The 72,089-nt window shown below is 34.6% G+C and overlaps 3 protein-coding genes across 4 annotated transcripts; 1 reads left to right on the top strand and 2 right to left on the bottom strand.

The window, feature by feature from the left end:
- Positions 1 to 41,806: 41,806 nt before the first annotated feature.
- On the top strand, positions 41,807 to 43,979 carry LOC142626154 (cytochrome P450 71AU50-like). The gene is made up of 2 exons (XM_075799941.1): positions 41,807 to 42,740; positions 43,138 to 43,979. Exons 1-2 carry the CDS (start codon positions 41,859 to 41,861, stop codon positions 43,750 to 43,752), a joined length of 1,497 nt encoding a protein of 498 aa, XP_075656056.1. The 5' UTR covers positions 41,807 to 41,858; the 3' UTR covers positions 43,753 to 43,979.
- Positions 43,980 to 57,160: 13,181 nt separating this feature from the next.
- Positions 57,161 to 71,826, bottom strand: LOC142624176 (putative inactive receptor kinase At5g10020). 2 transcript variants are annotated; one of them, XM_075797707.1, is made up of 5 exons: positions 70,567 to 71,826; positions 69,251 to 69,595; positions 68,018 to 69,151; positions 59,115 to 61,166; positions 57,161 to 58,867 (listed from the first exon to the last, which is right to left on the bottom strand). In XM_075797707.1, the coding sequence occupies exons 1-4, from the start codon at positions 71,525 to 71,527 to the stop codon at positions 60,589 to 60,591; spliced, it is 3,018 nt and encodes a 1,005-aa protein (XP_075653822.1). In that variant the 5' UTR covers positions 71,528 to 71,826; the 3' UTR covers positions 57,161 to 58,867; positions 59,115 to 60,588. The 2 variants fall into 2 exon arrangements, with proteins under 2 accessions (XP_075653822.1, XP_075653821.1); XM_075797706.1 differs by having other exon boundaries at positions 68,018 to 69,595; positions 70,567 to 71,825.
- Positions 57,553 to 58,734, bottom strand: LOC142625240 (transcription termination factor MTERF8, chloroplastic). Its single transcript, XM_075798930.1, has one exon. The coding sequence runs from the start codon at positions 58,732 to 58,734 to the stop codon at positions 57,553 to 57,555; it is 1,182 nt and encodes a 393-aa protein (XP_075655045.1).
- Positions 71,827 to 72,089: the final 263 nt, after the last annotated feature.

Below are 72,089 nucleotides of genomic sequence, written 5' to 3'. Positions count from 1 at the left end.
GGTTTTGAAAGCTGAACCGGCCGATAAGACCAGTTCATTCGTGGATCGGCCATTCATCCAACAAATAACTAGAAAAGATCTAAATATTGGGAATAATCGAGAACCGGCCGGTTCAACCATAAAAACCGAAAACTAGTATCTTTAAAGCGGTTATTGGAATGTTTGATGATAGATCAAAACACTGTTGTTTGGAACAACAACTACAACAAAGAGAGGGAAAAAAAGAATATGAAATATAGGTAAAAACCGTGATATGTGTTTTACAAAGGGATCTCTTGAGGTGGATATCCTTTAGCTTCTTCAACTTCTTTAGCTCACTGATTTTTTATCTTGAGTTTTGCTGCAACTAGAGAGACTGAGAGATAAAATTAAGAGTGGCTATGGAGCATAGAAGGAGCAGTTTCGGCTAGTGGCAGATCTAGGCAGGGGCGGCTCCACCTTATGGCTAGGGTGGTCCCAGGACCACCCTGACCTAAAAAAAAAAAAATTATACATAATAATTTAAAATTTTATATTTATCTACCTTTAAAAAAAAATTGGAAACACCATGAATTTTGTTTATGCCAATAAAATTAAATTTTGGTCCATAATTTGAGTAACTTAACAATATATTAGGTCTTTCAAGCAAAAAGGACTACATTCTTTTAAGCCTATACTATGGCTTTACTTTTAATTTTTGCTTTACCAGACACACTGTCATTGTACGACTATTTTTTCTCAAAAACATTATAATATATATTATACAACTAATTGGTCAAAGTCACGTAAATTTAGTTTTTTTCATTGTATAACTACTTTTCTTTTTTCGATAATTTTGATTAAAAAAATAGTAGTTTTAGTTAATTAAGTAAATAAACTTAAAAAGTAACTTAATTTTTATATAACATCAATTAAAAAGTTTATATATATATATATATATATATATATAAAATAAACTTTTTATTTTTATGATTATAATTAAACATGTGATTGTCCATTCTAAGGAAATTTGATTAAATTTACACAAAAATGTCACTAAATATTATGTTTTTACATTTTGCTATCATATTATTAGTAATAAACTTATTATATTTTTATTTATATAATTTAAAATTTTATTAATTATATTATTTATGACGCTACCGGTTCGACCATCGGGATCTCGGCCTAACCAAAAAACTAGTAACCAATCCCTTTTTCGGTTCTTTTATCGTACGGGTTTATAAAACCATGGAAAAAACCAAAAAAAAAAAATGAATGAAAATTTGGAAAAAAAATTATAATAAAACCACTAACATGATCAATCTCATCTCAGACTAAGACTATTACTACTCCAATACCAACACGATTACGTTTTTAACTCAAAAAATATTTTAAAAAATCCTCACTGCCTCAGTGCCTCGCTCGCAGAGTCACAAGTCATTAAACAATTTAAAATAAAACTAAATCAAACCTAAAGGCTAAAAGGAAATAAAAAAACTCACTTACTCTCCCCAGACATCATTGTCCATCCCTGTCCAGCAACATTAACAACAACCCATTGGCTCCAAGAATTTTTTTCAGGGTATTCCTCAAGATGTATAAATTACACAATCTAATAAAAAGAAAATTTTATATATTGACAACAATAATTAAAAAACACGCAAATACATAAAGTTTTACAACATAAAGCTTATAGAGTTCAGTTGTGATTGTTGTTAATGTTGCTGAACATTGATGGACGGCAATGTCTAGGGAGAGTAAGTGAGTTTCTTATTTCCTTTTAGCCTTTAGGTTTGATTTAGTTTTAGTTTAGATTGTTTAATGACTTGTGAATCCATGAGGCACTGAGACAATAAGGATTTTTTTTAAATATTTGTTGAATTAAAAATGTAATCATGTTAGTGTTGGAGTAGTGATAGTCTTAGTCTAAGATGAGATTGATCTTGTATTAGGCCTTGTTAGTGGTTTTATTATAATTTTTTTTCTAGATTTTTGTTCAAGTTTTTTTGGGGGGGGTTTTTTCCATGGTTTTATAAATCAATACAGTAAAAAAACCAAAAAAGGAACTGGTTACTAGTTTTTTGGTTGGACCAAGATTCGACTAATGGTCAAACCAGTGACGTCATAAATAATAAAATTAATAAAATTTTAAATTATATAAATAAAAATATAATAAGTTTATTACTAATAATATGATAGCAAAATGTAAAAACATAATATTTAGTGACATTTTTTTGTAAATTTAATCAAATTTCCTTAGAATGGACAATCACATGTTTAATTATAATCATAAAAATAAATATTTTATTTTTTATATATATATATAATGAATTAATTGATGTTATATAAAAATTAAGTAACTTTTTAAGTTTATTCACTTAATTAACTAAAACTACTATTTTTTTACTCAAAATTATCGGAAAAAAGAAAGAAAAGAAAAGTAGTTGTACAATGAAAAAAAACTAAATTTACATGACTTTGACCAATTAGCTGTATGATATATATTATAATGTTTTTAAGGAAAAATAGTCGTACAATAACTGTGGGGGGTAAAAGGACCCAAATGGGCATATGGGCCTTTGGACTGTAGCATGGAGGGCTGACCTGCTCCAGAATTAAACTCTACGAGTTGGCCCATACGCCGAGGATCCAAGGATACAGCCGAGGGAGAGTTTCACCTCGGACAGATCCAGGAAAACTCAAAATTTCATTATGAAGGTCGAGGCACAACCCTGGAAAGACTGATGGTTAAAGGGGGACATCCTGAATCTTCTAGATGCACTAGTATTAAAGAAAATATCAAGAGCAAAGGCTGCCACCTCCGCATTAAAGGCTCTGCACCTACCTCCCTAGCCGCATTAATGGGGAGGTGACCCCTGAACAGTGAGGTGGAAACTTCTAGTCACTGTTCAAAAAGTATCAGGGAAGGAAGTATAAAAGGGGGGTAAAGGCCAAAAGGTATGGGGGAAAAAAAGAAGGAAATTAAGAAATTGTAATCTTTAAGGAAGGAAGAGAAATAATAAAGAAGTATTCCTCGGCTCGAGTCCGAGGAGATCCATTTGCAATTATCGTTCGTTATTTACCTGTATTTGTTTATAAAAGCCTGTTATCAAGCTCCTAGTACTTCTAACCTAGGTTTCAAGCCCACACTCTACAAATTTTATTGTTTAAGGCTCATTGGGCCTGAGCCCGTGATTGTCTTTGGGTCCAGGTGCAATTGTGCACTTACAATTGGCGCCGTCTGTGGGAACTCAAGTCTAGAAGGAGTGGGAATACTATGGCAGGCTTGGGTTCTCACCACGCAGAGTCACAGGGATCACAGCCGAAGGATCTTTTCGAGCGTCTAGAGCGTCGAAGGGATCGTGAGGGAAGCGTCCATACAGAATACCCCGGGGCTAGCCATACTCATGGTGGAGGCAGCACCACCCATGGGGATGGAGCTAAAGCCATGCAGAAGGAGATTAATCGTTTGAAGAGAAAGTTACGCCGCGCCAGATGCAGGTCTTCACCATCCTCATCTAATCCTTCCTCAGAGGAGGAACGGGGAGGTAGCTACAGCTCAAGATCATGCTCACCCCCCAGTGTAATGTCTTCTAGTGAGGAGGATGACCAGCCAGCTCGTAGACGCAAGAAGGCTCCTTCCAGGGGCTTAGGGAACGATGCTATGAGTCGGGCGCTGCACCAACTCTCCAAATCTCCTTTTTCACGGAGGATTGAGAAGGGGAGACTTCCTAGGAGGTTTACTCAACCCACCTTTACCATCTACAATGGCCGGACTGATCCGGTGAAGCATGTGAGTCACTTTAACTAGAGGATGGCGATGCACTCTCACAACGAGACCCTGATGTGTAAAGTTTTCCCCTATAGCTTGGGACCTGTTGCTATGAGGTGGTTCAACGGCCTTAAATCGGGGTCTATAAGTTCGTTTGGGGAGCTTACTAGAGCATTCGCTTCGCGGTTCATTACGTGTAGCAGAGTACCTCGGCCATTGGACTCGCTGTTATCCATGACCATGAGGGAAGGGGAGACGTTGAAAGCATACTCCAACTGTTACTGGGAGATGTTTAATGAAATAGATGGCGACTTTGATGAGGTGGCGCTCAATACCTTTAAGGTGGGTCTTCCTACTGATCACGACTTAAGAAAGTCTTTGACTAAAAAGCCCGTCCGCAGCGTACGTCGTCTCATGGATCATATTGACGAGTACAAGAGGGTGGAGGAAGACCAAGAGCAAGGAAAGGGTAAGGAGAAGGTTATCCCGCAGGAGAGAAGGGATTTCAGGTCGGACAGGTACCACAATAACAAGCCGAGGAGAGATTACGTTGGGCAGTCCGGCTCGGAAGCACCTCAGGCCGTGAGTACTGTGTTCCGAGAACCAGTGCATCAGTTGCTGGAGAAAGTTCGTAAGGAGCCCTTCTTCAAATGGCCTGGTAAGATGTCAGGGGACCCCGCGAGGAGGAATCAGAACCTCTTTTGTCAGTACCATCAGGATACGGGCCACACTACCGAGAACTGTCTGACCCTTTGGAACCACTTGGAGCAACTTGTCAGTGAAGGAAAATTGAAGCAGCACTTGTGTCAACCTGGTGGACAGGGCAGTCAATCTGGTTCAAATAATCAGAGGAACGGTTCATCTCGACCGGCGTTAGGAACAATAAATGTTATTTTTGCTGCACCTGGCAGGACCGGCTCGGGTCCCACCAGAATGATGGCAGTTTCACATCCTCAGGCCAAGGAACCAGGCTGTAGGCCGAAGAGGTTGAAAGTGACCTTACCCATCTTGGGATTTTCGGAGGAAGATAAGGTTGGTACCATTCAACCCCATGACGATGCTCTTGTGGTCACTCTTAGAATAGGGAGTTATGATGTGAAAAGAGTGATAATTGATCAGGGCAGCGGTGCAGATATCATGTACCCTGATTTATTTAAGGGGCTAAGGCTGACGTTGGAAGATCTAACTCCTTATGACTCGCCACTCATAAGCTTCGAAGGAAGGGCCGTTGTGCCGAATGGACAGATTCGTTTGCCCGTCCAATCTGGCTCAGAAACGGTTGAGGTGGATTTCATTGTGGTCGACACGTACTCCCTATATACAGCCATCCTCGCCAGGCCATGGCTGCATGCTCTGGGAGCTGTCTCCTCTACCTTGCACGTTAAGGTTAAATTCCCCTCGGGAGAGTACGTTGAGGAAATCCTCGGCAGCCAAATAATGGCCAAGTAATGCATATCGGCCGCAGTGCTTCGTCAGTCAAAAGCTAAGTCATCAACTTTGCCCATCCAAGAGTCATAGCAATTAACAGCTCCGGATGCATCTGGAGCGATGACAGGAGATGAGGCTGTTTGTGAGGAGTTAGAGAAGTTTGTAATAGCAGATGACCCAGAAAGGTTCTTCCAAGTTGGCATACGTTTGTCATACCAAGAGAAGATGGAGTTGTTGGAATTTCTGAAGAACAATATAGATGTTTTTGCGTGGGACCCCTATGAGGCTCCAGGCGTAGATCCGAGCTTCATCTGTCATCGTTTAAACGTCAATCCTGCCATTATGCCGAGAAGGCAGCCACCTCGGCGTTCTTCCAAAGAACATTCCGAAGCTGTGAAGCAAGAGGTGCTCAAACTCAAGAGGGCTGGGGCTATTAAAGAAGGTTTTTACCCCGAATGGTTAGCGCATACAGTTGTGGTTAAAAAGAAGAACGGCACGTGGAGAGTATGTGTGGACTTCACAGATTTGAACAAGGCCTACCCCAAGGATTCATTCCCAATGCCACGTATTGATCAACTGGTGGATGCTACCGTCGGACATCCTCGGATGAGTTTTCGGGATGCCTTCCAGAGTTACCATCAAATTCCCTTGGCGTTGGAAGACCAAGAGAAGACTGCTTTCATTACTCCAACCGGGAACTATCATTATAAGGTTATGCCATTTGGGTTGAAAAATGCTGGGGCTACTTACCAAAGAATGATGACCCGAATGTTCGAACAGCAACTGGGGAAGACCATTGAAGTATACGTGGATGATATGGTAGTGAAGAGTAAGACAATACCTTCACACATGAAAGATCTGGCCGACACATTCCAGATGCTAAGAAAGTATAAGCTGAGCCTTAACGCCTCAAAGTGCTCTTTTGGCGTGGGGTCTGGAAAGTTCTTGGGATATATGATTACTCATAGAGGCATAGAGGTAAACCCAATGCAGGTTAAGGCTATTCAGGATTTACAGCCGCCTCGAAACCCAAAAGAGATCCAGAAATTGACCGGGATGATTGCCGCATTGAATAGGTTTATCTCTTGGTCAGCTGACCGATGCCGTCCTTTCTTCCGGTTGTTGAATAGGTGGAAAGGGTTTCAATGGACCGAGGACTGCGTGTTAGCTTTCCAACAGCTTAAGCAATATCTTTCTCGGCCACCCATTTTGTCTCACCCCGAGGTGGACGACGTTTTGTTCGCTTATCTGGCAGTGGTCGTCCACGCGGTGAGCCTAGTCCTTATAAGAAATGAAAGCGGGGTGCAAAGACCGGTCTACTACGTTAGTAAGTCTTTGAATGAGGCCGAGGTGCGATATCTGCCCTTGGAAAAAGCACTTCTGGCCGTAGTTCACGCCACGCGCAAACTTTCTCATTATTTCCAGTCTTATACTGTGGTGGTCCTAACCCAATTGCCTCTCAAGGCGGTGTTATGCAGTGCCGATTACTCTGGCAGGGTGGCAAAATGGGGAACCATTTTGGGAGCCTTTGATGTTAAATACAAGCCTCACACCTTAGTGAAGGGCCAGGTCCTCGCTGACTTGGTGGCAGAGTTTACCGAACCATTGCTAGAAGAAACTCCAAAAGAAGCATACATGGATGAAAAATCAGTTGGTGTGATCACATCTGAAATGCCTCCGATTTGGAAAGTGTATGTGGATGGGGCGGCTAATCAGAGAGGGTCTGGTGTTGGACTTGTTCTAACGTCCCCTGAGGGGATTGTCTTCGAAAAATCTTTGAGATTGGCATTCTCGGCTACTAACAATGAGGCCGAATATGAAGCAGTCTTGGTAGGCATGCAGATGGTACGTAGGATGGGTGGAAAGGAAATCCATGTGTTCTCGGACTCTCAGTTAGTGGTCGGCCAAGTAATAGGGACAATGGAGGCTAGAGACCCCAGAATGCAGGAATATATGGTCTAGGTCAAGCGTCAGCAAGCTGAATTTAACTCCTTCGTCTTAGCTCATATTTCTAGGAGTGCAAACACCCATGCAGATTCTTTGGCTACGTTGGCGACATCCTCGGCTCAGGACTTGCCCAGGGTTATCCTCGTGGAGGATTTGTTGGAGCCAACTCTTACCGTCGTTAGTACAGTTCACATTCATCTGATAAGGCCCGGACCTAGTTGGATCGACCCGGTTATAGCTTTTCTTAAGAATGATATCCTTCCTGAGGACAAATCTGAAGCAGAAAAGATACGTCGAAAGGTGCCACGTTTCTGGTTGTCCGAGGACCAGAAGTTGTACAAACGATCCTTCTCAGGATCGTACTTGTTGTGTGTGCACCCAGAATCAATGGAAGCATTACTGGAGGAACTGCATGAGGGAATTTGTGGAAGCCACACTGGGGGAAGGTCCTTAGCCCATAGAGCTCTGTCTCAGGGTTATTGGTGGCCCAATATGCAGAGAGAGGCTCAGGACTACGCCAGAAAATGTGATCAATGCCAGAGGTTCGCCCCTAATATTCATCAACCTGGTGGGGTTCTTAACCCTCTCTCTAGTCCTTGGCCCTTTGCCCAATGGGGATTGGATATAGTGGGGCCATTTCCGAGAGCTGCAGGAAACAAAAGATGGCTTCTTGTGGGAACAGACTATTTCACTAAATGGGTTGAGGCCGAGCCCTTAGCAAATATCAGAGATGTTGATTCCAAGAAATTCATCTGAAAAAATATTGTCACTAGATTCGGTATACCACACACACTTATCTCAGACAATGGCGTTCAATTTGACAGCAAGGCCTTTAGGCAATATTGTGGTGACATGGGTATCATAAATAGATACTCCACCCCAGCTTATCCTTAGGGAAATGGGCAAGCCGAGGCCGTTAATAAGGTCATAGTCAGTGGGCTTAAGAAAAGGTTGGACGATGCGAAAGGCAGATGGGTAGAATAACTCCCTCATGTTCTGTGGACGTATCGGACCACACCGCCCAGGTCCACGGGAGAAACGCCATTCTCTATGACTTATGGAGCCGAGGTGGTGATACCTCTGGAATCTGGTTTTCCCACCCTAAAGACGAGCTCTTTTAGCCCGAAGAGTAACAATGGACTCCTGAAGAAAGGTCTTGATTTACTCGAGGAACGACGCGAGGCAGCCATGGTCCAAATGGCTTATTATCAACAGAAACTAAAACGGGGATATGATGCCCACGTGAAGCTAAGGCCACTTGCACCTGGTGATCTTGTATTAAGAAAAGTTGTAGGCACTTCTAAGAACCCAGCTTGGGGTAAGTTAGGACCCAACTGGGAAGGCCCCTATCGCATTGTTTCAGTAGCAGGCATAGGGTCATATCGGCTAGCTGACCTAGATGAAAGAATTGTACCACGCCCATGGAATGTAAATAATCTTAGAAGGTATTATTATTATTAATAAAATGTGCTTTTGTCAGTTAACATTTCAAAGTTATGAGTATCTCTGACGCTTGCAGTTGCTGTTCTTAAGGATCAAACAGAAACTTGGTTAAGTGTAGTCCTCGGACCACAAACCTTGTGGAAATTGATATCTTATCATTTGTTAAACAGAACCTTAGTTATGCCGGGTCCTCGGACCTTCTACTTTGGAGAAATTAACATTTGAAGTTACTATTCTTAAGGATCAAACAGAAACTTGGTTAAGTGTAGTCCTCGGACCACAAACCTTGTGGAAATTGATATCTTATCATTTGTTAAACAGAACCTTAGTTATGCCGGGTCCTCGGACCTTCTACTTTGGGAAAATTAACATTTGAAGTTACTATTATTAAGGATCAAACAAAAACTTGGTTAAGTGTAGTCCTCGGACCACAAACCTTGGAGAAATTGATATCTTATCATTTGTTAAACAGAACATTAGTTATGCCGGGTCCTCGGACCTTCTACTTTGGAGAAATTAACATTTGAAGTTACTATTCTTAAGGATCAAACAGAAACTTGGTTAAGTGTAGTCCTCGGACCACAAACCTTGGGGAAATTGATATCTTATCATTTGTTAAACAGAACCTTAGTTATGCTGGGTCCTCGGACCTTCTACTTTGGGGAAATTAACATTTGAAGTTACTATTCTTAAGGATCAAACAGAAACTTAGTTAAGTGTAGTCCTCGGACCACAAACCTTGTGGAAATTGATATCTTATCATTTGTTAAACAGAACCTTAGTTATGCTAGGTCCTCGGACCTTCTACTTTGGGAAAATTAACATTTGAAGTTACTATTCTTAAGGATCAAACAGAAACTTGGTTAAGTATAGTCCTCAGACCACAAACCTTGCCACTGTTCTTAATATTTTATCATTGTTCTTATTCTTATCACCCGTTTTGTGGAAATCATTATCTCACCATTCATTAATTTGGATCTCAAGTTCTTCATTTTTAAGTGTTAAACAAATTTTTGTAAGGAATGGTATTCGGACCTTACATCCTACTGAAAGCAATATGTCAGATTACAAAGGTTTAACTGTCATGTGAGTTGTCTAACTGTGACATTATTTGATGTCTAAATTAAGTTATGTGGCTGTTTTGAAGTCATAGTGGTTTGCATGGTGGAGTTATACTTATTTATTCTATTTTCCCTTTAACTATTTGTTATGGGAAACTTTCATGGCAAGCACACAAAGAATAAAGTAAAACAAAGACAACATGAACGAAAGTTGAATAAAAATTTTCTTCATTAATTGTATACAAAGAAGGGGAGTACAGAAGGTTCCTATACTAGGCCCTAAACTAGGGAAGGGGGGTCTTGAAGGGAGCTGTTGCCAGCCTCAGTACTCTTCAATTCCATCTCAAAGGTGGACAAGGCTTGTTTCCCTTTGTCTGTTGAAGGAATGAGGGGCTCCACGCTCTGGATCTGCTCCTTCTCGGCACCACCACACTCGTCCTTCTCTTTATAGGAACCTTTAGGTTCTGTAGGAGCAAGAGTGAGCTCTTCCACCATAGGAGGAAGGGCAGGAGAGGCAGCAATAGGAGGGTCTTCAATTTCCTGTATGTCTAGGGGAAGCCAGATGTTCTCGGGCTTCCTCAGCTCGGAAGCTTGAGGAACCCCTACTGCATTCATGGCTTCTCCCCAGACCTGCTGACAGTACTCTCGGTACAAGGCCGCAAAAGCCTCTGTCAGCTCTTCTTGCGTTCTAATCACCCCCTCCTAATAACTAGCCTTCTTCGCAGCCTCTAGTGCGTGCTTATGGGCGCGAGCCTCCTCCTTGGCCCGCGTAAGCTCCTTTTCCAAGTCAGAGCGTGCCTGTTGGACTTGGGCGAGCTCGTCATCCTTTTGACGAAGGAGCTTACGCTGTCCCTCCACTTGGGTCTCCATCGTCTTTTGGCTAGCCTTGTCACCATCTCTCTCTCTTTTTAGATCGACCAACCTTGATGTGAGCTTCCCATTCTCAGCTAGGGCTTGGCTTAAGGACTTTTCTGCCTCTTGCCTTAGTTCTTGCTCCATCCCAGCGCACTTCCGAGAATCCTCCACGAATTTCTCAGCTGCGAAAACTTCTTGGATGGACTGCAAAAATGTTGGGGGGTTAAATATGCTAAAGTATTTACAAGAGAAATATAAGGTACGAGTGCAAGGTGGAACTTACCAAAGCTAAACCCCTCTTTAACGAGAGGAACAGCTGCGGCTGGCCCATCTTCTCCAAGGTTTCCATGTTCTTGGGCAGCAGAAGAGGGCGCTCCAGCACCTCAGCTAAGTGGTGAGCGTGGCCTTGCTGGACCACCCTAATGCTGGAATGGCAGGGAACGGGAGCGCCGTCTAGTCTCAAGTCAGGAGACCAGGTAGCTGGTGCTCGGCGCACCTCGGCCACATCTCTGATCTCCCCGCTTTCAACTGACCGGGCGCGCCCTTTGCCCTTGTCCAACTTCTACTGCTGGGCCAGCGCGGGCTGCTTCATCTTCTTTTATTTTTCACCTCCAGCCCCCTCAGCCTTCGCTTTCCTTTTCTTTTTGGGATCTTCGGCTGGAGGCTTAAGGTCGGCTGGAGGAGGAGGAGGAGGTAGTGGTAAAGCCGGGGGAACTTGGGACCCCCGTGTCCCCTTCTTTGCCACTCGGGCGCCTCTATCGATCATAAGATCCTTTAGCTTGTCCATCTCTTCTTCAATGGAACTGTCGTCTGGACGCGCTATCACTAGACCCGCGATTCCAGAGGCCTCGGCTTCTTCTTCTTCCTCGTCGGAAAGGATGACAAACGGGTTTCCGCGAGGTCGTGGGGAGTCCTCGAGCCGAAACTGGTCTATCTCCTCGTCCAATGTGTTCGAGGAAGACACTTGCTCCTCTGGGACATCAATGGCCTGAGAGTGTACAGCGAGGGGAACTGCCGCGATGGGCTGTGTGTACAAGACGGTGTGAGGGGCGTCAGGGATGTCGTGATCGTCCAAGAAGTGAGGTCTGGCTACGTTGATTTTTCTACGCCTTCGGTCACCCGCGATTATGGCGTTCTCGATCTCTTGGAAGTCCGAGGAGACGGGATCGTACCCCAAAATCAAATGGGCCGCTCTAAGTTGTAGGTCTCTGCTTACGAACACTTCGGAGCGTAGTATTTTGTTCAAGTCTGCAACGTTGCAGTGGCTTAAGCTCGGGCGCACGTTTTGCTTATCTGCAAAGAAAAACATCCAAATAAACAAACATGGTCAGAGGCGCAGAACATATAATAAAGTAAAGGTATACGCTTGAGCAAATGCAAATACATATTCCTAGATGATTTAGGAAGTTAGGGGAAGTTAAATCCTAAGGTGTCGCACCTGGATCTCCCCACTCAACAGGGCAGTGGGGGCCGTCATGCCAATTGCCAGAGACGATGAGGTAGTCATCCTTCATGCCTTTATTGGACTTAGGCAAACAGGAGATCAACCTAACTACGCTGGAGCGGGATTTGATGTAGTAACCTACTCCAGTGAGTTTGTGGCATTCGTACATGAAGACGACATCATGTCATGTGAGGTTCAGACCCATTTGCTCGTTTAGAGCGTCGACGCTACCCAAAAATCTAAAAACGTTTGGGGCGCACTGATCGGGACACAACCGGTGGTTGCGGAGGTACTCCCTGGTTACAGGCTTCATTGGGAGGGTCATCCCACCTTCTACGAAGGCTACCATTGGGATGATAACCTCCCCAGCCTTCCTAGAACCAGCCACGGCTTCCATCGGGCAGTATTTTAAACCTACGTCGCTGGGAATACGATACTTGGCTCTAAAGCCTTCCATCCCAGCGGCGGTATCAACTAGACACTTGAACTTTCCCATCAGACAGGAACGAAAAGCTAAATTCTAAGAGGGAGAATGATTATAAGGGGAGCCGAGGACAGGGTCCGAGGAGAGAGGGTTAAGAGAAAAAAGGAACAGGAACTTACAGACTTGAAATTGTGCGAGTTTCCACGGATTTGTGCAGACAAAAGGTGATTGCTGATGTTTTGATGGGATGAGTCTCTGGAGAAATAAATGAAGACGCAGGTTCCCAAAGCGTCACGATGTGCGGTAAGCGGACTCGAAATTGTATTTGTCCCGCCCAAATTTTCATGGCGTAACAAGGACCGTTGGATGCTCATCTCACCGTTGAACGTGGGGGACAAGGTATAACTTACGGTAATAAATGCGCGCGTTTTTGAAAATAAAACCGCCAAGTGGCATCCTCTGGAACGCAAAATGATCTTCGCACGTGTAGTTATTTACTAAACATGTGGGGAGAGTTTTCTTTAGATCAAAACCCTATTTTTCTCCTCGGATGATGAAAAATAGAGTTTTGAGGGGCTATTGTGGGGGGTAGAAGGACCCAAATTGGCATATGGGCCTTTGGACTGTAGCATGGATGGCCGACCTGCTCCAGAATTAAACTCTACGAGTTGGCCCATACGCCAAGGATCCAAGGATACAGCCGAGGGAGAGTTTCACCTCGGACAGATCCAGGAGAACTCAAAATTTCATTATGAAGGTCGAGGCACAACCCTCGAAAGACTGATGGTTAAAGGGGGACATCCTGAATCTTCTAGATGCACCAGTATTAAAGAAAATATCAAGAGCAAAGGCTGCCACCTCCGCATTAAAGGCTCTGCACCTACCTCCCTGGCCGCATTAATGGGGAGGTGACCCCTGAACAGTGAGGTGGAAACTTCTAGTCACTGTTCAAAAAGTATCAGGGAAGGAAGTATAAAAGGGGGGTAAAGGCCAAAAGGTATGGGGGAAAAAAAGAAGGAAATTAAGAAATTGTAATCTTTAAGGAAGGAAGAGAAATAATAAAGAAGTATTCCTCGGCTCGAGTCCGAGGAGATCCATTTGCAATTATCGTTCGTTATTTACCTGTATTTGTTTATAAAAGCCTGTTATCAAGCTCCTAGTACTTCTAACCTAGGTTTCAAGCCCACACTCTACAAAATTTATTGTATAAGGCTCATTGGGCCTGAGCCCTTGATTGTCTTTGGGTCCAGGTGCAATTGTGCACTTACAATAACAGTGTGTCAGGTAAAGCAAAAACTAAAAGTAAAATCACAGTATAAGCTTAAAAGAATATAAAAGCATGTGGTTCTTTTTACTTGAAAGACCCTAATATAATTTTAAGTTAATTAAATTATGAACTAAAATTTAATTTTATTGACATAAAAAAAATTCAAGATATTCCCAAATTTTTTTTTAAAGATAGATAAATATAAAATTTAAATTATCCATGGCCTTAAGGTGGCGCTGCTCATGGTTTTGGCTTTAGAGACTTTGGAGTTCGGATTAGACTTAAGAATAAAAGGAGAAAATTGAAGCCTAAATTAGTGGGGTTAGGTGAGGTAAGTGTGATATTTGATGGACGTGGACCTCTGTAAATATTAATTAATACTTTTTTCTTTGTACTTCCTAGACCTAGATACCCACGTTACTTTACAGCTAATTTAGTGGGGTTATTTGCATGCTAGTCCTACGTAACCATGACACTACGACACTATATTTAAAATCTGTTTGGACATTATTTATGGTTAAAAATTAAAAATTTATTATTAAAGATAATGTAGTAAAATAATTTTTAAATATGTGAATAGTACTGTGTAACCTAATTTTAAAGCAAAATTTACTGAATTTTGTACTTGCGAGTTCCATAAACAGTACATGAGATCCAGCCAAAAAAACGCAAACGCACAAAACGCCACTCCTACGCTATTCAAACTCAAACTTAGCATGCATTTGGATTGGAATTATAAATGAAAATTATTTCACTATTCAGCTTATTTTTGTTACTATTTATGAGTCACACTGCACTTTTGGCACTATTTATGGCTCCACTGTACTATTTTAACTAACTTTTATCTTTATCTACAGTACTTTCATAAATAATTTTTCAGTTTCAACAAATTAAGTGGTATCCAAACACAACTTTAAACTCAAAAAAAAAAACAGTGGGACTAATTATATAAGTACCAAATATATAAATATAATAATAAACCAGCCTTACTACAACTTTGTTACTATCTATTGTTAATTTAATACTTTTTTATTAACATTAATTTGATATTTAATAGATATAACTTCTTATATATAAGTTGTAGATTAATTTTCTAAATACAGTACAAGAAAACTATATATATACACACACTACTATTTAAGTGGCTTTCCTTGTTTGGACTGGATTTTTTTTTTTATTCCAAAATACCCCTACACCCCTAGATTTAAGTAAAGACAAAACTAAAGATAGTTTGGTAAAAATTCATATCTAACTTACACTAAAACATTGCCAACAAAATAGTCTAGTAAAAATAGGAACACTTATTCAAAGCAACTACACGATTATTTTTTTTAAATACTTTATTATTATTTTAACGAAAACACCCCAAGTACTAATAGTTATAAAAAAAAACTAAATATTTATAAATAAAAAAAGAAACTAATACATGTACTGATTAAAAAAACTAACACACATACTGATAAAATGTGGCTGTTTAAACCCAACTTTTTTCCTTTTTTTTTTTATTGGGTAAATTGGAATTTTAATAAAAGCAACTAAGCAGAGAAAACAGAAGCAGCAATGCTACGATCATACAAAGTTTCAGCCGAATCTAAATTCAAAAGTAAGGACACCTCCGATGGAGGGTAAAGAAAAACGGCAACTCCAAACTTCTACAGTAATTGCAAAGTACACCCACATTTTGGTCACATACAACTCCAAACTTCTACCTAACAAATTTAAATCTCCCCACTATCATTAAGTAGTTATAATATTATCAAATTACTTTCCATCTCTTCCATAAAAAAGAAAATACTTCCCATCTCCATCCTCAAGTCCCTGCTCTTTATACTCAGAGGAACAATAGAAATAAATAACTATGTGGCAAAGAAAGCCACTCAAAAAGGTATTTACTCATCATTTTCTTTCCATTTATGTAAGATAATTTATGAGTTCTATTTGAACTTATATTTTCTTATATTCACGTTTTTCAATATGAGTTCTTTTGTTCCTAAATGTCATCACATGCAATTCAATGGATCAATGCAAATTATTCTTAACATAACAGTATTTCAATAATTAAAATAAAATAAAAAAGTAATGGTGAGGGAATGTTTGCTTTTCAGCCTTTATACAGTTAACTTTTATAAACTAATGTGGCGTCTGGTATAAAGGAATCCACATTACTCCTGGCATCCAGATTCCTAGGAATGTGATTCCTAGGAATGTAGCTATTCCTATATTTAGTTTCATTGGGAATCTCTTAAGATTTCTAAGAATGTGAAATGATAATATTTGGTTTATTCTTAAGAATTTTAAATGAATTATTTATTTTTTCCATTCTATCCTTGGATTTGAATGTGAACTACCAAGTCCTTTAAAAAAAATATTCCTCTAAATAAATAATAAAAAACCAAATATAAACTATTAGTTATGACAAATTCATTAAAATTTCGTACGAGATTATGTTTTAGGATTCCTAAGGATGTTTAAAGATTCCCATGTTTGGTTGCCAATCACGCTAGGGAATCAAATGCTAGGAGAATCTAAATTCCCCCCTTAAACCCCTCTTAGTAGGAATGTGGATTCCCTTTAAAACAGGTGGGAATCCAGATTCCCAAACTTAAAGAAAATTGTATTTTTTATAAATTGACAATTTTAACTATTTTTCCTTATCATTTAAGCAATTAAGATAAAATATAAAACAAATTATCAATATCTTTTTCCTTATCTTTATCTTTTCCCACCAAAATAATATAAACAGGATAGACAACTCTGTTGATATATTCTTTAAAAAAGTTTTATTTAGGTTTCACATGTGGGAAAAAAAAAATTTTGTCAGGTTGTTTTGTTATGGATTAAACTTCTTTAAAAATTATTATTAAGAATAAAAGCATTTGAGAATTTAAATAGTTATTTTTGTATTGTACTTGTCATTTTGAAATGTTAGACTATAATTTTAATGAATTTGTCACAATTAATGGTTTATATTTGGTTTTTCATTATTTATATAGAGGAAGATTTTTTTTAAAAGACTTGGTAGTTCACATTCAAATCCAATGATAGAATGAGAAAAATAAATAATTCATTTTAAATTCCAAAGAATAAACTAAATATTTTGATCTCACATTCCTAGGAATCTTAAGAGATTTTCAGTGAAACCAAATATAGGAATAACTACATTCTTAGGAATCTAGATGCTAGGAGTAATGTGAATTCTCCCATACCAAACACCACATAAATAGTCATGTTCACATTTTCAAATATGAGTTCTATTTGAACTAAAATTAGTTTTTTAAAGCCCAAATTGATTTTTTTTTTTTAATTTAGTTCAACGCTAACTTAGAGTTTAGGGGGAAAAAAACCTTAATATTTTATCGTGATTTAGAGTCTAAAAGGAAAAAAATAATAATAATAATTCTTTTAACTCTCACATAAAATACTATCTACAAAATATGAACAAACTTTGTTATCATTATCATTTTTATATCATTATCTTATCGTATCTTATCTTATCTTTTTTAATATTTTCTTTTCTTTTGTTTGGTCAGTTTGATGGGTGTTTAATATTTTCTCTAAGTAATGAGTAATTTTTAAAGAGTGAGAATGATATATATTTTTGTCTATCTTCAAGATTTTCGTATCTAAACTTCAAGGAAAGTGCACTTGGGTGTGGATCTTCAAGATATCCGTAACAAAAATGTAAGTATCTTTGATGACTTCCATTTAGATGCCTCATGAGTGTTAGGCCCTCTGTATTATAGCATATTAAGTTTTTTTTTTTTTTTATGAGGTGCCATTCAGTATTTGCTTTCCTGTATTTGGTTTATATTTGGTTTCCTTACTTTGTTATCATTATCCTCCTCCTTAATCATCTCACATTCGTTTGTTTTATTCAAATATCTTTGTTTTGAATTTTATAAATAAAAACAAACAAACAAACTCATGCGTTTTTAGTGATCTTCATTTTCTTATTGCCTTATGATTATCTTTTTTTCTTTTTCTTTTCTTTTTTTTATACTATGTGTAAGCCTTTTCTTTTTTGTGTTAAGCAAAGCATTTTCTATGGGGCTATATTTGGCACTCCCAACAAGTTCTCTTCCTTATTTTATGGACGTCAAGGTGAGGACAAATCCCTCAAGATGTTGGAAATTAGTTTTAACATGACTGGTGACTGGTGTGTCACCATGTCCCATAAATTCGGTGCGTAGAGAGCACAGTTGTAGGTACTTAATTGGCACCATCGTGCATCATTTTGTAATTAAAATTATAGCATTCATAGCATCAATGTGTAACTTCAAGGAACTTGCACAGTCTCACAGGGTGTGGATTCTACATTTTCTTTTCTTTTATTTGGTTAGTTTGATTTGTGTTTAATATTTTCTCTAATTAATGAGTCATTTTTAAAGAATGGAAATGATATATATTTTTGTCTATTATCTTGTAATTATTGGGTTTGACTAATTATTTTAGTGTATGTGTTCTAAGTGGTGCTTTCTCTTCCTCCTATTATTTTTGTTTATTGTTTTTCTTACATTTAAACCTTATTCTCTATTTTTTTTTTTTTATCAACAAATTTTGTTAGATTGCATAGCAGGCACATTGAACGAATTCAGGTGAGTGAAGTGGTAGTCAATTTATCAAGTAGTTGTTAAAGACCATTTTTTTGTAAATACGGTACCTATATATCACTACAAAAAAAAGGTTCTACATTTTCAGTTAATTGAAACTATTATACACTTAGCTTCATTTTTCTCAATCACATCTCTTCCATATGAAATTTAATATTGTCTTTTGTTGTGCCTTTCATTGCACATTTAAAAAAATATATATACAATTTTTTCAAAAAATTAAAAGAATTGTAATGTTGATGGCCCTTCTTAGTTTTTTTTTTTTTTTTTTTAAGCATGCTAAAATTTAGTTATGGATGTGTACACATCCATAACTATCTTTTAGTATTAAATATAATTACATCACTACCATTTTAAAAAAATTCTGTGTTTACAACGTGAGATTCTTTAGCATTTCAAATTTTTATTATGGTTATGGACGTGTAATAACTAGCAACCTTTTAGGACTAAGTGGTTGCCTTTTAGGAATTTTTTTATTAAAAAAAATTGATAACTCTTATTTAAAAATATGTTAATTGTGACTTCTGTCATTACAAAGTTCACAAAAAAAAAATTACATCGCTTGATATTAAACTTAGAGAATAGGTGGACTTCTTAAATAGTGTTCTTGGTGTTTTAAGAAATTAATACAATTCAAATTTTGTTTTACTTCAACTAAGCCTTGATCCTATTTCTAGCTTTGTTAAAATTAAATCTGAGGGTGTGAGAGACATTGAAAATTATATATTACACTCAAAATAAGCTACCAATCAATTTTAATCCAACCTAGCAATTAAATAAATTTCTTTACAAATTAAATCAAACAAAAAACTATATGCACAACGAAAAATACACAGATGTATATAATAGAGACTTTAAAGTCTCTATTATTTCATTTCACAAGATAATGCTTGATGTTTATTGTACTTATCGTTATTATGTACATTTTAAAGTCTCTATTTTTTTTATGAGAAAAAAATAGAGACTTTAAAACGTACATAATAAGGTTTTAAAGTCTCTATTAATAACACAAAGTAACACATTTTGTATCATAGGTTCATGGTAAATGTTGTTGGAAAGCAATTAGAATGTGGAACAAATAACATTACTCCACCAACTTCTCCACCATAGCTGGCATAATATTAATAATAAGTTCACATATTTCATGTTTCAGACGTAGTCATTTATTTTATAGTTTTACCAGATGTAAATATTTGACTTTTCTACATTTATCCATCAACTTCTTCATAATAACTTTTGTAAAGGTCATCACATGTATTTTGTAAATAGTTTTATTGTTACAATTTCATTATGCATTTTCAATATATGCACTATTTATAAGATTTATTCAGAGGATCTTTTTTTTTTTCCCCTTTTCCCTAAAGGTTAATACTAAATTATAGCATCATTTTCCAATCAATAACCCGTTGATTACTGCATAAACAAAATTGGCAAAAATAAATAATAATTACGGAATACTAACCTCTGAGCATGCGCTCATGCACGTGCTCAGAGGCTCTTCTATTTTTCTGGGTAAAATTTAATAATTTGCATAAATTATTATTTGGGGACAAAAAAAAAAACCTAGGAGTGTGATGAGTGTTAAGCGTTTGTGGGTGAAATAAATTTTTCATCACACCCCTAGGTTTTTTCATCACAACAATCTATATTATGAGTAAATGATGTATTTGAAATATAGATTATAACTTCAAGGTGTTTAAAACTTCAATGGATCATGCCATATTTTGACAAATATTCTTTTTTTAACCCTACACCTTCAATAAATCTCATTTAACCAATTATTTTCTTATTTTATTCCAGTGTATATTTCAATTGACCCAAACTTCCTAAGCCAACTACATATTTATTCCTCTTGAGAATACTTTGTTGCGATCATACCCCAATAAATTATAGTGATGACAATCTAATTAATTAAGTTCCAACATTTCAAGCTTATACTGACTAAGCTTTTCAGAGTTTCCTTCAAACTCTAAAGCTTCAAAGAGTTCCAATATAGTTACTTGTAGTATAAAAAAAATATGATGTATTTATGAACATAATGAAACAAAAAAGGAAAAAAAGAAAAAAATAAAGGATAGCATTAAATAACCTTGGAGAGGAAAATAGAACTTGGAGCTTTCGTTGTAGGCATCCTTAAAGTATCCACACAATCTAGCCTGGTATTGTACACTCTGGTGCTTCCAATATAGCTTCCATTGCTAACCCATTTCCTATTGGATTAGGATGCTAATACACCTAGAAATTTAACAATCAATAAACCCATTATAGAACAAAACCATCCAACTAAAAATATACACCAAAAAAAATTAAGAATACAAAAAATATAACGCAAGTTTTAGATATACTTGAAGGTGACACAAAAATTGTTCTTATCAACTTTTCCTCTACCAATCTTTGGATAAATACAAAAATTTAATTTTTCTTGTCAACTTTCCTCTATTTATCTTTGGATAGACTCAAAAGCTTAATGTTGATATTAACATCTATTTTTCCTTCACTTTATGAATAATTGTAATTGTTGGAAAAACTAGTTTTGTGTCTCATACAAAACCCATAACGGAAGCAACACAAGAAGCTACTTCATTCATGAGAGATAACATGTAACCTTGAATTCTAGAACAAAAAAGAGAACGCATGTCTGGGTGCAATGAAATTCAAAAACAAGACTTGAGAATACCTTCCATCTTCATCCCAATTTCACATGGTGCTCAAGATGAGTAGTCTCTCAATCAGTTCTTGTGTAAATTGATTTTCCTTTGGAAAAGTGAATTCCAAAAAACTTGTAGATAAAAATCTTATTAAATAAAAACTGATTATCTAATTGGGTTAGCCTTGTGGACCAGCCCAATAAGGCTTAAGTGTGTGGCTCGGGATGAGACCAAATGGACTAATAAGGCTCTAGGTCCAATGGGCCTCGGACTTATCTGTTAACTCTAGACAAACTCAAAGTTATCATTAATTATATAACAAGTGCCACTATCGAAATATAATTGCACTCTAAACCTTAGTAATAAATTATATCCCAAGACTCTAATATGATATCATTTGACCCCTCCATGAAATATCCATAGTGAACAAAGTCATAATGAACTGTCACTTTGTAAACAACTATTTTATTCCATGAGTACCCGATTTAATCTTTTACTTATTCATATTTATGAAATCTAATTTCATAAAATATAAACTTTAGTAACTCTTACAAAAGTGACGCCCTGAACACAGAGTTTTTGACCATTAAACTAGATCTCACTCCTGATATATCAAAGTAACCTATATTTCATAATCATGTTCACTATCCTCTCAGGATTGAGAGTATATGAAATTAGAACTCATGAGATTAATTATTCATGTGACCGTTGTTAATTGAATAATTAATCTCACAGCAATCCAGTTCAATATGTCTTGCACACTTAAGACACATCAACTAGAAGTCTACACTTCCCTGATCAAGACAAACCATCTTAGTTAATGTGTTATAGACTAAGCAGATGAAACACAAAATTTCATCACCGACTTCAAACTATATTTTGAGTTTACAAGGAGCTTGTGATTTATATCTTCTATACCTAAATTACATAAATCACATACAATACATCTCAAAGACTATGATAATATCTCATTAATTCATTTATAAATAGTCTCATATAATTAAATGGTTTAATTATTTATAACATGCCAATAAATTGGATTTTATGGCATAAATCCTAACAATCTACCACTTACCCTCAAAGACAATTTGGCATATATCTAACACTTATTTCCCTTTAAAGTAACTCATTGTCACTCTAAGGCTAGGTTTGGAAAAAAATTCCAGTCAGATTTATTGCATAAATGATCTTTTCTACTACTACATTCCACGCTCTAGTATCTCGCTCTAGTATTTCTCTATTGAGATGATATTTACGCTTAATGTGTATCTTCACCACCTAGGATGAACACATATCTTGAAGTCAAACTTCATGAATCACAATCAAATTACAAGTCAGTATTTGTACAACCAATAACCATCAAATCCTCACTTTGGTGGATAAGCATATAATCCCTTATTCTCTTAAGATATTTGAGTATATGCTTTACTCCCACTAAATTAAGTGATTCTTGATTTAATTGATATTTGCTTACCCATGCCCACTGCAAAATAGATATTTGGCCTCGTATATAAAATTGCATAACTGAGACTTCCTGTTAACATAGTATAAGGAACCATCTTCATATGCTCTTTCTTTTATAAGTCTTAGAATTATATTCCTTTACAAAAGAACTTCAAACTTAAAAGGAATGAATCCTTTCTTGAAGTATCACATGCTATACTTTGCTAGAATCTAATCTATTTAAGCAGTTTGAGATAGACCCAACATTCTAATTTCCGAATCTTACATAAGTTTAACTCTTAGGATGTAACCAATCTCACCCAAGTACTTTATATCAAACTAGTCTTGACAACAAAAATTCTATTGATGACAATATCTATACATCATTCTAAATGATTAGAATGTCATCAACATACATTAAGAGATTTATTACTTTATATAGCTCTTACACACATAAGGCTTATCACTACTTGATCAAATTAAACAATTTGATTGCTTGATTAAAGATGATATTGTATGATCTAGATGCTTGTTTTAGTCCATAAATAGATTTTAAGCAACTCAAATTGCTTGATTAAAGATGATATTGTATGATCTAAATGCTTGCTTTAGTCCATAAATAGATTTAAAGCAACTTGCATACTAAATATATAACTGGCTCTTTGTCATGAACTAGTCTTGCTACATCATATAGATGTCTTCATCAAGATTGCTACTAAGAGAAGTTTTCTTGATATCTATTATCATATTTCATCTAAATGAAATATAATGGATAAAGAATCTAGATAGAGTCAAGCATGACTATTAGTGAAAAAATATTTTCATAATCAATCCATTTCTTTTTGAATAAATCTTTTCGCTACTAGTCTTGACTTTGAAGATTTACACCTTCTAATCTATCAATCTCAATTTCTTGTAGACCTATTTGAAAACAATTAGCTTAATGCCATTAGGCGCCTCTACAAGTTCTAGACTTTGAATAGAATCTAATTTTATTTACTTAACCTTGATCTAGTAATCCATATTCATATCATCTATTGCCTCTACATAGGACCGAGGATCAAATTCATATCCTTATGGAATGACTTCACAAGTTTATTCCAAAAGTATAAATTTATCAGATAATCTGATAATCCTCCCACTATGATATTGTACTAGTGTAGCTATCTATAGAATAATATCTTGTGGTGTAGTTAATACAACCAACTCATTTCTAAATGTATTTTATAGTTGTCCTACAACAAATTCTGACATTTTTCTTCTAGAACAATTCTACATTTTCCTTGAAGACTATTCACATAGTCATTATCTAGAAACTTTGTATTTGTACTTTACAAACACCTTGTTATCTTTATGACTACTAAAATAATCTTCCACAACTCCTTTTAGATACCCAATGTAAACACACATTTTCTACCTTTTGACTCCAATTTGTCAGACTTCCTTTCTAGCACAAGTGCTGGACATCTCTAAAAGTGGAAGTATCATATAATAGATTTTCACCCAATCCACAATTTGTCAAATGTCTAAGGAACAAACTTTTGGAATCAATTTTAGAAAATTTATAATAATAATTTGAGTATATCTCCAAAAGAAATAAGTAAATAGAAATACTTATCATGTACTTTAACATATCTAAATGAGTCATGTTCCTCCTTAATGAATGCATTGCCTTAAAGAAGTCATTGGAACTATATTTCTTTACAATAAAGGAGCTCTAGGTCATATTATCCTCTAAATAGAATTCATAGACTAGAAACATAACAAAAATAATGGTTCTAAAAGCCCATCTTTCACCAATCTAGAATAACATTTAGATTAATAAGACTTAGACATAAATGTCAAAACATACAATACTAAATGATGGAAACTTTCTCTTTACAAGTAAAACATGTAAATTTTCATCTAGATTAAAATTATGGACAATTCTTAGCTTTACCACAATGGAAACACTTTCCTTTTAATCATACTTTTGAGGCTAATTTCCTTTTAGACAACTCGTAGGACAGCTAGTTTGCCCAACTGTTAGGTATTATTATTCTTCTTCTTACCCTTACCTTTCGATTAAGGCTTAGAATTTGAATTGAGTCATATTGATCCTAGCCTTGGCTTTAGGATGTCTTTCGTTGTATAGAACTCACTTATCAACCCAGATAATAAAAAAAAATTATTTATTTTCAAAACAATCTAAATTGATCAAATGATTCTAACAAGGACTTGTGGATCATATCCATATGAGATTAACAATTAATCTCTACATCCAAGAATTCTAATTCATTTGAAGATGGAAATATTTTCATAAAATGATATAAAATTTGAACTCTTTAAGCCTTTCTTAGCACTCAATATAATTCATACCAAACATCTCATTTAGACTTACTATAAAGACTAAACCTAGTGCTAACTTTTGCATCTCATACTGTAGCACAATTGAGATAGAAGTCAATGTAACATTTTAGCATCTCAATAAGACTATGATCACATCATAACCTATCTTCCAAAAATGCATCATGTATAGGAAATTATGACAATGCTGAATTGAAATATTATATACTTCAGCTCTTCTAAGCACAATGTCCAAAATTGTTTCTTAGTCAATGTGATTCTATTCAAATACAAGTTAGAGAACAAATATTATGACAACTTTAATTTGAGACTATGAACATAATTACAAGGAAATTATAAGTTTTCATCCACAAGCATATAATATGGAATCCATAAAAACATATTATATTAGGTGCAACGACAACTCAATCCCACAATTAATATTCCTCGGTAGCGAGGTCATACCAATCACAATGATCAGGCGAGAAATATTCTCATTATTAATGTTATCATGGTAACTCTTACCAAACAAAAATAATTCACCACTCTCCCTTTAGCCTCTAAGTGATAATGACATAGTTCCATTGGAAGGTTAACATGACCCTTAGTCTAGTGTACACCATTGCCTAGACTCTATGTGAGTCACCAAGTAACTCCACGGTAGCGTGGTCGTTCTCAATGTAAAAACACACTTCATCCATCATTAAGAAGTTTAACCTGTAGTATCATGAAATAAACACCCTCCGTAGGGAGCAAGGCATATACGTCAAGGCGAGGTGTCTGATCACACTACTATAAATCGGCAATGGAGGCCGTGACAATCAACCCTTGAATCTCTCTCCCACTAGAAATTTTAAAACAACTGGATTGTCTTGAAATCATTGTGATCTTATCACAATTTTAATCCTACACATCAAATGTGTTTAATTGTTTAAATTAAATGTGATCTGACTAAGTCACGTCACAATAGCATAACGAACATTCGCGTAATCACAAAGAAATTTAATCATGTAATCCCTGAAGTAAATACCCTCTGCATGGAATGCAAGGCTCCAGGCCAAGACAAGGTATCTATTCTCATTACAATAAACTTAACAAAATGGTCGTTTTGAATCCAACGCTTTCACTTGTTATTGGGGTTTTTCTTTAGATTATTGTGATCTTATCACAATATATAACCTTGCACTTATTAAAAACTCTAATCTCATTAGAATCACTAAATAAAATGGAAGTCCTAAACTATTTAGGATTCCATATACTCTAATGGATCAAAAATTAGTTATATAGAACTCTATCCTTAACTTACTTGATAAAGAATTTTAATCTTATTAGAAACTATAGAACTTTTAATTAGATCTTTAATCTCATTAAAACTTTTAATTAAAATAAATTAAGGACTTTGCATCTCATACAAAACTGGTTTTGCATCTCATACAAAACGCACAGCAGAAGCAACATAAGGATCTACTTCATTCATGAGAGATAACATGTAACCTTGAATTCTAGAACAAAGAAGAGATAGCGTACCTTGGTGCAATGAAATTCAAAAACAAGACTTGAGAATATCTTCCATTTTCATCCCAATTCCACATGGTGCCCAAGATGAGTGGTCTCTCAATCAGTTCTTGTGTACATTAATTTTCCTTTGGAAAAGTGAATTCCAAAAAACTTGTAAAAAAAAACTTTTTTTTCTTTTTTTTTAATCATATGTACATTTAATTGCCTTGGTAGTTACTTTATTTAATAACTCTTATTAAATAAAAACTGATTAGCTAATTGAGTTAGCCTTTTGGTTCAGTCAAATTGGGCTTAAGTGTATGGCTTAGGATGGGACCAAATGGACTGATAAGCCTCTAGGTCCAATGAACCTCGAACTTATCTGTCAACTTTTGACAAACCCAAATTTACCATTAATTATATAACAAGTACCACTATGGAAATATAATTATTCTCTAGGCCTTATTAATAAATTATATCTCAAAACTTTAATCTGATATCATTTAACCCCTCCATAAAATATTCATAGTGAACAAAGTCATAATGAACTGTCACTTTGTAAACAACTATTTTATTCCTTGAGTACCCGGTTTAATCTTTTAGTTATTCATATTTATGAAATCCAATTTCATAAAATATACATTTTAGTAACTCTTACTAAAGTGACCGGCCCTGAATAACCAGTTTATATAAAACTTATCTCAAGGGAATATTTCTTGTCTCTATAGAAAGAGATTATGGATTCCATTTTGAGAATATGTGTTACCTCAACACTACGTGTAGTTACCCAATATACTGAGGTTTTGGCCGTTAAACTAAATCTCACTCCTGATATGTCAAAGTAACCTACATTTTATGATTGGGTTCACTATCCTCTCAAGATTGAAAGTCTACAAAAGTAGAAGTTATAAGATTAATTATTCATGTGACAGTTGTTACTTGAATAATTAATCTCATAGCGGTCTAATTCAATATGTCTTACACACTTAAAACACATCAACACATCAACTAGAAATCTCCACTTCCATGATCAAAACAAACCATCTTAGTTGATGTGTTATAGTCTTCGCAGATAAAACATTCAATTTCATCACCGACTACGAACTATATTTTAAGTTTACATGGAACTTGTGATTTATATTTTTTTAAACTAAATTACATAAATCACATACAATACATCTCAAGGACTATGATAATGTCTCATTAGTTCATTTATAAATAGTCACACATAATTAAATAGTTTAATTATTTATAACATGCTAATAAATTGGATTTTAGGGCATAAACCCTAACAGTAACATGGTGGGAAAATTTAATTAATTAGAGTTTGAGTTTGAGACAAAAAGTTTAATTAGAATTGATTTTACTTTTTTGATGGCAGGACATTTGGACATGTACTCAGTTCTCACTCCCTAAGAGATTTATTTTGGATAGACCCAAAAGAACAATTTTTTTTTAATAAATAAAAGAATGGTTGTACATTTAATGGAAGAAAATTTATTCAAAATTACACTCTTAAATTATATTAAAGATAATTTGCTTGAAAATAAACTTTATTAGCTACACATTGTTTTTTTTTTTTTTTTAACGTATAGTAATTAAAAAATAAGGATTAGATGGACCTAAACATGTACTTTTAAGATAAGGATTACATGAAATTAAGTTAGATGGTAATCAAACTAAGATTTTTATTAACTTGGAAATTATAGGAGAAGAAGAAGATAAGAACAAAAAAAATTATATCTATTTTTTTATATAAATCTAAAAACATGCAATTTTTTCGTGTAGTAATATAATTAAAAGAAAATATATATATATATATATGGATTACATGAACATTTTTTTACGTAGGATTAGATGAAGAGTTTGTATTGTAATCAAATTAATATTTTTATCAACTTAAAAATTATATATATGTATTTTTTTTTTTTAAATTAAATAAAATTTTGCAATTTGGTGAAGCCTTTGGTGCAATCACGGCTTCTAAGCCTAATTTTTATTATATAGTACTAGTATCATGCCTATACAATGCACGGCTTAATCAAGAATCATGTGTAATCTAAAGAAAATAAGAAAATATATTTTAATTTAATTAAAATTAAATAATAAAATATATTTAATTGGTAAATTTAATAGTTAAGAATTATAAACAACCCAAATTATTAAACATTAAAAATTTACATAAGAATTGAATTTTTGTATTTGAAAGCGAGGGAGGAGGCACCAAATTTCAACCTATCAAAACAAAATGCGTAAATATAAACTTCAACAAATTTTTTTGAGAAAAACTAAGAGTTAAGACCGGACAATAAGTTTGCATCAATAACTGAAATAGCTTCATTAGCATTGAAATATGATGAAAATTAAAAAGTAATACTTTTGTGAAGTCCTGCATATCTCTCTTAGGCTTGTTTTGTGAACAACAATCTATATTATGAGTAAATTATGCATTTGGAATATAGATTATAACTTCAAGGAGTTTAAAACTTCAATGGATCATGTCATATCTTGACCAATATCCTTTTTCTAGCAATTATTTTCTTATTTTATTCTAGTGTATATTTCAATTGACCCAAACTTGCTAGGCCAACTACATTTTTATCCCTCTTGAGAAATCTTTTTTCCGATCATATCCCAATAGATTATGGTTGATGAAGATCTAATTAATTATGTTCTAACAATTCAAGCTTATAGTAACTAAGCTTCTCAAAGTTTCCTTCAAACTCTATAGCTTCAAAGAGTCCAATATAGTTACTTGTAGAATAAAAAATATGATGTATTTTATGAACATAATGAAACAAAAAAGAAAAAAAGAATAATGGATGAAGTTAAATAACCTTGGAGAGGAAAATAGAACTTGCAGCTTTCATTGTAGGCATCCTTAAAGTATCCAAACAATCTGGCTTGGTATAATACACTCTGGTGCTTCCATTATACCTTCCATTGCTAACCCATTTCCTATCGGATAAGGCTGCTGATACACCTAGAAACTTAAAAATCAATAAACCCATTATAGAACAAAACCATCCAACTAAAAATATAAACTAAAAAATAAAACTAAGAATACAAAAAATATAACCTTCATGATAGAGAGAGCATAGTCTGAATGAGAAGTTCAAGGGAGGCGGAGCAAAAATATTTATAATTTTTTTTTTCTAATTGATTTTATTCCCTATGATCTAATCTCAAGTTTTAGATATACTTGAAGGTAAGCAAAAATTGAAGCAATTTTTTTAGATAGACACAAAATCTTAATCGTTGTTATCAACTTTTCCTCTACTAATCTCTAAATAAATACAAAATTTTAATTTTTCTTATCACCTTTCCTATATTTATCTTTGGACACAAAAGCTTAATTTTGATATTAACATTTTCTCTTTTCCTTCACTTTATGAATAATTGTAACACGTTGGGAAAGTTTATTAATTATTAAGAGTTTGAGTTTGAGACAAAGAGTTTAATTAGAATTGATTTTACTTTTTTGATGGCAAGATATCTAAAGTCAAAGGTTTCGATTTTTTTTTTTTGGATTGACCCAAGAGAACATTTTTATTTTTATTTTTATATATATATAAAGAGAATAGTTGTACATTAAATGATGGTGGGACATCTGGACATGTACTTAGTACTCACTCTCTAAGAGATTTTATTTTGGCTAGACCCAAGGGAACAATTTTTTTTTTTAAAAGATAAAAAGTATAGTTGTACGTTAAAAGAAAGAAAATTTATTCAAAATTACTCTCTTATATTATATTAAAGATAATTTACTTGAAAATAAACTTTATTAGCTATACGTTGTTGTTTTATTTTTACGTGTAGTAATTAAAAAATAAGGATTAGATGACCAAAACATATACTTTTAAGATAAGGATTAGATGAAGAATTTGCATTGTAATCAAATTAAGATTTTTATACTCTTAGAAATTATAGGAGAAGAAGATAAGAAAAAAAAATTATATCTATTTTTTTATAAATCTAAAAAAATTGCAATTTTTACGTGTAGTAATATAATTTATCTAAAAAAATATATATATATATATATATATATATATATATATATATATAGATTAGATGGACATATTTTACGTAGGATTAGATGAAGAGTTTGGATTGTAATCAAATTAATATTTTTATCAACTTAGAAATTATAGGAAAAAAAATTATATAATATTTTAAAAATCTAAAAAATGTTTCTGCAATTTGATGAAGCCACTTGGCGCAACCACGACTTCTAAGCCCAACTTTTATTATATAGTACTAGTTTTATGCCCGTGTGATGCACAACTTAATAAAAGAATTATATATAAATTTTAAAAAATATATTTTTTGACAATATAATATAATTTAATAACAAATAAAATAGTAAAAATATTTTAAAGATTATGGCAAGTTTTAAATTTCTAAAAGATTTTAGTAGTAAATGGGGCCGGGCTTTGCATAGTTTTGGTCATAAACTTATAACATGTATAATTTTATTGAGAAACGCTAATTATTGATTGTAGAGAAATGCTATACCCAGTCAGACCAAGACATAACTTTTACTTATTTAAACAATATTTACATTTAATTATAATGAAGCACTTGCATCTCAAAGTGTCAAATTAATATCAACACTAAACATGCTAAGATGTTTATGTTAATTAATGTAAGTAAGCATAAAATTAATATCAACATCTAACACCCTACTATTGCATGAATTATGATTAAAATTGACATAATATTTTTACTTCAACCTCAAGTAATCATCCCGAAATTTACAAATCAAAACTACCCAATTTATAAATTTAAAAAAAAAATTGAAAGCAAAATTCACAATAACACACACATAAATATATAGACAAAGAAACTCTAAATTCAATAATTACAAACAATATTAATTTCTAAACATTAAAAAAAATCTAGAATTAGAGTTAAAGTAAAGATACTCACATGAAAATTGAATTAACTTTGATAGCAAGGGGGAGGTAGCGAAGTCATGGAGATTTCACATCACCTTAAATATCCATTGTTTTTAGATCACCCTTTTTTATATTTAATCAATTTTCTATCTCCATTCTTTGTGGAGTGATGTTCATTATCATGGTTTTGGATGACTCCTCAGGCCTCTAAGACTTGCGAAATTTGAATCCTTTTGGATCCAAGTGTATTCTCTGGTATCCGTTTCAAGATCCTGGAGGTAGCGAAGTCATGGAGATTTCACATCACCTTAAATATCCATTGTTTTTAGATCACCCTTTTTTATATTTAATCAATTTTCTATCTCCATTCTTTGTGGAGTGATGTTCATTATCATGGTTTTGGATGACTTCTCAGGTCTCTAAGACTTGCGAAGTTTGAATCCTTTTGGACCCAAGTGTATTCTCTGGTATCTGTTTCAAGATCTTGGACAGTGTTTTCCCTCTCTTTTTTCTTTTTGAATTTTAACAAATTTTTTCTTAAGGATCTTTTCTCTCTGATTCACTGTTGCCAAATGCATTTCACCGTTGGTTGCCCTTCCTTTTATAGTGTCATCCTAGGGTTTCTAGTGTACCACTGATTTCCTAATAGAAAAAATATATAGTAAAATTTTTTGAGAATGTAAATTTATTATAAAGAATTTTAAAAAAAAAATAAAAATGATTACATATAATCTAGACATGAAAAAAAAAATCTTATTTCATTTAAATATTTTATATGGTCTCAAAAGAGAGAAAACATCAATTTTCAATCTAACGCAATCAATTTCATTTAATTTGACAAATAAAATTTTTACCATTCTTACCACTCTTTTTCATATTGGAGAGTTGCGGGTACTTGACTTGATTTAACTCCTCTGTTTTATTTTTTTGTCAAACACTGCACAAATTTGCAATTTTTATTGTCTCACCAACTTGCAGTTCAAGCTTGTATCTAAAACATTGCTATTCCACTTAAATCAATTAGAATTTTTTTTTAATAATATGTAAACGTGATAAATAGTAAATAAATAGAGTTATTGACATAATTAAATCATTATATATATAATGAGATACATTCTAAAAGATACAACCAAATCCACCACAATTGTTTCGTACTTACTGAATTTTTGTTATATCATCGTTATGTCATTCTTCCAGTTGTATTAGCACCTACAAATACTTTGAAGGATTAATAATGATGAAATTTCCTCATACAAATATTTACCTTCTTTTCAAGGGCATTTCCAGTTCTAACTCTGTTTAGATCTATGCAGGGCCAGCTCAACAACTTTGGGGGCCTTAGGCGAAAATTTTAAATAGGGTCTTTTTATATTTAAGGGATAATTACACTTTACCCACCCGTGGTTTGCCTCTAATTTAACTTGCCTACCTGTGGTTTCAATTTTGACATTTTACCCACCTGAGGTTCAATCCGTTACTGTTCCGTAACCCACCTCCCTGTCTGCCGTTATTCTAACACGTTTTCTTTCAAAATCAAAACTCAAAACAGATCAAAAAGTTAAGGTTTTTGATTGCTTAAGAACTTCTATGAGAACAAATGCCCAAGAAAATTACAATTAACAGTTGGCCAATAAGAATATACTCAAAAAAGTAAGATTAAGCAAGCAGGCTACAACATGTTGAAATGAAATAAATCACAATAATCAAATTTTACCGCAAATTCATTTACACCACGCAATTTAGCAGCCAACTCTTTCAAACTACAATGGAACTAAGATAGAATATATGTACTGTTCAATTAGCACACTGAAAGCGATTTTTCTTTGTAAAAGGAAAAGCCAAACATTGCTCCTAAAACCAATTAAAAGTACATACAAAGTGCCAACCAACCTTTGTACAAAAACGTATCTCCAAGATCACGAAAATTACAACGAATCCAATTCAAAAGTGCAACTTTCCACAATAGTAATGCATAACAATTTGAACTTTATCAATTTAACTACTCTAAAACCAATTGAAGCAGGTAAATAAATCAAATTAGCCTCAGATTCAAATCAAGAAAAAAAAAACCCACTAATCTTGAAACTTCACAACAATCCAAAAAATAAAAATCATCAACAATCTATAACTAAAAAAAAAAAATCTAAACTTCGAAATGAAGAGGGAGGGAGGGAGGGAGGGAGAGAGAGATCTGAGCGAGAAAGCCGATCTGACCCAGTTTGGCAGTGGGGAGGAGGAATAGCGGTAGTGAGGAGGCAGACGAGGCGCTGCTGCTTGGTGAACGCCGAGCACCGCCGGCTTTGTCCTTCCAGCGACACTTGATCTCCACCGGCCTTCTCCCTCTCTCTCTCTCTCTCTCTCTCTCTCTCTCTCTTGCGTTCTTTGTCCCTCTCTCTCTTTTATTATAAATATCATATAATCTTTGATCTCCGAGGAATGAATGGTTATGATATAAGAAAGGAAAATATGATATTTATAATGGTTGACTTAGGTTTGATTTTTCTGGGCATATGTTCTCATAGAAGTTCTTAAGCAATCAAAAACCCTAACTTTTTAATATGTTTTGTGTTTTGATTTTGAAGAAAACGTGTTAGAGTAACGGCAGACAGGGAGGTAGGTTACGGAGCAATAACGGATTGAACCTCAAATAGGTAAAGTGTCAAAATTGAAACCACAGGTAGGCAAGTCAAATTAGAGGCTAACCACAGGTGGGTAAAGTGTAATTATCTTGCTTTTTAAAATCTATTTTTCTTGCTTTTTGAGATGTAAAATTACGAATTAAGTTTTTGTATTTAAGTTCCTCTAACATTTCTTTTTTAATTGATAATATAGTTAATTCACTTTATCTTTCTTGTGACATAGTAGATCTTAAATAAAATTATATTAATTTTAATTTTAAAAAAACTAAATGTCCAGCCTGTACTCTTATGGCTAAGTGTAAAAGCAAAAAATGTGTCTCGTGATAGCAGAAAAGGGTCCAAGGCAAGATTTTGTATTAATATTTTCCCAGCCTGTCCTATGACTAAAAACCAGGGCCAGCTTGTGCAGTGAAATAAATAAATGTATCTCACTCCCATCAATGGCTTGTGCAGTAAAGTAAGAGAGGGGCAAAAAAGGGTCCTATCATAGTGAAAACATATCCCATCAATCAATTGTGCAGTGAAATAATTTAAGATACAATGAAGTCTTTTTAATGCATTTTATTGACCAATAAAAGTGCTTAAAATCTTTTTAATTAAAATATAAATAAATATATTATATATATATATTTTTTTTACAAGTGGAGGCCTTCTTTTATTCGGGGGCCTTAGGCGATTGCATCAATTGCATCACCTATTGAGCCGAGCCTGGATCTATGAGAGTAATCTGTGTGAACCGTATATAGAGCAAGCCACGTGAACCAAAGCCTACATGTAAGAGCAAAGCGTGGATCAGAAAATACCATTAAGAAGCAAGGTTTCAGATTACAAAAATAAATAAATAAATAAAATAAAAATAAGGGATTATGGTGTTGCTGAATCTTGGACTCAAAAAGTTGTACCGTTGGTGAATTTTAAGAGCATCTTTGGCTGCATGGGCAGTGATGAACATATGATTTCAAGTATCATGCCATTTTCTTCTGATCGATTCTTTTTATTTGACCTCGAGAGTTTAAATGAGAACAATCTTAGAATTTAAGATCTTGGAATTGAAAATATTTTACTGGAGCACTACACAACTAATTTCATGGAGAGCTTAGTTCTACTCAATGATTAAACCATAAGAAGGTAATCTTTTAAATTCTTATTGATGAGTTTATTCTTTTATGAATGTTCGGTATGGTTGTTTAAATAAAATTGATAAACATCAATGATTGATTAAGATTTTGTGTACATCCTAAAAATTGATTATGTATTAGAGTTTTACTTGATAATAACAACTAAACTTCTATTTTATCCAAAATGTTGCAATTTTTAAAATCAAACAAAATTGTTCAATTTTTTTATGTGTAGTAAAAATTTATGAAAGTGTGAAGCTGAATATTTTTTTTTTTTTTAAAAATTATAGGAGAAGAAGATAAGAACAAAATATATATATATCTATTTTTTTAAAATCTTTAAAAAAAAATCATGCAATTTAAGAAGATAAGAACAAAAAATATATATATATCTATAAAAATTTATGAAAGTGTGAAGCTTAAGAATAATTTTTTTTTTTCGTAATGGATGAGAAGAAGTTAAGTTGATATTAAATTATTAAGTTTTTGTGTCTATCAAACTTTATCTAAAGAAGTGATTTCAAATTAAAAATTTTATCAACTTAGAAATTATAGGAAAAAAAGATAAGAACAAAAAATATATATTTATTTTTCAAAAATCTATTAAAATTTTTACAATTTGATGAAGACACATGATATAACTACAGCATCTAAGCTCAACTTTTATTTTATATATATATATATATATATATATATATATAAAATGTCATAAACCCTTCCATTCTTTCGCTATTTTTTTTTTTTCCTTTTATCCTTTTCCAACAGTGTACGTGATAGGGACACAATGAACTGTTAGAAACGAAAAAGACAAACAAAAAATTGTTAGAAGATTAACTTGGTAAAATTTGCCAACTATCAATGTCGATGCAACCATGGCGCCAATGAAGTAATGACCAGGGCCGGCTATCATATCAAATTAAAAATTTTATCAACTTAGAAATTATAGGAAAAATAGATAAGAACAAAAAAAATTATATTTATTTTTCAAAAATTTATTAAAAATTTTACAATTTGGTGAAGACGCATGGTATAACTACATCGTCTAAACCCAACCTTTATTATATATAATATAATATGATATATATATATATATATATATATTTTTTTTTTTTTTTTATATATATAATGTCATAAACCCTTCCATTCTTTCACTATTTTTTATTCCTTTTATCCTTTTCCAATAGTGTACGTGATAGGGACACAATGAACGGTTAGAAACGAAAAAGACAAACAAAAAATTGTTAGAAGGATTAACTTGGTAAAATTTGCCAGCTATCGATGTCGATGCAACCATGGCGCCAATGAAGTAATGACAAAGGCCGGCTCAACAACTTTAAGGGCCTTAAGCGAAAAATTTAAGTAGAATCTTTTTTATATTTAAATATTAATCAAATAATATATATTAAAAAATTTTATTTAAAATCTGTTTTTCTTACATTTTGAGATGCAAAATTACAAATTAAGTTTTTGCATTTAAGTTTCTCTAACATTTCTTTTTTACTTGATAATATAACTAATTCACTTTCTTGTGACATAATAACCCTTAAATAAGATTATATTAATTTTAATTTTAAAAAACTAAGTGTCCAGCCTGTACTCTTATGGCTAAGTATAAAAGCAAAAAATGTGTCCCATGATAGCAAAAAAGGGTCCAAGGCAGGATTTTGTATCAATATTTTGTATTAATATTTTCCTAGCCTGTCTTATGACTAAACACCAGGGCTAGCTTGTGCAATGAAATAAATTAACGTGTCTCACTCTCATCAATGGCTTGTGGAGTGAAGTAAGAAAGGGGTAGAAAATGGTCCTATCATAGTGAAAATGTGTCCCATCAATCAATTGTGCAGTGAAATAATTTAGGATACAATGAAACATTTTTAATGCATTTTATTGACTAATAAAAGTGCTTTAAAAAATATATAAATAAATATATTATATATATTTTTTTTTTTACAAGTGGAGGCCTTATTTTATTCAGAACCTTCAAGCGATTGCATCAATTGCATCACCTATTGAGCCGGCCCTCGTAATGACAGACAATGAGCCAATAATAGAAAACAAAAAACAAAAACAAAAACAAAAACAAAATAAATCTGGGACAGACTTTTATATGACACAATTCAGTGGCGGCGCCACGTTAAGCTCAGGGTGTTCCCAGGAATACCCTGAACTGAACTGAAAAAAAAATATATATATATATAATAATTAATTTTTTTTTATTTGTTTACCCTTAAAACAAAATCAGGAACACCCTCAAGCTACATTAGGAACACCCTCAAATAAAAAAAAATTTATGTGCTCTACCTTTAAGCAAAAAAAAAAAACCCAAAAAAAATTTTAAACTAAAATCTGGAGAAAAAAAAAATTTGTAACAGAGCAAGCCCACAGAAAAGCCCAACATCAATTCTAAATGTAAAGCAAACCCAATCTAAAGAAAAAAACAACCCAATAGACAGGGACGGAAATGGAGATATTGTTAGGAGGAGACACTTGACCCCTCCTAACAATATCATTGGCACTCTAAAAGGCCATAAAAAGAATTTATGGATCTAATCTATAAAAGAAAATTTAGCAAGCCCAAAAAATTTAGCACAACATAAATCACAAATAGCCCGGCCTTTCAAAAATTTAAAACAAAACTAATTTGTCATTCCATCAAAGATTTTAAAAAAAAACAAAAACACAAACAAACAAATAAAACCCTAAGCCTAACCAAGAGACTCAGCGGCTGATGGTTGAAGTAAAGCAGTGAAGGGAGTGGCAGCTGTGGGGGGGTAAGAGTTATTAAATAAACAAAGGGATTGTGGGCTTGATCAATTGGTACCAGTTTGTTTTTGTCCTTGGGCCCCTAAGCCCACGAGTCAGCCTACACTACAGACGTCCGAGGAGCTGTCCGAGGATGAATATCTCATCGGATGGGCTCGGCGAACATCCTGGAATTCGTCAAGGGGTTTGAAGGCAGAATCCTGAAGAAACTGATAGGTAAGAGGGTGATCTGAGGATCCTCTAAGATGCAAGAATGTGAGATAAATATCTAGGGAAAAGACTGCTACCTCCACATTAAAGACTCTGCATCTACCTTCTAAGCCGCATTAATGGAGAGATGACCCCTGAACAGTGGAATTCAACCTTCTTACTATTATTTAAAGACTTCAAGAAGGTGGTGGAAAAGAGAGAGATCTAAGGAAAAGATTTGGGTGACACGTGGACGAAATAGGGAAGAAGAAGAAGTATTTAAGAAAACAAGATAGGAAAGAAAGGGAGGAGGCCCCTTAGCTAAAAAGAAAAGAAAAGAACTAAGAACTAAGAATTGTAAACTTTGGCAGAAAAAGAGAATATATATACAAATTGTCCTCGGCTTACGTCCGAGGAAGTTCCCTTGTCATATTTGTTTATCATTTGCACAGATTGCGACACTCTAGCCTGCTAATCGAGTTTCCAATATCCCTAAACTAGATTTCAAATCCACACTCTACAAATCTTATTGTTTAAGGCTCATTAGGCCTGAGCCCACGTCTATCTTTGGTTCCAGATGCAATTGTGCACTTACAGCAGCAGCAGCATGGTAGCAGCAAAGCAGCCAGCCCCACCCCTAGCCCAAACTCACCCGATCTAGTATCTCTCTCTCTCATGAGCAAGTGAGCAACGAGCACAAAAAAAAAAAAAAAAAAAAAAAAAAAATCTCTTAAACTGTCTGATACAAAAGACAGAGAGAGAGAGAGTTCTTTCTCTTTTTAAGAGACTTAAACAATGACTAAAAGAAAATGGTAGAAGTTTCTAGTGGAGGCTTGATATCCTCCAACGTGTTGTGCTAGTTGAATTTTGGTCTTCTTCTTTTTTTTCTTTTTTGTCTTTTTGTGCTTATATGAATAGCAGTTTTTTTTAATGGTAAATAGTTATGTTTCTAGTGGTGGATTGATATCCTCCCACGTGTGTGTTGTGCCCTATGAGTTGAATTTTGTCTCTTTTTTTTTTTTTTGTGCTTATATGAATAGTAGTTTTTTTAATGGTAAATAGTTATGTTTCAAGTGGTGGATTGATATCCTCCCACGTGTGTGTTGTGCTCTATGAGTTGAATTTTGTCTCTCTTTTTTTCTTTTTTGGTGCTTATATGAATAGTAGTTTTTTTAATGGTAAATAGTTATGTTTGTTGGGAGTTGAGATATAATAAAGTTAGTGAATTGTAGTGTTGTGTACATAGTCCAACAATGATTTTTTTTTTCTTATCCGTATGTGCATTTATTTCTCTGTTTATGACTGTTTATTAAGAATTTATTTAGTAGCAGCTTATTTAGTTGAAATTGAAAATTTTTTATTGGGGCATGAGGCTTGTCTAATGAGTGAGGTGGGATGGATGGGCAAGGTGAGATATTTGAATTGGGGGAAGTAAATGCACATGAAATGTGTGCTAGTGCAACTAATAAATAATAATTTAATTAACTAATAATTAATTAAGAGAAACAACTAATAAATAATAATTAATAATTTAACCAACCAATATATTATAAAAACAAAAAAATTATATTATATTAAGCTAAACAACAATTAATAATTTTATAATTAATGAAACAACAATATAACAAATTATTAAATAGTATAATTTATTCTTCTTAAAGAACACCCTGAAAAAAAATTTTAGAGCAGCCGCTGTGACACATTCTTGCAATAAATCTTGGTCCAATGCATAAATAATTAAATATACCGCAGGCTCATCTCCTTCGTCAAATATGAAAATGACTCAGCCGTGCCGCGTAAGGCATTTTTGTTTTACAATTTGCTGTTGCCTTCAATTTTTCTGATTCTCCAAATCCTAGGTTCCGTCTGTTCCTGCAAACTTGTTACACCTGCAATAGAAAGAAAATGAAAGAAACAAATCAGAGAAAAGCAAGAATGGACAGCATGCATGATGTGCGTGGCATCCATATTTATATACTTTTAAATAATCTGACACAGCCTAATTAAAGGTAATAATATCTAACAAATAAAGTTTCTTTTTTTTTTGGTAGGACAAACAAATAAAGTAGTTGGTTTGGCTTTTCGAAAGAAAGAAAAAAAAAATTGTTGATTACTTTAACTTATTTATTACTTTCTACCTTATACGTATTTTATATATTTTTTTTATTTATATATTTTTAAAAAATACAAACAATATTACTAAAAATAAACATTACCAAATACCCATATTTACTAACAGAACAAGAAGCTTGATAATGTTTATTGGGTCCAAAACCTTTTACACGGAGGAGTGTTTTAACTCACGCGCTATCGTATTCGTATTCGCCTTTAATTTTCTAGTCGTATTCGTATTCACCTTTCAAAAAAAAAAAGGTGGCGTTTAAACATTCAAGTCCAAGCTATTCTCACTGTTCTTTCGTAAAATCCAAAAACAAAGACGAGCTTATCTTGAATCTTGAGGTAGTCAGTAGCGTCGGTAGTTAGTACAACTTGAAATCAGATTTGCAAATCTCCAATTTTTTTTTTCTTCATAAAATGTTAAAATTATTATAAACTTTTTTTAATTAAAAAAATGACTTACAAATTAACTTGACAATGCATAATATTTCAACAACAAAATATATACCTAGTCTCATTACACACTCCACACGTTAATCAGACTTTTTTTATTTATTTTGAGTTTAATGTAATTTTTCAATTTGAATTTATCTATTATTAGCGAGGTTATTTTGGAAGAAATTTTTAAGAAATTAAAATTTATGATTTAAAATGAAGTAAACTGTTTAGTTTAGTATGTGCTAGCTTTTAGAGAAAAAAAAATGTATTAAACATGCATGAGATATATTTAAATAGGGAGTGCTAATTTTTAGGGAAAAAAAAAAAGTTTCTTTAGTATTTTTTTTAATTACAATTTTAACCCTAATTTCTATATTTTTAAGACTAAAGATTATCTAATTAGATTAGGGGATATTTTTGAAGTTATAACTCACTTTCTAAATCTTTTTAATATATAGAGATAATAAATTGCACACGCACACCTACACATACATATCTTTACTCTCTTTTTTATAAAAAGAATATATAAATTTTTTATGAATAACATATCAATTTATAAAATTTATATAAGTAAACTTTGTGAAAAATGATCATCTACATTTAGAATTGATTTACTTTATAATTTAGATCAAATATTATAAACTTAAAAGTGTGTAGATTACTAAGTCATTTTAAATTACATTTCAGTTTGTAAACCTTTATATCTAAGAAATAAAGTTTTAATAGTGAAAATCCTATTTCAAATTTGTAGTATAAGATCACTTTTTCTTTTTTATCCTATACATTTACCATTCTTTTAATTAAACAACTAAAAAAAATACTCAATCTGTAAAAGAGAGAGAAATGAGAAGTAGATGATATTTCATTGTAATAAAAATTTATCGGATAATCCTAGAATACAATAACTTCACATCAACAAAACAACTAAATAATTACTCTCTTTTTTAACCCGTACTCTTGAATTTTAAAAGTAATTACTCTTACTTCTCACTCAATTAGCAAATAGAGAAAAAACCAAAAAACAAAAACAAAAAAAATCAATGATGGAGTGAGAACCACCTTATAAACTTTATCCAATCAACTCCCTGTCGAATTACTTGACACCTAATACTTACTATATTTAAGGTCCGTTTGGATAGAGCTTATTACTGAAAACTGAAAATACTGTAACAAAATAATTTTTAAATATGTGAATAGTGTCGTGGGACCAATTTTTAATAAAAAAATTCTGAAAAGTGAAATTTGTGGGTCTCATAAATAGTACACGGGACTCACAAATGTGCTGAAAAGTCAGTAAAATGTGCTACTGTTTATGCACAGTAATATAAACAGTAACCTTTGTCCTCTTATCCGTGCAGTAGCAGAAAAAAAAAAAAAAAAAACTCAAGACGTGCACGCTATAAGCTGTATAAAAAAGAAGATAAATGAAGAAAAAAAATCTTCCATACGTTGGCATTAAACGTACCTAAATTTTATTGTCGGTTTGTACGATTTCCGTGTCATAAATAACTACTCCATATGTTGCAATTGAGCTTGCCTTCACCACCCAGTGCGCTCAGCCTTAAAAATGCCCACCATAGCTTGGACATGGATCATACTCTCACTTGCTTTGCTTGCTTATATCCTAGTACAATGGAAAAGCAAGACCAAGAAGAAGAAATTACCTCCTGGTCCAAGAGGGTTCCCTATCTTTGGGAACCTTCATATGTTAGGAGAATTCCCTCATCAAGATCTTCATCAACTAGCTCAAAAACACGGTCCTATCATGCATTTGCGCTTAGGGATGGTACCTACCATTGTTGTCTCATCCCCTCAAGCTGCCAAGCTATTCCTTAAAACACATGACCTTGTTTTTGCTAGTAGACCACTTAATGAGGCTTCAAAGCACATCTCTTATGAGCAAAAGAGCTTGGTCTTTTCTCCATATGGTTCTTATTGGCGCAACATACGTAAGATGTGCACCCTTGAATTACTTAGCAACCTCAAAATCAATTCTTTCAAATCCATGAGAAAAGAAGAGCTTGACCTATTGATAAAGTCCATTCAAGAGGCTGCACTTGAACATGTTGCTGTTGATCTCAGTGCCAAGGTTTCATCTCTCAGCGCAGATATGAGTTGCCGTTCGGTGTTTGGGAAGAAGTACATGGACAAGGAGTTTGATGAGAGGGGATTCAAGTCTGTAATTCAAGAGGGTATGCAGCTATCCGCAACTCCTAACTTAGGTGATTACATTCCTTACGTTGCACGCCTTGACCTTCAAGGGCTAACTAAGCGCATGAAGGCTGTGAGTAAGATCTTTGATGACTTTTTGGAGAAGACCATTGATGAGCATGTCCAATCCAAGGATGAAAACAAGACCAAGGACTTTGTTGATGTCATGTTGGGCTTCATGGGATCTGAGGAATCTGAGTACCGAATTGAACGGCCTAATATCAAAGCTATAATCTTGGTAATTATTCAAAGAACTTACATGATATTAGTCAGGAGTCATGCATATCGTAAATCAAATCGTTAAATTAATAATGTAGTCAAAACTGATTCTTTATGTTTGTGTCGAATTAATTGTATTAGGAAAAAAACGATTCTATATTTTTGTGGGTAGAATTCAATTATGTACCAAATATAATTTAGTGTATACAATATGATTTCTAATTATTTTTTATTTATACTATCCTACTATCTTCTTAAACACTAATTTTTATAAGAATTAATCAAGCTGAAGCTATAGCGGAATCATTTGCTAGAATCAAAATTTTATTCTAGTGTAGTTTCTTTACTAGTCGATCCCAATAATTTTGGGATTAAGCCTTGATTGCTGTAATTTTCTAACAATGATTTTCTTACAGGATATGCTTGCCGCCTCTATGGACACTTCAGCAACAGCAATTGATTGGATGCTCACGGAACTAATCAGGCATCCTTGTATAATGAAGAAAGTTCAAAAGGAGTTGGAAAATGTGGTGGGCTTAGAGAGGATGGTAGATGAATCTGACTTGGATAGCTTGGAGTACTTGGACTTGGTTGTAAAAGAAACCATGAGGCTACATCCAGTAGCACCTTTGTTGGTACCTCATGAGTCATTGGAAGATTGCACTATCAATGATTACCACATACCTCGTAAGTCTAGACTCTTAATAAATGTATGGGCAATTGGGAGAGACCCAAGTGTTTGGACTGAGCCAGATAAGTTTAATCCAGAGAGATTTGTTGGGGGTAACATAGATCTTAGAGGACATGACTTTGAGCTTATCCCATTTGGGTCTGGGAGAAGAAGCTGTCCAGGAATGCAATTGGGTCTAACTGTGGTTCGGCTAGTGTTAGCACAACTTGTTCATTGCTTTGATTGGGAGCTTCCTAATGACATGTTGCCAACGGAGTTGGACATGACCGAAGAGTTTGGTCTCACAACTCCTAGAGCCAAGCACCTACTTGCTATTCCTACTTATCGCCTTCACAAGTGACAATGTGTTCGTTCTGGTTTTTGTAGTCTAGCTACTAATTAAAGTGCCAGTATGAATGTCTAGATTTGTGGTTGTTTACTTCTACTGCATTTGCTCATTTTGTGGATCATATTTTCTGCTGTACATATACCTATCATGTACAACGCTATAAGCTACCATATACCTGGTGTTCCTTCCTCATGGAAAAGTGTCGAAGAATTAATTAACCTTGATTTTACATCATTTAATTTTGAGGTTTGTTTTTCTGTTCCCCTTATACAACCATACATGCATGTGAGAAGATCCAAATGCTCAAATGCGTAGGTAAAAACTTGATGGAAGTTCCTGACGCACTTTATCCATAAAGCCAGTCCGCATTTCTGCTTACCTGTTACAATAATACTTGAATAATAAAATTCATTATTTCTTAACAATTTAACAAATGGAATAACTAGTAGTTTAAGATTGTATCAAGCTAAGTGGTCCTAAGTTTGAAGGAGATTGTTTCTCAAAAAGAAGAAAGATAAAAAAAAGTTTGAAAGAAAGGATTAAACTAATGGTTTCCAGTTTTAGACAATTGATTAATTTCTCTCTTTTCTCTATATAAATGATAGACCTAGTGATTATCAAATGTTAGAACTACTAACTTTAAGATTTGTGGGATAAAAAGAAAAAAGAAATTATAAATAACTATAAGAATTGCAATTAACTCAAGACCCGAATTAACTACATACAAGAACAAAGGAAGAGGCGAGGAATATATATATATATATATATATATATATATATATATATATATATATATATATGTATATATATATATATATATATTTATATATATATATATATATATATATATATATATATATATAGTTAAAATCAAGCACCGCCTCTCTCTCTCTCTTTTTTTAGAAATATCTCTGATTCCGGACGTGTTATGTCCATAATATTTTTACAACAAATCATAAGTAGTTAGTTATTATTGATACAAATTTGAACTTAACATTAAGATTACTTTTTTACCCTAATAACAATAATCAGTAATAATTTGTTATTTAAAATTTATTATAAAAATATTATAGACATATCATTTCTCTTTCTCTCCGGCTCTCCTTCCGAAATTCTATCCACGATAGTTATCATATTTTCTTTAAAAGCTTCCTACAATGCTGAATTTCAGCCATAACTTTAACTTGCCTAGAAGGTTGGTGAAAGAGATATCTTTTACTATTTTAGTCACAGACAATAAAAGAATGTGCTAGAGACTACAAGTCAATGATTTAACCGGCTTTCAGAGGTGTTTGGTAATGTTAAACGTTCTAATAATGTTATTGGTATTTTTTAAAAATATACGAGTTAAAAAGAATATAAAAATATATGTAATATTATTTAAAAATTAAAAATATATGGTTTAAACTCCCATATCAAACGGTTCTAATAATGTTATTGGTATTTTTTGAAAATATATATAAGTAAAAAAATATATAAAAATATATATAATATTATTTAAAAACTGAAAATAAATTATTTAAACTTCATACTGAACGAGGCATGTATAAATATGTAGAATTGGTGCTCATAATTTGTACGTGTCAAAGAGCAACAAGCTGTGTGAGCACCAAGCTGTGTGAGTGGAGTGTGGTAGGTGAAGTAAAGTGTGTCATAAGCCAAGAGAGTAGTGTGTGTGCTGTGCTCTAGTGTCAGTTTATGTGAGTCGCAATAAAGCTTGTAAAGTCTTTTAATTCAAAGAGTTCAGTTTCTAAATAAAAGCTTTTTATTCTGTATTTTATTTTGGTATCAGAGCTTTCCGTAAACTCAAAACACACACACACACACACACACACACACACACACACATATATATATATATATATATATCAACATATATACATACATATATAGAGAGGATAGGATTCAAGTTATACATAATATAACTCTAAACAATGTTACTTCATCTAATAATTTGTTATAAAATTTATATTTTAAAGATCCTATTGTTGAATTACATATTCTAATTGTTATTAACGTTGATACCAATTTTCATTTAATTAAATATTACTTACCATTCGATCAATTAACTCATCTTTTTGCAAAATTTTAAATTACAAAAACTTGAATTTAAATAATTGATTGATGATATGGATATTAATTTTTGATCACTTTAAAATCTGGCACAACTTTGAGTAATATTATACCACTCAATATTTTTTAATTGAATGTGAATTTTGACAATAAATCTTATGCAATTTCAAGTAATATTACACCAGTCAATATTTTTTAATTAGATGTGAATTTGGACAAGAAAACTGGTGTAACTTTAAATAATATTACACCACTCAATATTTTTTAATTGAATGTGAATTTTGACAAATTTACCATCAGAATACATTACTTTATATATTCTCCATGCTTGTAAAATTTTAAAGTGATCAAAGATTAGTATCCATGTCATCAATCAATTATTTAAATTCAAGTTTTTGTAATTTAAAATTATGCATAAAAGATGAGTTTATTGATCGAATAATAAGTAATATTTAATTGAATGAAAATTGGCATCAACGTTAGACATATAGAATGTATAATTCAATGATGAGATTTTAAAATATAAATTCTATTACAAGTTTTTGGATGGTATAACATTACATAAAATTAGAATACTTAGTCCATATATATATATATATAAATCAAATTGTTAATCGTAAACAGAAATAAGTCAATAACATCAGAGCAATAAGTCAAAAACATTTAAAAGTATTATCTGATAGAGATCAAATATGTAGCATAACTTTTATAGGATAGAGTTATCATCAGTGGTGTGGATATCTAGTAACAAGTATGGCAGTAAGGCTAACAAGGCACGTCGAAGGTAGTGTTGAGTTTACCTTCTACCTTCTATCAACATGGTATGAGGTAGTCAAATAAGGTGCTCTAATGCTCAAGGACGAAATGGAGCCATGTGTCAGTCACTTCCACTTAGTGTCATCAGCAGATATATTCAGCAGACTATTTTGATTACTTGACCTGCAAGTTGGAAAGTTATAGAATAAGCACGACTTGGGAGCCTTTGCCTTCTACCTTCTATCAACATGGCATGAGGTAGTCAAATTAAGGTGCTTTCTAATGATAGCATGAGTTAGTCAAATAAAGGTGCTATAATGCCTAACGACGAAATGGAGCCATGTGTCAAGTCACTTCCACTTTGTGTCATCAGCAGATATATTCAGCAGACTATTTTGATTACTTGACCTGCAAGTTGGAAAGTTATAGAATAAGCAGGACTTGGGAGCCTTTGCCTTCTACCTTCTATCAACATGGCATGAGGTAGTCAAATTAAGGTGCTCTCTAATGATAGCATGAGTTAGTCAAATAAAGGTGCTATAATGCTTAAGGACGAAGTGGAGCCATGTGTCAAGTCACTTCCACTTTGTGTCATCAGCAGATATATTCAGCAGACTATTTTGATTACTTGACCTGCATGTAGAAAAGTTACAGAATAAGCAGGATTTGGGAGCCTTTGTCGAAACCTTCTATCAACATGGCATGACCTAGTCAAATAAAGGTCCTCTAATGCTTAAGGACGAAGTGGAGCCATGTGTCAGTCACTTCTACTTTGTCTCATCAGCAGATATATTCAGCAGACTATTTGATTACTTGACCAGCATGTTGGAAAGTTACAGAATAAGCAGGACTTGGGAGCCTGCAGGAACATATGCATTCTGGATAACATGTTTATTAAGTATAAACAGATATGTAAACTCTGATGTCAACATGCAACGTAATGAACATTTTTATTTTGCAAAAACTAAAAAAAGATACTGATATTTCAAAAATAGCAGAAAAACTAGTCAAATTCAAGCATTAGAAAAAAAATATATCAATAACTTAAAATTTTGAGGCAAATGATAATTTAATATAATATCATAGTAAGAGGTCATAATTTCGAAAAATTGTTATCTTTACTCTATTTTTCATTTAAAATTTTACGTGTGGGCCGAAACTAGTAATTATTTTTGTATGTGTGTCGATATTTTTTTTTAATTATTTGTCTCCTTATTTGTGCGTGTACATGCATTTATTAATTAAAAGTTTTTTAGTTTTATCACAATTAATAATAGACCCACACGATACATGAAAAAATTTAACTATTTTTTTTTTGTTAAGTGAAAAATGAAAATAATAAATAAGACCTATAACCGTTAGCGACAAATCATTCGAAAATGATGTGATTATTTTCTAATTAACATAGTATAATTGATAACCTAATAATCTATATATATATATATATATATATATATATATATTAGATTTTCTTAATTAAGCTATCTATTTTTGTTATTTGAGTGTTTTATTTTTTTTTCCAAGGAACATAATACATTTTACATTCAATATTCAAGGAAACTTAAAGGAAGTGGACGTAATGGACTAAAGTTGACTGAATGGACCGAATAGACCAAAAGCACTTTGTTTATGAGGAGGTCTATTGGATTTATTTATAAATTATGATGTCGGGCGGTATTTATTCAATGGACTATATGAAAATTTTACAATGTGGCAGGAAAGCCTCTTGGACCAGGAGAAATTTACATTAAACAATTTAGCCCAATCTGAAGCTAATAATAATAATGCGAAATTCATCCCTATTCAAATACACATCTAGGTACGTATTCACTATTACCAGATTCAATGAAAAACTAGAAGATTTGATTAACTTTTTTTTTTTTTTTTTTTTAGAAACAAACACACACAAATAATAGATCAACATTTTTAATAGTTGATGACAGTCCAAAAATTCCACTTTCCATAATGTCCATGCTTTTATTTAAAAATTTTAAAAAAATGGTCAATTTAATTATTTCAAAGCCAGTTATTATAATATAATATAAAAACTCTTCGCAGCAATTTTGATCCTCTTCATGGTTGTTATCAGAAGATTAGTAAAGATCAGAGTTGTAAAACAGAAGGAAAGAAGGATAAATGACACAAGGCAAACTAAAACTACATGAGGTTGTAATCAATTAGCTAAATTACAAGTAGTTTAGGTGTTAATTAATTCATTTTGTACCCACGCGTGTTGTAACTATTTGTTGCACGTGTATTAACTGTTTTCGTATAAGTTGGTATAGTTGGTTATGCTCTATTTTCTGGGTTTTAGTTTTTGGCTTAACTCTGATTGTATAAAGCCTTAATTCTGTACAGATTCATTCACTTTTGATAATCAATTAGAGAAGTTCTTCATTTTCTCTTTCAATCTCTCTCTCTCTCTGTTTGTACTTCTTCTTCTTCCTTCATCTTTGTTTTCTTACATGGTATCAGAGCTCGAGTTTTTATCAATGGCGTCAAATACTCAGACTAATTCATCTTCCTCTTCTCAGCGAGAACTTTCTCCAATGGAAGATCCACGAAGTCCATTTTTCTTGCATCATGGTGAAACACCGGGTGCAATTCTGGTTACTCAACCATTAATTGAGGATAATTACCCTACTTGGACAAGAGCTATGAGGATGGCTTTGTATGCTAAAAGCAAGCTTGGCTTTGTTGATGGTTCTCTCAATGCTTCAATGGCAGTCACACCACTCTAGAAACAAGCTTGGTCCAAATGCAATTCAATGATCTCTTCTTCGATCTTGAATTCAGTTTCACCTCATCTCATTGCTAGTGTTATTTACAGAGACACAACCTTTGAGGTGTGGAATACACTTAAGAAACATTATCTCAAGCCAATGGACCAAGAATCTCTCAACTTCAGAAGCAAGTCTCAACTATGATGCAAGGTGATTCTACAGTAACAAGCTTCTTCACTGATCTTTAAGCTGCTTGGGATCAGTTATTGAATTTCAGACCTCTACCATGTTGTTCATATGGTAAATGTACACGCGGTGTGAATGACAAAATCACAGCTTTTCAGCATCAAGATTCTCTCATGCAATTCCTTAATGGATTGAATGAATCTTATTCTCAAGTCAGAACACAGATCCTCATGATGAAGCCTAGTCCCTCTATTGATAAGGCATTTTCCTTAGTGATTCAAGAGGAAAGGCAAAGGTGTTTGGGCCTTAATGTTGCTCCTTCAATTGAATGAACTGCACTTGCAGTCAAGAACCAAGGATTCAACCAGGGCACTTCATTTCCAGGCAACAAGAGCAAGAATGTCAAAGGGGACAATGCAAAAGGAAGACCTATGGCCAATCAAGTCCTTGTTGAAGGTGATCAAGGCAAATCTGATGCAAAACAGATCAATTCATTCCCTTTCACTTCAAAGCAATATCAACAACTGCTTTCAATGCTGAGCTCTCATGTTTCCACATTTGGTGGTTCTACGAATCTCTTGCACTAAGCCAATTCTGCCCTTTCAGGTAATGCTTGTGATCTTTGGTCAAATTTTGTTTCTTTAGGTATGCACCATTCAATTTTTGTTGTTAATCCTGCCAATAAAACTGCTTATGGTAATGATATTTGGGTTCTTGACACTGGGGCTACAGATCACATAGTCCATTCTTTAACCTTGTTCACACACATTACTAGTTCTATTTCTACTTTTGTTCAACTGCCTAATGGTGAAAAGGTTGTTGATACACATATAGGCACAATTCTAGTAACATCAACTTTGATTCTTGAAAATGTACTAAGTGTTCCTTCTTTCACTTTTAACTTGATTCCAGTAAACTAATTAACAAGATCATTATCATGTTGTCTTGTATTTCTCTCCAATTTATGTTTCATACAAGACCTTTCTTGTTGGAGAACGATTGTAGTGGGTCAATTACATAACAATTTGTACTTGCTGCACACTATAGCTTCTTGCAAGTCTATTTCAGAAGCTTCCTCAATTCTTAAGTCTGTTTTTAGATCATTTGTTAATTCTGTATCAGATACTCCTAGTGTTACTAAGCCATATCATTGGCATCTCATATTAGGACATGTATTAGACAATAAGCTACATGTTTTACACCATCACCTTCCTGATGTAAGTACTTTTCATAGCAATAAGGAGTGTGTTCTTTGTCCAATTGCAAAACAGAAAAGACTCCATTTTCCCTCTTTTTATCATTTATCAGATAATGTATTTGATCTTATCCATTGTGATGTTTGGGGCCCATTTGCTAAGCTTACTCATGATGGTTTCAAATACTTTCTTACCATTGTGGATGATGCCACAAGATCCACATGGGTATATCTCATGAAATCAAAATCTGGAACTAGAGCTTTGCTGATTTCCTTTTATAACATGATATACATAAAGTGTCACACTAATATCAAGGTCATTAGAACTGATAATGCTCCTGAATTTTTCTTAAAGGATTTCTATGCCAAACATGGCATTATTCATCAACATTCATGTGTTGCCACTCCACAACAAAACTCAGTTGTGGAGAGGAAATACCAACACATTTTAAGTATTGCAAGAGCATTAAAATTTCAATCTAATGCCCCTATTTCTTATTGGGGTGAATGTGTGTTAACCGCTGTTCACATTATTAATAGGCTGCCTTCTAAGGTTTTAAAGCATAAAACTCCATTTGAGAGGCTTTATGGCAAATCTCCTTCTTATGCTCATTTGAAAGTCTTTGGTTGTCTTTGTTTTGCATCAACCTTGTCTCATAACAGGTCCAAGTTTGATCCTAGATCCATTTCTTGTGTTTTCCTTGGTTACCCATTTGGTGTTGAAGGTTAAAAATTACTTGATTTAGCTACCAAGATAATTTTTGTATCTAGGGATGTCCATTTTCATGAAACTGTATTTCCTTTTATTTCCCCTTCTCATTCTTTTTCTCCTCACTCTAATATCCCTTTACCTCACCTGTATCCTCCTATAGCTCAGCCACCTAATTCCTTGCTTCATTTTCCTTCTTTTCCAGTTCCTCCTTCAGCTTCTAATTCACCACCTTAGGTTCTCAACCCTGATGCTTCTTATTCTAATTTGTCTGTTCCTTTATCTGATTCTTCTAATTTTTCCCCACATATGTCAGACATGCCTGTTGTAGATTCTGCAGATATCCCTCCTTCCATTTTTGTTCCATCTGATCCTCCTTTGAGAAAGTCTTCTAGGGTGTCTAAACCACCTTCCTACTTGCAAGATTACAAGTGCAGCTCCATTGTGTGTGATAAGCCTACTTCTTCCTTTCTTGCCAACAAGTCTGGTTCTTCAGGTACCCAATATCCCTTATCTCATTATCTTGATTCATCTAAATTGTCTTTCACTTATGCCCATTTTTGTTCTCTCATTTCTACCATTCCTAAGCCTAAGTCTTACCATGAGGTAGTAAAGGATCCTAACTGGCAGGATGCTATGGCATCTAAAGTTGCTGCTTTGGAAGCAAATCAGACTTGGATTGTTACCCCATTACCTTTTCATAAAAAGGCAATTGGTTGCAAATGGGTCTATAGGGTTAAATACAATGCTAATGGCTCTTTGGACAGATACAAAGCTAGGCTTGTTGTCAAGGGTTTTACTCAGCAAGTAGGCCTGGATTTCACTAACACTTTCTCTCTTGTTGCCAAGATGACCACTGTCAAGACTTTGCTTGCTATTTTTGTTGTGAGAGGTTGGCATTTGGTTCACCTTGATGTGAACAATGCCTTTGTCAATGGTGATCTTCATGAAAAGGTGTATATACAATTGCCTCAGGGTTTTCACAGCAAGGGGGAGCACTTGGTTTGCAAGCTCAACAAGTCTTTGTATGGCCTTAAGCAAGCCTCAAGGCAGTGGTACTCTAAGTTTTCAAAAACTATCTTGAAGTATGGGTTCAAGCGGTCTAAATCTGATTATTCTTTGTTCACTAAGAAGTTCAATCAATCTTTTATAGCACTGCTAGTTTATGTTGATGACATTCTAATTGCAAGTAATGATGTTCAAGCAGTTGAAGACCTTAAGAATTCCTTGAATCATGAATTTAAGCTGAAAGATCTTGGCAGTCTAAAATACTTCTTTGGTCTTGAAGTGGCTAGATCAGAAAAGGGGATTTCATTGTGCCAAAGAAAGGATGACAGGATGTAAGCCTAGTAAAGTTCCAATGGAACAAAACCTGAAACTAAGCAAATATCAGGAAGAATTATTGCCTAATCTTGGTGTTTATAGGAGGTTGGTTGGAAGATTACTATATCTGAATATTACTAGACCTGATATCACATATCCAATCCACAAACTAAGCCAATTCATGTCAAAGCCAAGAAAACCTCATTTAGATGCAGCCTACAAGGTATTGCAATACATTAAAGGGTGTCCTGGTCAAGGCATTCTCCTATCATCTAAGTCAGATTTGCATTTGAAAGCTTACACAGATGCAGATTAGGCATCTTGTGTAGACACTACAAGATCCACTACAAGATTTTATGTGTTCTTGGGTGATTCATCAGTCTCATAGAAGTCTAAGAAACAATCTATAGTTTCTTGATCCTCAACTAAAGTTGAGTATAGAGCCATGGCCTTAACCGTTTATGAGATGACTTGGCTGCTAGCTCTATTGAAAGATTTAGAAGTTCATCATCCACAGCCTGGTTTGCTTTTCAATGATAATCAGGCAGCAATTTACATAGGTGAGAATCATATATTTCATGAAAGGACTAAGCACATCGAAGTAGACTATCATTTGGTTAGAGATAAGGTGCAAGAGAAGGTAATACGATGGTTTGCTTTTCTATGATAATCAGGCAGCAATTTACATAGGTGACAATCCTGTATTTCATGAAAGGACTAGGCACATCGAAGTAGACGGTCATTTGGTTAGAGATATGGTGCAAGAGAAGACAATACGATTGTTTTTTACTCCTACACATTCACAGCTAGCAGATTTGTTTACCAAAGCTCTTAGTAGTCACCAATTGAAGTCCTTAGTTTCCAAGATGAGTATTTTGAATATTCATAACTCAGAATCTCATATTGAGGGGGAGTATCAGAAGATTTGTAAATATCAAAGTTGTAAAACAAAAGGAAGAAGGATAAACGACACAAGGCAAACTAAAACTACACGAGGTTGTAATCAATTAGCTAAACTACAAGTAGTTTAGGTGTTAATTAATTAATTTTGTACCACACGTGATGTAACTACTTGTTGCACGTGTATTAACCGTTTCCCGTATAAGTTGGTATAGTTAGTTACGTTATGCTCTGTTTTCTGGGTTTTAGTTTTTGGCTTAACTCTAATTGTATAAAGCCTTAAATCTGTACAGATTCATTCACTTTTGATAATCAATTAGAGAAGTTCTTCATTATCTCTCTCAATCTCTCTCTCTCTCTGTTTGTACTTCTTCTTCTTCCTTCATCTTTGTTTTCTTACAGTTGTCCTCTCTTTTTATCAAAGGTTCAAGGTACAAATATATCCAAACCTATTGCAGCCTCTAATCTCTTAGTATTTCAGGTTCATTTTAACTTTCATATGTGCCAATTTAGCCAATGTATGACTATGATATAGGTTTATGTTACAAAATAACAACTCTGTACGCATGTTTTCAAGGCACTCCATCCACGCACAAACTAGCCACCACAATGCAACGACTTTTGCGCGCATTTGAACTCTATAGCAATATTAAGGGTTGAGGAAATTAGATACAAAAAGTTTGCCGATGCTCTTATCTTTGTTGCAAAATTGCTCCTTAAAAATAAAAAAAAGGTGCTAGCTCTAGCGGCAGAACATGACTTTTTCTACAACAAGAATATCATTGGAATATTATAAAGCTTATTAAGTTGTATTTTCGTTATTCGAGCGCTCTTTCATACCATTGTGAAAGTGTAGTGATTAGCGAAGTAATAATGACAATATACGTGGGAATTGATTTGTTATTTTATGGTACGGATACAAGACGAATTATAGCCTTGAAGAGAACAAGTTTAATTGACAAAAGATATGTTGTCAAGGGTCTCATATGGTTTAATGGCATTGCCCCGTTCTCCTTACAAGGAGAACCACGATTCGAATTCTCCTCCACTGCTACATCTTCTATAAATTAAATTTTAAAAGAAATTCACATGTTTTTTTAAAAAAAACAAAACAGTACAAAAAACAAGAAGACATAGGTGTTGTCCAAGAGTGAATGTGGATTTATTGTCCCTAAATGAGTGTCATGACATTTTTCCAACTTATCCCGACTATTCCAATTTTCAAGCTTGCTAAAGCGTAGTTAGAGCATTCATATCAGCCTCCTCAATTTTTTAGCCAAATTAATCCAAAAAACTCTATTTTTTTCAAGTTTAGTTATCTATTTTTTTCATACACATGTATCAAACTCAATAAATTGTCTTCAGCTATATATTTGCTAAAATATTAAAATAGCTACGAATGCTTTTACTGGTTAACCAAAGGAAATAGAATTACCCTGCCAGCCACTTTATTTTTACTTTTTGAGTGGAAATAAAATTCAAGCTTTCAATGGTTCTTCCCCTGTATATGGTGTCATACCTCATGAGTATATTTGCAAGCACGGACTTCCCTGTCACTGGTATAAAGGTCAAACATATCTGTTGGTTCACACTTCATTTCCGAATTTTAGAAAAACGTAAAAAGGTCAAACATAGTATACAAGACTCTCACTTCTATGGAGTCTACGAGAGGTGGATAATAGAAAATCTTACTCATCACTTGGGCAGTGGATGGAAAGCAAGAATAATAGGAGAAAACCGCTTGGACTATAAACAAATTTACCCTACGAGCCCTGTAATCTTAAACCAGAGAAAAAAGCCTCCTATAGTTGGAAAAGAGGGACAATGCATTCAGAACAAAATTTCAAATATCCCATAAAATTTTGCACACTGAAATGAAAATATAGCCAGCAAATCAAGGTGGATGCGAGCTATGATTAACATTCAGAAGAAAACAATTTCCTTAGCTTCTTGAATATACAGCACAACTAAACACAATAAAGCACTACCCCAACCCTAAGACCATTAAGTGAACTCTTTTTGCCATGAAGCATCTTATTCTTCTCTTTTGCCATTAAGCATCTTATTTTTTATTTTATATAAACTTAATCTTCAATTTCAGTATCAGCATGCTTTGTCTTCTAGATAATTGTCATGTAACTTATATCCCTTATGGCATAAGAAAGAACATGGTATTCCTTATATACAAGATGTATACTATAATGCTTACATTTACATAGTCCAAACTTCATATATGAGCTAAAAGAATTGGCCACGCCCATAAAGCAAGTGTTGTAAATGAAGGAAAACATACTCAAAAGTTGCAGTATAAAATGATGCTTGTAAGCATTATTCCGTGTAAATATAATCATGAACACTGAAGCCACATGAATTCATGAAGGTTCTAAATACAACAACAACCAAGCTTTACTCTCAATTTTTTGGGGTTCGCTATGGATCCACATTATACTAGTTATGGTTGGTAACATGTATTCTTTTCTGTCATTCACAAAGGTTCTGAATTATTAGAAAAAAGAAAAGAAAAGAAACAAATTATGCTCTTTGGGTGAGGGGCTGGGGGAGCAAAGCTTGATCATTGGAGCAGGGGCAAAAGCTTTTCTATAGTATTTCCATATCCTTCTCAAATATAAATCAGCCATTGCATCAAATCCCTCCATAGATGCAAGCCATGCTTAAATGAGGGTACAGACCCCTTAACTTCTTTTTTCACTTGCCGCTAGCTCTCAGGTTGGTGCAAGGACCAAGCCCTGAGAACACAAACAGATTGTCTCAAAAAAAATCCATGTCATTTACCAATCAGATTCCAAAATAACAAGGCCATAATGTGAATAGCTCTAGGAACTTCACTGTTCATCTTCAATAAGGCTTGGGATCCCAAACCATATTGTCTTCCCAGTGCCACTATGATGATTTTGAACTCCTGGTGTGAGAAATAATACCCACTATCTAAATTATTGAAGGAAAATAAGCCATAAATCATTGTAGAACAACAGTTTGATATAAGAGAAATAACAACATCTAAAATAAAAATATCTCAGAATTGTGGACAAGAAGAAACACAATTAAAAAGTAGAATGAAGTAAGAAGTAGAATTACAATGGACATGATGTCAAGCACACTACAGGTATTACAAAATATGATAATCTGCATAATCTATTCCATTAAAAGCATCATTTGCTTCCAATTGAAGTTGACTGAAGCATGGCAACAGCAGGGTAAAAATGAAGTTCTAACAGTAATGCCCTGGTAGAATGAAAGTGATAACAAGCTAGAATGAAAAACAATCAAGTATAGAATGGACATGATGTCAAGTACACCACTTATTACAACATATGATTATTTGTAGAATCCATAACATGAAAAGGATATTGAAAAGTTCATGCTTGGTAAGCATCTTAAGTGCACTTTATTTAAGGACAGTGTGAAAGGCATATTTTTCATCAATTGATACAATTGGATTGGTAATATTAAGAGAGAAAATTAAGGTAAAAGCATTAAAATTTTCAACAAGTTAACTTGATGTAGTAAAAAGAAATTCTAATCTTCCACCATATATAATGACCTGTCAAGAATCACAACAAAATGAAATTCTAATTCCATGACAGTTATATTGGCTGGTTGCAGGTTGGGAAAAAATACAATGACAATTGACAAAGCAAAAAATATAAGTGAATGGAAAATTCACACAGCGGCCAAAACAAAACCATTTCTCAGAGTTTTTCTTTTACAATTACTACCACATTTCCCAATATCTGTATGATCTTCATGGAAGGCCCTCTGAGCTGCCAGGAAAACAACCTCTGCCAAGATACTCTAAACAAGAATTACTCAACATTGTCAAAGCAAGTCACTCTATAACATTGATTATCAACTTTCCACATTCTTTTAATTCACCCAAAAAGTCTTACCAAGGAAATGAAGGCTAAACACATATCAAAGTTTCATCCTCAAGAAGAAGAATCCAATAAATGACCCTTGTAAGCTACCAACAATTCCTCAGTATGATCACTAAACTTCGCAATGAACTTCGTTAAGAACACCTCCTCAGTTAAATTCAACATGTGAAGAAAACTTGGCTCCTTCTTCAACAGCCTTTTGGACTTCATAATCTGCAAAACCCTGTACCGAGGAATCACTCTTTCCTCCATGCTAAACATCAAACATGAAGGTAAACGAATTAAAACCGACCTTTCCAACTTAATGGTATTCATAAAGAACTCAATTCCAAGCTTTAACTTCTCCTCAGAGGTCCTAAGCAAACCAGGTGCCTTCCTAAACATTTCCATGCATTCATCGGAAGAAAACCCGGAACTCCTAATGAAGTCTAACTTCCTAATGAAAGTCTCATGGCTCATGCAACTAACTGTATAAACCGCATAAACTAACATCCTTGAATTAACCACAAACCCCATATGTAAAACTCTAGAAACAAGGCCTCTAAGCTTGTTTTCTTGAATAACAAAAAGCCAAGGCTGCCTAGTCAAAAGCATTGAGAGCTGAGACCCAACAATCCCACAACGCTTCAAGTAAGCAATGTTGCCCAACAACCTTGATTCAGGGTCACCCTTAACCACGCCATTGCACCGCCGCAAAACCCGGAGAAGGCATTGGTTATTCTCATTGTTGCACAAGATTTTCTTAAGAATCTCAACACAAGGTATCAACCTTCTCTCCAAACTCACACTCAAAAGCGTGGAATTCTTGGAAATGAACTTTCCCAGATCAGAACCAACAAAACCCAGTTGTTGGAAAAACTCAATCTTGGGCTTAAGGGTCTTGTCAATATCAGAGAACAATATATGGGGTGAGACACGAACCGCGGATCTTATTTGGGTTTCGGAGAACCCAAGGTTTTGGAGGAAGAGAACCACGGATTGTGGCTTTTCAGTGGATTTGACATAATAGAAGCGGGTGGAGATAGAAAGTGCTTGGGTTTTTGAGAATTTTAAGGTGTTGGTTAGGTAATTTATGATGGTGGAGTTTGAAAATGGGGTTTTAGGTTTGGTTTTGGTTTTGGTGGGCGAAGGGAGATTTGAGAAGAGAGAAAGGAAGGACTTTGTTGGTTTTTTTGTGGGAAACTTGTGGAGATGAAAAGGTGAGGGGCTGAAGAGTGATTTGAGAGCTTGCATTCATGTGAGAGTGAGACACAGAAAGATCAGAGGGTTTAGGGTTTAGTGGATGCGATTGAAAACTGACATTAACGGTATGTACATTTATTTTCTTCTCTGAACAGCGACGCTCTTTCGTAACATGAAAATAAAACTGCATAAGAAACATTATTGTCGTTTAGCAAAAAATAAAATACAAAATACAAAAACAGAATTCCATTCCTTAATATGGGTTATCATATCAGACACAGACATAAACAGAATTGTGGAGTGGTTGCTGAATTACACAGACAGAAACAGAATTCGATTGTGTTCTAATTAAATTTGAAATGACAGATTTCAATTTTTCTTTTTCTGAAATTAACCAACAATATAATCCGATAAACCAAAGAAGCTCTCACCTTTTTCGTCTTCTGTGTCTCTGCGTGGCACAGCTCTCACGGCTCCACTTCTTTCTTCTTCCTTCTTCAATTTGTTACATTTCCAAACTTCGTGGTTTAATTGGTTGCTTTTAAAACTTACCCACCTCAGGGTTTAAAATGTAATTTATCCACCAAAAAAAAAAAAAAAACTAGATTGCCTGGTCTTTGTCGATACTATTGCTTAGTTGTAAGTTGTATCTAGTGGCTAGTGCAATACATACCAAGAACAGAAATTCTAAGTTATAATGTTAATTTTTTCCGTCAGTGCTTGGAGCAGGAATATTTTTAAATTTTTAATTCTGATCTAATGATTGAAGTAGATGATATTGCACTGGTTCTCAATTCTGCTTCATTCTTGGTACCATCACAGTCGGTGAGGGTGTGTGTTTGTTTTCCGAAATTACACTACGAGATAATTCTAAAACTATGACTGTCTCAACTAAGAGGACTTTGTTAAATCACCACTTTATTTCATGGTTTCTAGGACAACAAAGCAACCATCAATATGCTGAATAATTCTGAGTTAAGAAAGCGCCAGACACCATTTCTATGTTTTTGATATATCGATTATTAAGGATGGAGAGGTTTGAACTTTGTACGCCTTTGAGTTGAATTGTAAGGCTCTTGGCAATACTAGTTAATAATATGGTCTATTTGAAAGTTTAGAAAGAAAAGCATTTTCCATAATTTTTGCATTGTTCTTAAAAATTAACACAGTTTTGAAAGACTATTTTTTTTTTCATCTTCTATATTTTCTGGTTTTCAGGATCTCCCATATCAGTGACAAATGACCATTCGGCTTTCCACAGTAGCACCACATATGCCTTTACTTTGAAATGTCCGGAACACCAACGTTGTTACATCTATTTGCTTGTAGAACACTTTGCCATTTCTCCAAACCACACACACCGCCACTTTAATTGCCTATTGCCTTATTATAATCTTTAAATTACTAACCGGATAGAATTAACAAAAGGAGAAATTGGAGAGCCCACTTTAATGTTTTGTACCATGCTGTACTTGTCAAAACGACACATCAAGACTACCACACACTCTTGGTGTGATGGTTACTCTACAAATATAAGTGCATGTAAAGTGTTAGGGACCAGCCGAAGTTCAAGTCTCTAAGAAGGAAGTTTACATACATATACGCTTAAATTATACTACATTATAATTCTATCTCAATACAATAAATAAAAATTAAAAAGGGACAAATCAAGAACCCAATGAATCACAATCCTTTTTCCACTTTAGATCAAACTCAAGCACTATCAAATAATCAATGGATGGCATGTCTCTTTACAAGATCTTCAAAATAACAAAAGAATGTGATAATTAGCCCAAAATCAGAAGGCTTGAAACCAATTAAGGGGGAAAGAATGGAGGAATCAACAACAACTGTGTCAAGGAACGGAAAAAAGAAAACTAATTCCAAGACGCATGTACAAAAATTTCAAATAGATATAGAACAGAGCTCGTCAAAGATTTGTCTGATGTTAGGCCTCTCATTTACGGGGAGAATACACCGAAGTGATACTCCAAGCAATTCATCCATTGCGTTGGAGGGTTCTTCCCCACCTGCAATGTCTCTGTCAACACAGTCCATTCTCCGTCCTTCCTGATCACATAATCGAACCCAATCTGTAAGGTCAACAGCCCCCGACTGGCCCGATATTATGTCACCCGCACTTCTCCTGGTTAACAACTCCATTAGAATCACCCCAAGTGCATACACATCGGCCTTGAAAGATGGGACTGGCTTAACTGCAGTAGCAAGTTCTGGAGCACAGTATCCAAGCGCTCCCAGATTTAATATTTGCTCTGCAATGCCAGCTGCAGTCATCAGGCGGTGGAGACCATAATCAGTAAGGCGAGCAGTGTAATCAGGCCCTTCCAAGAGTATATTTGTTGGTTTGAGGTTTCCATGAGGCAGGCCTCTATCATGAAGGTATAACAGGCAGTTTGCAACTTCAGTGGCAACTTTTAGTCTTTGACTGAAAGATAATGGGGAGTATCTCCGAGGCGTGGTTTCTGCATAACATACATGTAGAAAAATAAAACCCAAAAACTAAGAGAAAGTTCGTTGCATGTAAAAATACTCCTGCATACAGTGTAAAAGCATGCGGAAATCAATATTGCCAGAATATGGTAGGTATGAAACGCATTCTGTGTCCTGTAATGCTTCTAAAACGTTTGTAGCCTTGGGCACCTCAAAAACTGAAGCTTATAGCCTACCAACATTTACAACAACTAAACACTAGGGAAAGTAGCAGTATCCCTGTTATACACAAACGCCAGCAGCTTTGTTAACTACCATACACTATTAACCAAGTTGTCAAGCATATGAAATTTCCCCAAGAAGTAATAAAAAACAACAGGAGATACCATCCTACTTTGGACTAGTGACTTCTGCATCATTCTAACAATGAGTAATCACCACCAAACATTTATTTATTAATTTTTCCCAAAAATCCAGGCTGTGTAATAGTCTGCACCATGAATTATGACACTGCACTTCTACATGTGTCATACCATAGTTATCGAGTTCCCTCACCACCTATGAACTAAAAACTGTATAATGCATCATGATTTACGGAATTCCTACAATCCAATTCCCCAAAATCGACAATCACAATGTACTGTGTTTATGATAGTTCATCATTATTGAATAAAGAACGAATATTTGGCTAAAACTTTGAAAAATAATTCATTATATATAAGGATGACGGAGAAGAAAGAAAAAAGAGTAAAGACCAGTGATTGATTAATTTTATGTGCTTATCTATGAAGCACGGGTGCGTTTCTAGATTCGGATTCGGATGCAGGTGCAGGACTCGGCAATTTTTGAAAAAGTAAAGTGCAGGTGCGGCGATTAAAAATTATTAAAAATATTTTTATTTATATTTTCTATATATTGCTAAGTATAAATTATAAAATTATTTTTTGAAAATACAATTTTATGATTTTACAATTATAATTGAAATTATATTTTTAAAATACAACTTCACAAAATATATGCAAGACTGTGTGTCACTAATTATATACAACAATAATTAATCTATATTAAAATCTCAATTGTTTTGTAGGACACAACTTCACACTTGTGTTTCATTCTTACATTGAACTAAATAAATAAAGTCATAGTGCTTCTACAATTCTTACCCACACACCTAATCAATGAATGTTGAGTAGGCCCCACTCTCCTCAAAAAGTCCTTCCCATAACTCATAAGAAAACTGTTTCTCAAAAAATAAAAATAAAAAACTCATAAGAAAACACACACCCACTCCACATCTGACATCACTCTCCTCTCCTCTTTCCAAAACAAATAAGAAAAATCTTCTTCTCTCTTTATATGATCAACCCATGGAATCTGACCGGTTATTTCAAAAAAATAAAAAATAAAAAAAAACCCATGGAAAACTACTCCTTCAGGATCAGGACCTTCACTTCATACACTAATTCCGGCAAATCCTCAACACATTTTGCGCCTTTTTTTTTTTTTTTTTTTGAATTTCGGCCTCAATCGGCCGGTTTGGCGCCGGTATCGGTGGCTGCCGCCAATACAGACTGATTCGGCCCGAATTGGCGCGGTCGACCCAATTCCTCGAGCGTCGGCCCGAGTCTACCCCGCATCAACGCGAGTCGTGAAAAAAAAAAAAAAAAAAAACATGCAGCAAATGAGATTAGGGATAATGTGGATTGGTTAGAGAGACCTTTTGAAGAGGCAGAAATTTTTTATATCGTTCAGAGTTTTCATGGTGATAAATCTCCTGGACCAGATGGCTTCCCTATGGCTTTTTTCCAAGCTTGCTGGGGGATTGTTAAACCTGATCTTATGGCCGTATTTCATCATTTTTTTGCTAGTGGTTAGTTTGAGAAAAGTTTAAATGCAACTTTTATTACTTTCATTCCAAAAAAACATGCAACAAGTGAGATTAGGGATTTTCGGCCCATTAGTCTAGTTGGGGGGTTTATAAAATTATTGCTAAACTCTTGGCTAATTGACTCTGCACAGTGATGGGGGATATAATCTGAGCATCTCAGAATGCTTTTGTGAGGGACAGACAGATCCTTGACCCTATTCTTATTGCCAATGAATGTCTTGACAGTAGATTGAAGTCTGGGGTGCCAAGGCTAATTTGTATGCTAGATGTTGAGAAGGCTTTTGACCATGTAAACTGGAGCTTTCTTCTGCAGATGTTAGAAAGAAGTGAGTTCTCTGCCAAATGGAGACAATGGATCTTCTTTTGTCTTTCTACCATCCGTTTCTCCATCTTGATTAATGGCTCTCCTTGTAGATTTTTTGGTAGCACTAGAGGTTTGAGACAAGGTGATCCGTTGTCTCTATTGTTGTTTGTTTTGGTGATAGAAGCTCTTGGAAGAATGTTGGATAAAGCAGTTCATGAAGGACGCATGTCAGGATTTAGTGTGGGTAATTTGGAGGGAAGATCCTTGGCGGTGTCTCATCTCCTCTTTGCGGATGACACTTTAATTTTTTGTGAGGCTGATTTAGAACAGATTTTGATTCTTCGCATGATTCTTATCTGGTTTGAGGCGGTGTCGGGTCTAAAGATAAACCTGGGCAAGTCAGAATTGGTTCCGGTCGAGGTAGTCCATAATATTGACCTATTGCTGGTTGTTCTTGGCTGCAAGCAGGGTTCTCTTCCAATGAAATATCTAGGTCTTCCTTTGGGTGCTAAATTCAAGGATAAGACTATATGGAATCCAATTCTGGAGAAAATGGAGAGGAGATTGGCGGGTTGGAAACGCTTATATTTATCTAAGGGAGGTAGAGTCACCCTAATCAAAAGTGCCCTATCTAATTTACCCACTTATTTTCGATCTTTATTTCCTATACCTGCTAGTGTGGCTAACCAAATTGAGAGGCTTCAGCGGAATTTCTTATGGGGTAGTTTTGGAGATGAACCTAAAATTCATTAAATTAAATGAGCTACTGTTTGTGCTCCTATTTCTTCGAGTGGCTTAGGGATAAAGAAGATAAGACTTTTCAATGAAGCTTTACTTGGAAAGTGGCTATGGAGATTTGGGATTGAGAAAGATGCCCTTTGGAGACAAGTGATAGAGATGAAATATGGATGTGTGTGGGGGGGCTGGTGTACCAAATTTGTGAATGGCCCTTATGGTGTTGGTTTATGGAAAAATATCAGTCAAGGATGGCCTTCTTTCTCACGCCATATTCTGTATGATATTGGTGATGGGCTAAAGTGAAGTTTTGGCAAGACCGGTGGTATAGAGAGACATCTCTTGCTGTTAGATATCCTGACTTGTTCAGATTTTGCAGGAATAAAGATGCTAGTGTGGCTAAGCTGATGAAGTCTTCCAATGGTGTCCTCTTTTGGAATGTGAGATTCTTTAGGGGTGTGCATGCTCGGGAAGTAGAGGCTATGTTAGACTTCATGGAAACCATATATGGTTCTCCTATAAAGAGGCTTGGTGAGGATAAAATGTGTTGGATACCTAGCAAAGATAAGGGATTCATGGTTAATAATTATTATAGAATTCTAGTTGGCAACACTATCTATGGTTTTCCTTGGAAAAGTACTTGGAAGCAGAAGATTCCCTATAGAGTAGCTTTCTTTGTTTGAACTGCTGCCTTAAAGAAATGCTTGACGATTGATAATTTACAAAAAAGGAAGGTGTGGATTTTGGATTGGTGCTACATGTGCAAAAGAAATGGTGAATCAGTTGACCATCTATTCCTTCATTGTCCTATTGCTATGGATCTATGGTCTATGGTTTTGGGTCTTTTTGGAGTAATTTGGGTTATGCCGCACACTGTTTTGGGGCTGTTAGGGTGTTGGCAAGGCAGCTTTGGTCATCATCAAAATGGTTATATTTGGTCTATCATTCCACATTGCTTAATGCAGTGTCTTTGGAGGGAGAGAAATAGTAGATGTTTTGAAGATATTGAGAGATCTATTCCGGACCTCAAGCTATTCTTTTTTAGAACTTTGCAGGATTGGTTGTTTGCTTTGCAAAAACAATCATTCCCTTCTTTTATTGATTTCCTAGACTCTTGCAATTTTTGTATTTGATTTCTTGACCCCTTGTACACTCCCTGTGTACTAGGGTGTTCCTATCGATAAAACCTATTACTTCTCAAAAAAAAAAAAAACTGGACCCGGCATAGACTCGCAGGCAGCAGCGTCCCTCGCGCGTCGCCGCGTCGGACGTGGGTCCGGCCGGCGTTTTGCCTCGTCCGTGCATCCCAGGTGCTTATACATTAAGAATTATTTACTAACCCATGTATGTAGATAACCATGTTTGTCCACATAAGTACATATACATGTAATCATGCAAATTGAACCAAAGAAACATAGACCCCATATAACAAAAAATCTAGGACTCCTCCTGACATGCTGTGCTGAGTATGGGTGCATACCAAATTCAAACTTTGTCCAGACCTAACTGAAGCTAGAATACGAGGCACTAGCCAAGGCAACTCTTTTCTTTACCAAAGGAGCAACATTTTATGCCCTAGTTTCTCTTTTCAAAACCTAAAATTTTCACCAAAACCTTATTTAATACCAACAACAATTCTCTCACAACTGCCTGCGTGAACTAAGGTACCAAATCATATCTAATGAAAAGATTATTAGCAAGCAAGAATTGCCAGTGTCTAAAAATCCATGCGAAGTTTACTCCCATGGGACCAATACAAGATAACTCCAAACCATTATTGAATCTATATTCTCCCAGGTAAAAAGGTCTGCTAATTATATAATAGGTAAAGCTTAGGTACATTACCTTAGATGCAGTAAATTAGGTTCCCCCAATTGAACCCAAATACATGGTTGTTTTGAATCTAATTGTCTTTGAAAAAAAAAATAGCACCATTCATGTCTTATTGGTCAATGCTACCAAGTGTTCGAATTTAATTGGAGAACCTAGTGTACTGCACCTAAGGTACTCTAACTAAGTTCTGCCCTTAAATAATCCAGTAACAATATCATTTATAGCGATAGAGCATTATCACCTAGAGATCATTCCTTTACTGTTTAGATTTATAAATCAGGTCTTTCAACTAAAGGTCTCACTCAAAAACCATTCCTTTTCTTATCGCTTTATTATGAATACCACACACATTGTTGCCAGAAAATTATGAAATATATTATCTAATGACAGCATGCTGCTGAAGGTGATCAACATCAACCTACAAAGATATCAACAAGATAACAGTTTGGATCTCTAAGTTCCAGATATTCAACATGCCATTGGAAGGCAAGTAATGCTTCCATGAATACCATTTATTGCTGGCTAATAAAATCCGTTCTAATTTAATAAAAATTTGCTTTGTTAGGGAAGCTCAACATATTTTTCTACTCCTGGACCTTCCCTTCTCATCTTAAATGGCAATTCAGCATAACTGCTCCAAACATTAAAACCCTAATCTTTTTAAATATATCCATACTCAGTAAGTCCTTTTTACCCTTAAATTTGTCCTGCAAGATACTACAATCTTGGTAACAAAAAGGACTCATCAGCCTCTCTCTGTTGGCAATCTTCATAGAAAACAATCTCTGGGCACAACCATAATCAATCCTCCCCAAAGAGACTAATGTATTGATATTGGTCTGTAACATACAAATAACTTTTTCTTGCCTTGTTATAAATCCTTTAATTTTAAGGAAGTTTAATGACAATAAGTAGATACTAGGGGACGTACATCGGAAAGCCAGGGAGGTTATGCTTGTATCAAAAGCCTAAGTACTTGGTTCATTTAACAAAAAATTTCCTCAGGTTGATGGCACATTCATCCTTTTAGGGGCAAAAGTTTGTCTGTGGAAAAAGATCTATGCCAACTAAGCACTAGAAGTTAATCCATTGCTCCATCTGCAAAAAACTGGATTAGCCTACAAGGATGAAATATTATCAAAGCCTAGAGTGTTATGTAATTACGCCCACTTTCCCAGTTAAGCTTCCACTTTTTTGATGCTAAGCCTGATTCATAGACAGGATTGCATATATAATTACACTAGAACACAATCAAAGATATCAATGTCTAGCAGAATGAAAAATAACCATGTGTTGATCTTATAATCTCCCATTCTATGCTTGGATATACCATATTCACAAAGCAATTAGTAGAATATTTATCCTGCACGCACTAAGATGCTACAAGACAAAACCCAACCATGATTTGGTGCAAGCTTAATAGACAACTATCTATGTAAACTTAAAATGGGACAGGACCTCTCTTCCACTCAGGCTACATCCACTGACACTAGATCCTGGTGTTTGTTCTGACTAATTATAAGAGCTTAAGCTGAAATAGAGAGGTAGGGACTAGGTAGTGTAGATATTTTTTGCAGCTTTAGAGAATAAGATGTTTTCTTGTATATGGAACTTTTAACTATATGTTGAAACAAACACGTCTTAGAATTTGACAAGCAATTCACCACAACTTAAAAAAAGTACTATATTTAATGAAAAAAAAAAAAAGACTACTTAGTGATACTTATTCCAAGAAAGTTTAACTATTATAATATTATCATAAGAATTGCCCAAGATACATCCATTATAGGACATTGGTCCTGATATAATGACATGTAACAGGTGAACTTTTGAAATCAAACAGCAAAGCTCTCCACAAGAGTCCCATGTTGAAATCAAAAACCTGAACATGTGCCACAATTGACATGGGCTTACCACTCCTCCAAGTACTGACACAAAGCATAAAACAGTCTATGTTACAAGCAATTATTAAATCTTCAAACATGCCTGATTTACATGATATTGAAAAAATCAAGTTAAGATAAGGCATTTCATGGACTTGGCAGGAAAAAGACAATTTACAAAGAGAAACATCATAGATATACCCATCAAGAGAGAAGAAAAAAAAAATCTAGAGCTCTTACCATAAAGATGTAGGGCTAAGCTATCTCCCCGCACATAATCTGCTAAAAGAAGCCTCTCTTGTTCTCTGGGCCCCCAATAATATGCTCGTAATGGAACAATGTGTGGATGCCTTATAGAGCCAATCCTTTTAACTTCTCTAGCTAATTCTTTCTTATGCTTGACCAGTCCCACCCGTAACCACTTCACAGTCAACATATGTCCATTATCTAGAGTAGCTTTGTACAGGGTACCATGGCTGCTTCTGCCAAGTACTTCTGCCGGAGCACGAGATAAGTCCTCAGCAGTGAATGCAAGTGAAGTATCCAAGAAGAACAATTCTCCAGCAAATCTATCTGGTGAGTAGACATCCAACATCACAGGTTGTTCAGACACCTCTATAAAACATGGTGAGGAAGATAATGGCGAACCTGGGGAGGATCTCCTTCCAGATGTGGCAGGATGATGATCTAGCACATTGGAATTCACAGTTGCTGAAGTAGCTGATACTCCCTCAGGTAAAACATGCTCAACTGTTTCAGTCAGGAACTCTGTCTGCCCAGGTAATGACCTAGGATTTGAAGTCAGCAAGTGATCATTTGAAAAACTCGTGGAAGTTGGTGGGGGCTCAACATTTCTGTGAAAATTGAAGAGGGAAGGCCGAGTAAACCTTCCTAACTTAACATCTCTCCCTGTATTTTGATCATTAAATCCACTTCTTCCATGAAATTCTTTAATATGTGCTTTGTGATAAGCCACTAAAACAAAAACAATCATCACAGCAGCACCAACAGAGGCAAGAATGATTGCTAACCTAATATTCCCTTTGCACTTCTCACTTTTCCCTTGATCATGAAGGTGATCTGGCACACCATTGCTTAAGTTGAGATCCTTATTTCCAGCAAATGAAGATTGAGGAAAATGTTTTAAATTTTCTGGAATTTTGCCTGATAGATCATTGTCTGACACATTAAATACTTTAAGGCTGGATGGAAGGTTATCAGGGATATTACCCGTAAATTTGTTGACAGATAGATCAAGGTACTCCAGGCTAGTAAGTTTACTCAATTCAATAGGTAGCTGTCCTGAAAAGTTATTCCTTGCTAGATTCAGTAATCTGAGACTGGGGATGTTTCCTATGTCTGAAGGCAAGACACCTGTAAAGTAATTAGCAGAGAGATCAAGATACTCTATCCGCAGATTTGTTGTTTGAACTAATAATTCACTTGCACGTGAGCCTTGAAGAGGAATTGGACCTGAAAAATTATTTCCTGAAAGATTCAAGCTTGTCAAGGTCAATGACGTGAAGAAACTACTAGGAATCGACCCACTAAGTTCATTTAAACTGAGGTCAACTGAGGACAAAGTAGAATAGATCCCCAATACTGAAGGCAAGGTTCCTGACAGTTTGTTTGAACTCAAATCAAGAACCCGTAGCTCAGAACTCCAATTTTGCATAATGGATATGTCACCGGAGATCATATTTCGGCTAAAGTCCAATATCACACATTGTCCCACGAAAGTGGGCAAAGAGCCTGATAAATTATTTGTCGAAAGATTCAAAGAAATCAAACTTGTGGAGTTAATTCCAAGAAGTGAACCTGTATATATACAAATGGAAAAATGTCAATAGTTTCAGATACATGATTGAGCTTATATTCAGATAATGAGAACTACAAGACTCAGAACCACCTAGTTTTTAACAGGATGTAATACCAATTTTCGATCGGCACAGAAGGACACTTAGTTACTAATAAAACCAGACACACATGCAGAGAAATGGGTTTCTCCAGAAACGTCGAAAAAAATCAGAAAAGTGAAGAGTCAAAACATGATTACTTTAATATAGAATACAAAATAAACACAAAAGAAGTATATCCAAGATAGCAGCAATGATATAAATTATTCACAAACATTCCATAAGAGAGTTTCCAGTATGAGACCATATGAAATTGGTCTATCACTGTTCAGGAGCATATAAGAAATCTTAGCATTAAACCAGCACTCTTATCAGCAAGAGCAACTACACCAACTCTCAGCTTTCAAACCATAGATCATTATTGACTCCATGGACACACTCCCATGATTATAACATTCCTTATGACCCCCAAAAATAGGGGTGTGGCGGGTAATAAACCATTAGTTTTACTTTCAAAAAGTAAGGCTTTTGGGGCTAGGCTTAAGCATATTAGTTCATGATAAATTCAGACACAAATCATATGTCTAAATCATACCTAGTAATGTTTATATATATATATATATATATATATATATATGGCATCTACTCCATGAAGATTGTTCTTTATATATGCCTAGTAATGGGTTTAATTTGGTAACTTTGGCGTAGAAGGATTTGAACATAGTAAAATTGATAAAACTTTGGACCTCCATCATCTTAAAACCCAAAAATTCAAATAGCCATAGCACACCTAACTGGGTTGACTTAATAATATCTCAAATTTCCAACATGCTATAATGACATAATTTGAACAAAACAAGCTCTCTCACACATTTTTCACAAAGCTACAAAAGCAATGAACTGTGCAAACGAAAAAGAATTTAATTCTCTTACCTGTAAACCTATTGCCACTAAGATCCAATTCCTCCAATGCCACAGAACTCTCTAACAACTCCTCTTGTATCGACCCAGAAAACTGGTTCCTCCCCAACCTCAAAACCCGCAATCTTGACATCGAACTCAACGAAGGAAGCTCTCCAGTAATCTGATTATCTCCTAAATCCAAAACCTCCAAGTTCCGAAACAATTGCACTGAGTCACTCGCTAAAAACCCACCGCTCAAGTTGTTGTGGCTCAAGTCCAAGTGACGAACTGTATTGGCCAAGCTGCTAATAACACTGGAATTCGTTGAAATCGAACCGAAAAACTCGTTGAAACTCAAATCCACGAACTCCACATTCCTCAACTCCGATAACAATTCGGCAATGTCGCCCCATAGACCATTTCCGTGCATATCCAACGCTTTCAGTTGCTGTAAGTTCCGAATTCCGGTCGGAAACCCATTGGTGAAGTTGTTTTGAGAGAAATTCAAGTAATTCAATCCCCAGAGATCGTTAATCCGGGCCGGGATCGGACCGTAGAAGCTGTTACTGGATAGATCCAAATGCTGCAAAGTAGCGATCGTGCCGAGAACCGGCTCGACCCGGCCGGTGAAGTTGTTTCCGGCGAGGCTGAGCGTTCTGAGCGATTTGAGTTCAGTGAGAGCGTGAAACTTCAACTCGCCGGCGAGTGCGAGACCTTCGAGGACGATAGCGGTGACATTGCCGGAGTTTGCGCCGTCGCCGCCTTCGCAGGAGACGCCTTGCCAGGCGGAGGGACAGTCATTGGCGCTCAACGACGCGACGGTAGTCGAGTTCCAAGACGAAACGGCACGGTTGGGGTCGTTATAGATCCCTTTCTTGAATTCGAGTAAGGATCGGAGCTCCGAGTCGGAGGCGGAGTGAAGTAGTGGAGGTAGAGAGAGAGTGAGAAGAAGAAGAAGAAGTAGTAGCAGTAGTGTGAGTGAGAGATTCATTGCACACTCAGCGCAACAAAAAATAAATAAATGTAAGAAACTAAACAAACCTTTCCTTATAGATTCATTGAGACACAGTGATAGAGTATTCGAAACCCTAGAATCAGAGAGAGAGAGAGTTAGGGTTCAGAGAGAGAATATAAGTCCGTTAAAAATGGCGGTCTGGGAGTCAGGTGGAGAGTGTTGGTTGGTGAAGGAGAGTAACTACAGTCTGTAAATGACAAGTTTCCCTGTAACACTCTTTTCTCTCTCTCTTTCTTTCTCTCTGTGTTTTATTTTGTGTGAGTGACTGATGTGTTTTTTACACTCTGAGCTAGCGAGGCTTCAGCTCAGCTCACATGGTTTACTGTTTTTTTTTTTTTTTTGGGTGGATGGGGACTGTTTACCGTTATGTTAATCGTTAACGCCGTTAATAATAATTAACTGGTTCATTTTGGTTTCTTGGACTACTGAGGAGAGGTCAAAGTTGCACGTGGCTACCAGATGTACTCATGCTTTGTTTGTTTGTTTGTTTTTTTTGCTTGCCTCTACCACTACTTATGTTTTTTATCATTTCCATCAA

The sequence above is a fragment of the Castanea sativa genome, chromosome 2 (genome assembly GCF_040712315.1).
Source record: "Castanea sativa cultivar Marrone di Chiusa Pesio chromosome 2, ASM4071231v1".
In the NCBI taxonomy this organism is placed as follows: domain Eukaryota; kingdom Viridiplantae; phylum Streptophyta; class Magnoliopsida; order Fagales; family Fagaceae; genus Castanea; species Castanea sativa.
Note: the sequence above shows the minus strand (reverse complement) of the source record. Positions and strands in the feature narration are given on the sequence as shown.

Bases quoted from the DNA above. Each gene is read 5' to 3' on its own strand.
- LOC142626154 (XM_075799941.1), top strand. From the start codon at position 41,859: ATGCCCACCATAGCTTGGACATGGATCATACTCTCACTTGCTTTGCTT. The intron at 42,741-43,137 runs GTAATTATTCAA...ATTTTCTTACAG, and splicing joins ATATCAAAGCTATAATCTTG to GATATGCTTGCCGCCTCTAT.
- LOC142625240 (XM_075798930.1), bottom strand. From the start codon at position 58,734: ATGCAAGCTCTCAAATCACTCTTCAGCCCCTCACCTTTTCATCTCCAC.
- LOC142624176 (XM_075797706.1), bottom strand. From the start codon at position 71,527: ATGAATCTCTCACTCACACTACTGCTACTACTTCTTCTTCTTCTTCTC. The intron at 69,596-70,566 runs GTAAGAGAATTA...GTATATATACAG, and splicing joins TAGTGGCAATAGGTTTACAG to GTTCACTTCTTGGAATTAAC. The intron at 61,167-68,017 runs GTAAGAGCTCTA...TATGTTATGCAG, and splicing joins CTTAGCCCTACATCTTTATG to AAACCACGCCTCGGAGATAC.